Source organism: Lolium perenne, chromosome 1 (assembly GCF_019359855.2).
Source record: "Lolium perenne isolate Kyuss_39 chromosome 1, Kyuss_2.0, whole genome shotgun sequence".
Lineage (NCBI taxonomy): Eukaryota > Viridiplantae > Streptophyta > Magnoliopsida > Poales > Poaceae > Lolium > Lolium perenne.
Window position 1 is genome coordinate 231,805,455 of NC_067244.2, and position 72,089 is coordinate 231,877,543.

The following is a 72,089-nucleotide window of genomic DNA, read 5'->3' on the forward strand; positions in this document are numbered from 1 at the left end:
TTCCTTCATATCAATAATAGCACCAACAGTTCGAAGAAAAGGTCTTCCCAATATAATGGGACAAGATGCATTGCATTCAATATCCAAGACAACAAAATCAACGGGGACAAGGTTATTGTTAATCGTAATGCGAACATTATCAACTCTTCCCAAAGGTTTCTTTGTAGAGTTATCAGCAAGATTAACATCCAAATAACAATTTTTCAATGGTGGCAAGTTAAGCATATTATAGATTTTTCTAGGCATAACGGAAATACTTGCACCAAGATCACATAAAGCATTACAATCAAAGTCATTGACCTTCATCTTAATGATGGCTCCCAACCATCCTCTAACTTCCTAGGAATAGAAGCTTCGCGTTCTAATTTCTCTTCTCTAGCTTTTATGAGAGCATTTGTAATATGTTTTGTAAAGGCCAAATTTATAGCACTAGCATTAGGACTCTTAGCAAGTTTTTGTAAGAACTTTATAACTTCAGAGATGTGGCAATAATAAAAATCTAAACCATTATAATCTAAAGCAATGGGATCATTGTCCCCAATGTTGGAAAAAATTTCAGCAGTTTTATCACAGGCAGTTTCAGCAGTTTTAGCAGTTTCAGCAGTTTCAGACAATTTTGCACGCTTTGCATTAGAAGTAGAAACATTACTAACACCAATTATTTTACCATTGATAGTAGGAGGTGCACCAACATGTGGAGCATTAGCATTACTAGTGGTGGTAATAGTCCAAACTTTAGCTATATTATCTTCTTTAGCATTTTCTTCTTTTTCCCACCTAGCTCGCAATTCGGCCATCAATCTTATATTCTCATTAATTCTAACTTGGATGGCGTTTGTTGTAGCAAATTACTTAATATCTTTATTTTCATTAGGCATAACTTTCGATTTCAAAAGATCAACATCAGCAGCAAGACTATCGACTTTAGAAGCAAGTATATCAATTTTCCCAAGCTTTTTTCTTCAACAGATTTATTAAAAGCGGTTTGTGTACTAATAAATTCTTTAAGCATGGCTTCAAGACCAGAGGGTACATTCCTATTATTGTTGTAAGAATTCCCATAATAATTACCATAACCATTACTATTATGAGAAGGATATGGCCTATAGTTGTTACCAGAATTATTCTGATAAGCATTGTTGTTGAAATTATTATTTTTAATGAAGTTCACATCAACATGCTCTTCTTGAGCAATCAATGAAGCTAATGGAACATTATTAGGATCAACATTAGTCCTACCATTCACAAGCATAGACATAATAGCATCAATCTTATCACTCAAGGAAGAGGTTTCTTCGACAGAATTTACCTTCTTACCTTGTGGAGCTCTTTCCGTGTGCCATTCAGAGTAATTTATCATCATATTATCAAGAAGCTTTGTTGCGGCGCCTGATGTCTACGTTCCCCCTCCTTTCCTGTAGACAGTGTTGGGCCTCCAAGAGCAGAGGTTTGTAGAACAGCAGCAAGTTTTCCCTTAAGTGGATCACCCAAGGTTTATCGAACTCAGGGAGGAAGAGGTCAAAGATATCCCTCTCATGCAACCCTGCAACCACAAAGCAAGAAGTCTCTTGTGTCCCCAACACACCAAATAGGTGCACTAGTTCGGCGAAGAGATAGTGAAATACAGGTGGTATAAATAAGTATGAGCAGTAGCAATGATGCCAGAAAATAGCTTGCGGGCGTGTAGTTGATGGTGGTAATATTGCAGCAGTAGTAACACAGTAAAACAGTAAACAAGCAGCGATAGCAGTATTTAGGAACAAGGCCTAGGGATTACACTTTCACTAGTGGACACTCTCAACATTGATCACATAACAGAATAGATAAATGCATACTCTACACTCTTGTTGGATGATGAACACATTGCGTAGGATTACACGAACCCTCAATGCCGGAGTTAACAAGCTCCACAATAATGCTCATATTTTAGTAACCTTTAGTGTAAGATAGATCAAAAGACTAAACCAAGTACTAGCATAGCATGCACACTGTCACCTTCATGCATATGTAGGAGGAATAGATCACATCAATATTATCATAGCAATAGTTAACTTCGCAATCTACAAGAGATCATGATCATAGCATAAACCAAGTACTAACACGGTGCACACACTGTCACCTTTACACACGTGCAGGAGGAATAGGACTACTTTAATAACTTTGCTAGAGTAGCACATAGATAGTAGTGATACAAAACTCATATGAATCTCAATCATGTAAAGCAGCTCATGAGATTATTGTATTGAGGTACATGGAAGAGAGATGAACCACATAGCTACCGGTACAGCCCCGAGCCTCGATGGAGAACTACTCCCTCCTCATGGGAGCAGCAGCGGTGATGAAGATGGCGGTGGAGATGGCAGCGGTGTCGATGGAGAAGCCTTCCGGGGGCACTTCCCCGCTCCGGCAGCGTGCCGGAACAGAGACTCCTGTCCCCCAGATCTTGGCCTCGCGATGGCGGCGGCTCTGGAAGGTTTCTGTGGTTTTCGTCGAACGTATCAGGGTTTTCGCGACGGAGGCTTTAAATAGGCGAAGAGGCGGCGCAGGAGGGCTGAAGGGGTGCCCACACCATATGGCGGCGCGGCCAGGGCCAGGGCCGCGCCGGCCTATGGTCTGGGGGCCCAGTGCCCCCCCTCTGGTCCTTCTCGTGTGTTCTGGATGCTTCCGGTGAAAATAGGAACCTGGGCGTTGATTTCGTCCGATTCCGAGAATATTTCGTTACTAGGATTTCTGAAACCAAAAACAGCAGAAAACAGGAACTGGCACTTCGGCATCTTGTTAATAGGTTAGTTCCAGAAAATGCACGAATATGACATAAAGTGTGCATAAAACATGTAGATATCATCAATAATGTGGCATGGAACACAAGAAATTATCGATACGTCGGAGACGTATCAGCGCCTAGAGTGATGGACATAAAGGTACCTCCAGCAGCTGAATCCAATAGGTTCCGTGAAGAAAAATTCAGTCCTGCATAAAAGGTTTGGATGATCATCCAAGTAGTCAGTCCATGGGTTGGGCAATTTTTAACCAAAGATTTCATTCTTTCCCATGCTTGTGCAACATGCTCAGTATCCAATTGCTTAAAATTCATTATGCTACTTCTCAAAGATATAATTTTAGCAGGAGGATAATATCTACCAATGAAAGCATCCTTACATTTAGTCCATGAATCAATACTATTCTTAGGCAGAGATAGCAACCAATCTTTAGCTCTTCCTCTTAATGAGAAAGGAAACAATTTTAACTTTATAATATCACCATCTAAATCCTTATACTTTTGCATTTCACATAGTTTAACAAAATTATTAAGATGGGCAGCAGGATCATCAGAACTAACACCAGAAAATTGCTCTCTCATAACAAGATTTAGTAAAGCAGGTTTAATTTCAAAGAATTCTGCTGTAGTAGCAGGTGGAGCAATAGGTGTGCATAAGAAATCATTATTATTTGTGTTTTTGAAGTCACACAACTTAGTATTTTCAGGAGTACCCATTTTAGCAATAGTAAATAAAGTAAACTAGATAAAGTAAATGCAAGTAACTAATTTTTTTGTGTTTTTAATATGGCAAACAAGATAGTAAATAAAGTAAAACTAGCAACTAATTTTTTTTTGTGTTTTGTTTTAGTGCAGCAAACAAAGAAGTAAATAAAAGTAAAGCAAGACAAAAACAAAGTAAAGAGATTGGAGGTGGAGACTCCCCTTGCAGCGTGTCTTGATCTCCCCGGCAACGGCGCAAGAAAAAGTGCTTGATACGCGTACAGCACGCGTCCGTTGGGAACCCCAAGAGGAAGGTGTGATGCGTACAGCAGCAAGTTTTCCCTCAGTAAGAAACCAAGGTTTATCGAACCAGTAGGAGTCAAGAAGCACGTTGAAGGTTGTTGGTGACGGAGTGTAGTGCGGCGCAACATCAGGGATGCCGGCGCCAACGTGGAACCTGCACAACACAACCAAATTACTTTGCCCCAACGTGACAGTGAGGTTGTCAATCTCACCGGCTTGCTGTAACAAAGGATTAGATGTATAGTGTGAATGATGATGTTTGCAGAAAACAGTAGAACAAGTATTGCAGTAGATTGTATTTGATGTAAAAGAATGGACCGGGGTCCACAGTTCATTAGTGGTGTCTCTCCCATAAGATAAATAGCATGTTGGGTGAACAAATTACAGTTGGGCAATTGACAAATAAAGAGGGCATGACCATGCACATACATGTTATGATGAGTATTGTGAAATTCAATTGGGCATTACGACAAAGTACATAGACCGCTATCCAGTATGCATCTATGCCTAAAAAGTCCACCTCCAGGTTATCATCCGAACCCCCTCCAGTATTAAGTTGCAAACAACAGACAATTGCATTAAGTATGGTGCGTAATGTAATCAACAAATACATCCTTAGACATAGCATTGATGTTTTATCCCTAGTGGCAACAGCACATCCACAACCTTAGGGGTTCTTTGTCACTCCCAGATTTAATGGAGACATGAACCCACTATCGAGCATAAATACTCCCTCTTGGAGTTACAAGTATCAACTTGGCCAGAGCCTCTACTAGTAACGGAGAGCATGCAAGATCATAAACAACACATAGATAGATTGATAATCAACATAGCATAGTATTCCATATTCATCGGATCCCAACAAACGCAACATGTAGCATTACAAATAGATGATCTTGATCATGTTAGGCAGCTCACAAGATCTAACAATGATAGCACAATTAGGAGAAGATGACCATCTAGCTACTGCTATGGACCCATAGTCCAAGGGTGAACTACTCACACATCACTCCGGAGGCGACCATGGCGGTGAAGAGTCCTCCGGGAGATGATTCCCCTCTCCGGCAGGGTGCCGGAGGCGATCTCCTGAATCCCCCGAGATGGGATTGGCGGCGGCGGCGTCTCTGGAAGGTTTTCCGTATCGTGGCTCTCGGTACTGGAACTATTATCGACGAAGGCTTAAGTAGGAGGAAGGGTAGGTCAGGGGGCGCCACGAGGGCCCCACACGCCAGGGCCGCGCGGCCCAAGGCCTGGCCGCGCCGCCCTGTTGTGTGGGTGCCTCGTCGCCCCACTTCGTATCTCCTCCGGTGTTCTGGAAGCTTCGTGGAAAAATAAGATCCTGGGCGTTGATTTCATCCAATTCCAAGAATATTTCCTTACTAGGATTTCTGAAACCAAAAACAGCAGAAAACAACAACTGGCTCTTCGGCATCTCGTTAATAGGTTAGTGCCAGAAAATGCATAAATATGACATAAAGTATGTATAAAACATGTGAGTATCATCATAAAAGTAGCATGGAACATAAGAAATTATCGATACGTTGGAGACGTATCAGGTTCCACTCACAAAGAGATGGATTTGATTGGTAGAAATGTAGATCTAGATCTCCTCTTCCTTTTACCTCAAAAGGATTCAAGAATCATTGGAGGAGTAGAGGGATATGGCAAGCTCTCAAGGTCAACAATGGTGGAGAGCCAAAGAAGGAAGAAGAAGTGGGAAGTGATATCTACGCGCGCTTCTATTCCTGTAGACAGTGTTGGGCCTCCAAGAGCAGAGGTTTGTAGAACAGCAGCAAGTTTCCCTTAAGTGGATCACCCAAGGTTTATCGAACTCGGGGAGGAAGAGGTCAAAGATATCCCTCTCAAGCAACCCTGCAACCACAATACAAGAAGTCTCTTGTGTCCCCAACACACCTAATACACTTGTCAGATGTATAGGTGCACTAGTTCGGCGAAGAGATAGTGAAATACAGGTGGTATGAATGAATATGAGCAGTAGTAACGGCACCAGAAAAGTGCTTGCTGGCGTGCAGTTGATGTGGGAGATATTGCAGGAAGTAGAGATGCAGTAAAACAGTAAACAAGCGATGATTGCAGTATTTGGAAACAAGGCCTAGGGATCGTACTTTCACTAGTGGACACTCTCAACATTGATCACATAATAAAACCACTCTACACTCTCTTGTTGGATGATGAACACCACTAGCTGTGTAGGGCTACAAGAGCACCTCAATGCCGGAGTTAACAAGCTCCACAACATTCGATATTCATATTTAAATAACCTTAGAGTGCATGATAGATCAACACAATTATACCAAGTACTAACATAGCATGCACACTGTCACCTTCAAGCTATGAAAGGAGGAATAGATCACATTAATACCATCATAGTAATAATTAACTTCATAATCTACAAGAGATCATAATCATAAACTACACCAAGTACTACATGATGCACACACTGTCACCATTACATCATGAAGGAGGAATAGAGTACTTTAATAACATCACTAGAGTAGCACATAGATTAATAGTGATACAAAACTCATATGAATCTCAATCATGTAAGGAAGCTCATGAGATCATTGTATTGAAGTACATAGGAGAGAGATTAACCACATAGCTACCGGTACAGCCCTTAGCCTCGATGGAGAACTACTCCCTCCTCATGGGAGACAGCAGCGTTGATGAAGATGGCGGTGGTGTTGCTGGAGATGCCTTCCGGGGGCACTTCCCCGTCCTGGCAGCGTGCCAGAACAGAGACTCCTGTCCCCCAGATCTTGGCTTCGCGATGGAGGCGGCTCTGGAAGGTTTCTCGTACCGTGGCTTTTTCGTATCGAAGATTTAGGTCAGGGACCTTTAAATAGGCGAAGAGGCGGAGTCGGAGGGCTGACGAGGTGACGACACAATAGGGTGGCGCGGCCAGGGCCTGGGCCGCGCCACCTACATGTGTGGGGCCCATAGGGCTCCCCTCTGGTGGCTCTCGGGTGTTCTGGAAGCTTCGTGGAATTCTAAGATGCTGGGCGTTGATTTCGTCCGATTCCGAGAATATTTCCTTACTAGGATTTCTGAAACCAAAAACAATGAAACAAAGAATCGGCCCTTTGGCATCTCGTCAATAGGTTAGTTCCGGAAAATGCATAATAATGACATAAAGTGTGAACAAAGCATGTAGGTATTGTCATAAAACAAGCATGGAACATAAGAAATTATTGATACGTCGGAGACGTATCAGCATCCCCAAGCTTAGTTCCTACTCGTCCCGAGTAGGTAAACGATAACAAAGATAATTTCTGAAGTGACATGCTACCAACATAATCTTAATCATACTATTGTAAAGCATGAATGAAGTGATTCAAAGCAATGGTAAACATAATGAGTAAACAACTGAATCATATAGCAAAGACTTTTCATGAATAGTACTTTCAAGACAAGCATCAATAAGTCTTGCATAAGAGTTAACTCATGAAGCAATAGATTCATAGTAAAGGCACTGAAGCAACACAAAGGAAGATTAAGTTTCAGCGGTTGCTTTCAACTTGTAACATGTATATCCCATGGATAATTGTCAACATAAAGTAAAATAATAAGTGCAATAAGCAAGCATGTAAGAATCAATGCACAGTTAACACAAGTGTTTTCTTCTAAGATGGAAGGAAGTAGGTAAACTGACTCAACATAAAAGTAGAAGAATGGCCCTTCGCAGAGGGAAGCATGGATTGCTATATTTGTGCTAGAGCTTTTATTTTGAAAACAAGAAACAATTTTGTCAACGGTAGTAATAAAGCATATGCATTATGTAAATTACGGATGAAGCCTGGTGACCGGGTGTATACGTGAGCACGCACCCAGGAATCGACACGTGTCTAACGGCGTTTATCTTTCTGTGAGGTGATATACTACTAATAAATTTGCACTAGATTCCTTTGACCGGTCCTCACACGGTCACAACCCCACCTAATAATCCTCCCTCCTTCCCCAACCATTCCATGGCTGGCTCCAACTACCCCGCACACATCAAACCAACCAGGTAAAATCCATGGCTGCCCATCGATCGGTGCACCAGGCACTGGGCATAGAAGACGAGGGGCAGCGTCGTCCATCCTTGACCGGCCACCATCATCATCTATATTCGTGCTGGGGTTAATTTGATCTAGGGTCAACCTTTTCATATGGTATTCTGGTGTGTTCTACGATTCAGAGCACAAGAATTTCGCTGATTCCTTTCGGGGAGACTCTATTCCATTCAGGCACCGAAATTAGCGCCTCATGTTTGATGTATGGAGTGCCTACACTGAACCAGGTGGTAGCGGCGTGCCGGGAACCCGGCGTGTTCCGGCTGACGCGCGACCTCCTCGGTACGAACTTGGGGAAGAAGGCCAAGCTGCCCGGCTACTTCTGGGGCACTTCGAGTTGCTCGCCGTCTATCATCCACGCGCGCAGCGCCGCCGCACATCTGCTGTCGGCCGGATCTCGTCCGCATCGACGCGTCACCGTCCGCCCACTCCACCACCGCTCATCGCCTTCCGCCCCACTCCACCACCGTGCGTCACCATCCGTCGTCCACGCGCGCGGCACCGTCGGCCCTCGACCACCGCACATCGTCTACGGGCCGGAGCTCGTCAGCAACACCCGCGTTGGGTTCTTCTCAAAGATTCCTTTTCTGACTCTTTCTTTTCATCCTTGGTTGGATCCTTTTTTAACATGTTCTCAGATCGGAAGTGTTAACTGTTGTTCCCAAAAAATTGCTAATTTCTGTAGCGATTCTTTCACAGATTGTTTTGTATTAATTATGTTTGATGTGTGATGAACTATTGATTCTTTCACCGGTTGTTCCGACGCCATGAATAAAAATTTTGTACCGATTTTTTCAGTGGGGCGTGCTCACTTGATAATCGATCCCCAAGTTTTTGATTTTTTTCTCTCAACATTAGGATCACTTTAGCGTCTGTTTCCTCACAGATCCCCCAAAACCGGATCTAGGTTCGATAGAGCAACAACTCAATATGCTGATGAAGCTTGACCAAACTAAAAACTATATGGAAAAAAACCAAGTGTAGTCTCTGGCGTGGAATGTTGCCGTTAGTGGACAAACGGACATGGGCAGCATCCAACGGTGCTAGAATAAATCCAACGGTGCTAGACGCATGCACACGTATACACCCGGTCACAGAATCCACTCTCATGTAAATTATATCCTACAAGTTGCAAGCCTCATGCATAGATTACCAATAGTGCCCGCACCTTGTCCTAATTAGCTTGGATTTACATGGATTATCATAGCATAGCATATGTTTCAACCAAGTATCACAAAGGGGTACCTCTATGCCGCCTGTACAAAGGTCTAAGGAGAAAGTTTGCATTGGATTTCTCGCTTTTGATTATTCTCAACTTAGACATCCATACCGGGACAACATAGACAACAGATAATGGACTCTTCTTTTATGCATAAGCATTCAACAACAAATAATATTCTCATAAGAGATTGAGGACTGTTGTCCAAACTGAAACTTCCACCATGGATCATGGCTTTAGTTAGCGGCCCAATGTTCTTCTCTAACAATATGCATACTCAAACCATTTGATCATGATAAATCTGTAGGATAACGTTGCATAGAAAACAAAAAATTTCCTACCGCGAACACGCAATCCAAGCCAAGATGCAATCTAGAAGACGGTAGCAACGAGGGGGTATCGAGTTTCACCCTTGAAGAGATTCCAAAGCCTACAAGAGGAGGCTCTTGTTGCTGCGGTAGACGATCACTTGCCGCTTGCAAAAGCGCGTAGAAGATCTTGATCACGATCGGTTCCGGCGCCACGAACGGGCAGCACCTCCGTACTCGGTCACACGTTCGGTTGTGGATGAAGACGACGTCCACCTCCCCGTTCCAGCGGGCAGCGGAAGTAGTAGCTCCTCTTGAATCCGACAGCACGACGGCGTGGTGTCGGTGGCGGTGTAGAAGTCCGGCGGAGCTTCGCTAAGCTATGCGGGCAATATGGAGTGGAGGAGCTTGGCTAGGGTTTGGGAGGGGTGGCCGGCCACTCTATGGGGGGCGGCCAGCTTGTGGTCTTGGGGTGGCCGGCCCCCTCCCTTGGCCCCTCATTATATAGGTGGATCCCAAGTGTTGGTGTCCAAGTCTTCGAATAAGACCCGAAACCAAAACCTTCCATAGGAGGGGGAAACCTAGCCCAACTAGGACTCCCACCCAAAGGTGGGATTCCCACCTCCCATGTGGGGGTTGGCCGGCCCCCTATGGTGGAGTCCACTTGGGACTCCACCCCATCTAGGGCTGGCCGGCCATGGAGGTGGAGTCCCTTGTGGACTCCACCTTCCTTGGTGGTTTCTTCCGGACTTTTCTAGAACCTTCTAGAACCTTCCATAGAACCTTCCGCGACATTTTATTTCACATAAAATGACATCCTATATATGAATCTTATTCTCCGGACCATTCCGGAACTCCTCGTGATGTCCGGGATCTCATCCGGGACTCCGAACAAATATTCGAACTCCATTCCATAATTCAAGTGCTACCATTTCAACATCCAACTTTAAGTGTGTCACCCTACGGTTCGAGAACTATGCGGACATGGTTGAGTACTCACTCCGACCAATAACCAATAGCGGGATCTGGAGATCCATAATGGTTCCCACATATTCAACGATGACTTTAGTGATCGAATGAACCATTCACATATATTACCAATTCCCTTTGTCTCGCGATATTTTACTTGTCCGAGGTTTGATCTTCGGTATCACTCTATACCTTGTTCAACCTCGTCTCCTGACAAGTACTCTTTACTCGTACCGTGGTATGTGGTCTCTTATGAATTTATTCATATGCTTGCAAGACATTAGACGACATTCCACCGAGAGGGCCCAGAGTATATCTATCCGTCATTGGGATGGACAAATCCCACTGTTGATCCATATGCCTCAACTCATACTTTCCGGATACTTAATCCCACCTTTATAGCCACCCATTTACGCAGTGGTGTTTGGTGTAATCAAAGTACCTTTCCGGTATAAGTGATTTACATGATCTCATGGTCATAAGGACTAGGTAACTATGTATCGAAAGCTTATAGCAAATAACTTAATGACGAGATCTTATGCTACGCTTTAATTGGGTGTGTCCATTATATCATTCACACAATGACATAACCTTGTTATTAATAACATCCAATGTTCATGATTATGAAACTAATCATCCATTAATCAACAAGCTAGTTTAAGAGGCATACTAGGGACTTCTTGTTTGTCTACATATCACACATGTACTAATGTTTCGGTTAATACAATTCTAGCATGATATATAAACATTTATCATAAACATAAAGATATAAATAATAACCACTTTATTATTGCCTCTAGGGCATATCTCCTTCAGTCTCCCACTTGCACTAGAGTCAATAATCTAGATTACATTGTAATATACCTAACACCCATGGCATTATGGTGTTGGTCATGCTTTGCCCTAGGGAGAGCTTTAGTCAACGGATCTGCTACATTCAGATCAGTGTGTACTTTGCAAATCTTTACTTCTCCATCTTCAATGTACTCGCGAATCGAGTGGTAACGCAGCTTGATATGCTTCAGCCTCTTGTGTGACCTTGGCTCTTGTGCATTGGCGATGGCACCCATGTTATCACAGTAAATGATTAATGGGTCCAATGCACTAGGAACCACACCGAGCTCTACAATGAACCTCTTCATCCATACCGCTTCGATGAAGCCTCTGAAGCCGCTATGTACTACGATTCTGTTGAAGACTTCGCCACCGTGCCTTTGCTTGAGCTTGCCCAGCTACTGCAGCACCATTCAATATAAACACGTACCAGATTGTGACTTAGAGTCATCGGGATCAGTGTTCCAACTTGCATCGGTGTAACCGTTTACAACGAGCTCTTGGTCACCTCCATAACAAAGAAACATATCCTTAGTTCTTTTCAAGTACTTCAGGATATTCTTGACCGCTGTCCAGTGTTCCATTCCTGGATCACTTTGATATCTGCTAGTCAAACTAACAGCATGTGCTATATCCGGTCTAGTACATAGCATGGCATACATGATAGATCCCATCTGAGGCATTGGGGATGTTACACATCCTTTCTCTTTCTTCTGTAGTAGCCGGTCCTTGAGTTTTACTCAATACCTTGCACAGTAACATAGGTAAGAACCCTTTCTTACTTTCGTCCATTCTAAACTTCTTTAGAATCTTGTCCAGATATGTACTCTGTGATAGCCCTATTAGGCGTCTTGATCTATCTCTATAAATCTTGATGCCTAATATATACGATGCTTCACCAAGGTCTTTCATTGAAAAACTATTATTCAAATAACCCTTAACACTGCTTAATAGTTCTATATCATTCCCGATCAATAATATGTCATCTACATATAATATCAGGAATGCTACAGAGCTCCCACTCACTTTCTTGTAAATACAGGCCTCTCCATGACACTGTATAAACCCGAAGTCTTTGATCACCTTATCAAAACGTCGGTTCCAACTTCTTGATGCTTGCTTCAGTCCATAGATTGAACGCTGAAGTTTGCATACTTTGTCAGCATTTTTAGGATCGACAACACCTTTGGGTTGTACCATATACAACTCTTCCTCAATGTCTCCATTAAGGAACGCCGTTTTGACATCCATCTGCCAAATCTCATAATCGAAAAATGCAGCTATTGCTAACAAAATCCTCACAGATTTTAGCTTCGCTACAGGTGAGAATGTCTCACCGTAGTCAACTCCTTGAATTTGTCGGAAACCCTTTGCGACAAGTCGAGCTTTATAGACAGTAATATTACCATCAGCATCTGTTTTTCTCTTGAAGATCCATTTATTCTCGACAGCCTTACGGCTATCAGGTAAGTCTACCAAAGTCCATACTTTGTTATCATACATGGATCCCATTTCGGATTTCATGGCTTCTTGCCATTTGTTGGAATCTGGGCTCATCATCGCTTCTTCATACGTCGCAGGGTCCTCATCATTGTTATCCACAATCATGACATTTAGACAAGGATCATACCAATCAGGAGTGGCACGTTCCCTTGTCGATCTGCGAGATTCAGTAGTTTCCTCGTTCGAAGTTTCATGATCATTATCATTAGCTTCCTATGTTGCCGGTGTAGGCGGTACAGGTACAACTTCAGATCGCGCTACTCTGATCAACGAGTATAGATTCATCAATCTCATCGAGTTCTACTTTTCTTCCAGTCACTTCTTTAGTGAGAAATTCTTTCTCAAGAAAGGTTCCGTTCTTAGCAACAAAGATTTTGCCTTCGGATCTGTGATAGAAAGTGTACCCTATAGTTTCCTTAGGGTATCCTATGAAGACGCATTTCTCCGCTTTGGGTTCTAGCTTGTCCGGTTGTAACTTCTTTACATAGGCTTCGCAACCCCAAACTTTCAGGAACGACAGCTTAGGTTTCTTATTAAACCATAATTCATACGGTGTCGTTTCTACGGATTTTGATGGTGCTCTATTTAAAGTGAATGCGGCTGTCTCTAATGCATAACTCCAAAATGATAACGGCAAATCAGTAAGAGACATCATACTACGAACCATATCTAAGAGAGTTCGATTACGACGTTCGGACACACCGTTTCGTTGAGGTGTTCCCGGCGGTGTCAATTGTGAAAGTATTCCGCATTTCTTTAAATGCATGCCAAACTCATAACTCAGATATTCACCTCCACGATCAGATCGTAGAAATTTGATCTTCTTGTTACGTTGATTTTCTACTTCACTTTGAAATTCCTTAAACTTCTCGAAAGTTTCGGATTTATGTTTCATGAAATAGATATACCCATATCTACTCAGATCATCTGTGAAGGTTAGAACATAACGATAACCACCGCGCGATGCTACGCTCATTGGTCCACATACATCTGTATGTATGATTTCCAATAAGTCAGTAGCTCGCTCCATCATACCAGAAAATGGAGTCTTTGTCATTTTACCCATTAGACATGCTTCGCATCTATCAAGTGACTCAAAGTCAAGTGATTCAAGTAATCCATCGGTATGGAGTTTCTTCATGCGTTTCACTCCAATATGACCAAGGCAGCAGTGCCACATATAAGTAGAATTATCATTAAGTTTAATTCGCTTAGCATCAATGTTATGTATATGCGTATCACTACTATCGAGATCTAATAGAAATAAGCCATTCTTTTGTGGTGCTCGACCATAAAAGATATTATTCATAAAAATAGAACAACCATTATTCTCAGACTTGAATGAATAACCGTCTTGCATTAAACAAGATCCAGATATAATGTTCATGCTCAACGCAGTACATAATAGCAATTATTTAGGCTTAAAACTAATCCCGAAGGTAGATGTAGAGGAAGTGTGCCATTGCGATCACATTGACCTTGGATCCGTTTCCAACGCGCATCGTCACTTCATCTTTCAAGATTGTCGTTTATTCTTTAGTTCTGTTTCGAGTTACTAATATGAGCAACCGAACCGGTATCAAATACCTAGGTACTAGAACGAGAACCAGTGAAATGAACATCTATAACATGTATATCAAATATACCTTCTTTCTTCTTCTTGACAAGGCCGCTCTTGAGATCAGCCAGATACTTGGAGCAATTACGCTTCCGGTGTCCCTTCTCCTTGCGATAATAGCACTCAGCATCGGGCTTAGGGCCGTTCTTAGGTTTCATAGGAGGCGTGGCAGCTTTCTTGCCACCCTTCTTGAATTTTCCCTTAGACTTGCCTGTTTCTTGAAACTGGTGGTCTTGTTGACCATCAACACTTGGTGCTCTTTCTTGATCTCAATCTCAGCAGCTTTTAGCATGCCAAAAAGTTCAGGTAACTCCTTGTTCATGTTCTCGCATATTGTAGTTCATCACAAAGTTCTTGTAACTTGGTGACAGGTGATTGAAGGACACGATTAATCCCGATCTGTTAGGAATCACTATTCCCAAGTCATCGAGTTTCTTCGCATGCCCGGTCATGGCGAGCATGTGCTCACTAACGGAGCTGCCTTCTTCCATCATACAGCTGAAGAAATGTTTCGATGCTTCATAGCATTCCATGGCGCATGAGTCTCGAATATAGCTTTCAGCTCATTCATCAACTCATGAGGATCATGGTGCTCAAAATGTTTTTGAAGATCGGATTCTGCATCTGCACGGGATGGCACACCGAACTTGAGAGTACCGAGTTTTCCGAGTCGCGTAAACAGCTTTTACTTCATCGGATTCATCTTCTGCGGGAGGGTCACCTAGCGGTGCATCAAGCATAAATTGCAGATTTCCGCCGAGAGGAAGATCCTCACATGACGGAACCGATCGGTGAAGTTGCAACCGTTGCTCATAACATTCTCTTTCTCAAGCAACATATAAAAATTGAAAGGGGAAGCCAACTCTACAACATATATTTGCAATAGTTTAGACTAAGTTTATGACAAAATGAGTTCAAATTTTAATTCAACATAATTAAAAACCTAAGTGAACTCCCACTCAAAACAATATCCCTCGCATTGTCTTAGTGATCACACGAACCAAATCCACCGCACCTAAACCCGATCATCACGAGAAAAGGTGTGATTTCAATGGCGAACACTCAAAGTGTTCATCATATCAACCATATGATTCATGCTCTACCTTTCGGTATCACGTGTTCCGAGACCATGTCTGTACATGCTAGGCTCGTCAAGGCCACCTTAGTATCCGCATGTGCAAAACTGTCTTGCACCCGTCATATGTACTTATTGAATCTATCACACCCGATCATCACGAGGTGCTTCGAAACGACAAGACTTGGCAACGGTGCTACTAAGGATGAACACTTTATTATCTTGAGATTTTAGTGAGGGATCATCTTATAATGCTACCGTCGCGATCTAAGCAAAATAAGATGCATAAAAAGGATTAACATCACATGCAGTTCATATGTGATATGATATGGCCCTTTTGTTCTTGCGCCTTTGATCTTCATCTCCAAAGCACGGATATGATCTCCATCATCTTCGGGCATGATCTCCATCATCGTCGGCGTAGCGTCAAGGTCAATGGCGCCGTCTTCATGATTGTCCTCCATGTAGCAACTATTACAACTACTTTGAAATACTACTCAACATGAAATTTAAAGACAACCATAAGGCTCCTGCCGGTTGCCACAATACAATAATGATCATCTCATACATATTCATCATCACATTATGGCCATATCACATCACCAAACCCTGCAAAAACAAGTTAGACGTCTCTAATTTGGTTTGCATATTTTACGTGGTTTAGGGTTTTCGAGAGAGATCTAATCTACCTACGAACATGAACCACAACGTTGATACTAATGTTTTCAATAGAAGAGTAAATTGAATCTTTACTATAGTAGGAGAGACAGACACCCGCAAAGCCTCTTATGCAATACAAGTTGCATGTCGAACGAGGAACAAGTCTCATGAACGCGGTCATGTAAAGTTAGTCCGAGCCGCTTCATCCCACTATGCCATAAAGATGCAAAGTACTCAAACTAAAGATAACAAGAGCATCAATGCCCACAAACCATTGTGTTCTACTCGTGCAACCATCTATGCATAGACCTGGCTCTGATACCACTGTAGGATAACGTTGCATAGAAAACAAAAAATTTCCTACCGCGAACACGCAATCCAAGCCAAGATGCAATCTAGAAGATGGTAGCAACGAGGGGGTATCGAGTCTCACCCTTGAAGAGATTCCAAAGCCTACAAGAGGAGGCTCTTGTTGCTGCGGTAGACGATCACTTGCCGCTTGCAAAAGCGCGTAGAAGATCTTGATCACGATCGGTTCCGGCGCCACGAACGGGCAGCACCTCCGTACTCGGTCACACGTTCGGTTGTGGATGAAGACGACGTCCACCTCCCCGTTCCAGCGGGCAGCGGAAGTAGTAGCTCCTCTTGAATCCGACAGCACGACGGCGTGGTGTCGGTGGCGGTGTAGAAGTCCGGCGGAGCTTCGCTAAGCTATGCGGGCAATATGGAGTGGAGGAGCTTGGCTAGGGTTTGGGAGGGGTGGCCGGCCACTCTATGGGGGGCGGCCAGCTTGTGGTCTTGGGGTGGCCGGCCCCCTCCCTTGGCCCCTCATTATATAGGTGGATCCCAAGTGTTGGTGTCCAAGTCTTCGAATAAGACCCGAAACCAAAACCTTCCATAGGAGGGGGAAACCTAGCCCAACTAGGACTCCCACCCAAAGGTGGGATTCCCACCTCCCATGTGGGGGTTGGCCGGCCCCCTATGGTGGAGTCCACTTGGGACTCCACCCCATCTAGGCCTGGCCGGCCATGGAGGTGGAGTCCCTTGTGGACTCCACCTTCCTTGGTGGTTTCTTCCGGACTTTTCTAGAACCTTCTAGAACCTTCCATAGAACCTTCCGCGACATTTTATTTCACATAAAATGACATCCTATATATGAATCTTATTCTCCGGACCATTCCGGAACTCCTCGTGATGTCCGGGATCTCATCCGGGACTCCGAACAAATATTCGAACTCCATTCCATAATTCAAGTGCTACCATTTCAACATCCAACTTTAAGTGTGTCACCCTACGGTTCGAGAACTATGCGGACATGGTTGAGTACTCACTCCGACCAATAACCAATAGCGGGATCTGGAGATCCATAATGGTTCCCACATATTCAATGATGACTTTAGTGATCGAATGAACCATTCACATATATTACCAATTCCCTTTGTCTCGCGATATTTTACTTGTCCGAGGTTTGATCTTCGGTATCACTCTATACCTTGTTCAACCTCGTCTCCTGACAAGTACTCTTTACTCGTACCGTGGTATGTGGTCTCTTATGAACTTATTCATATGCTTGCAAGACATTAGACGACATTCCACCGAGAGGGCCCAGAGTATATCTATCCGTCATCGGGATGGACAAATCCCACTGTTGATCCATATGCCTCAACTCATACTTTCCGGATACTTAATCCCACCTTTATAGCCACCCATTTACGCAGTGGTGTTTGGTGTAATCAAAGTACCTTTCCGGTATAAGTGATTTACATGATCTCATGGTCATAAGGACTAGGTAACTATGTATCGAAAGCTTATAGCAAATAACTTAATGACGAGATCTTATGCTACGCTTAATTGGGTGTGTCCATTATATCATTCACACAATGACATAACCTTGTTATTAATAACATCCAATGTTCATGATTATGAAACTAATCATCCATTAATCAACAAGCTAGTTTAAGAGGCATACTAGGGACTTCTTGTTTGTCTACATATCACACATGTACTAATGTTTCGGTTAATACAATTCTAGCATGATATATAAACATTTATCATAAACATAAAGATATAAATAATAACCACTTTATTATTGCCTCTAGGGCATATCTCCTTCAAAATCACCCTTACTTCAGACAAGACGAACATGCATAGCAACTCACACGATATTCAACAAAGAAATAGTTGATGGCTTCCCCAGGAACATGGTTATCGCTCAATAAGCAACATAATAAGAAATAAGATACATAAGTACATATTCAATACCACAATAGTTTTTAGGCTATTTGTCCCATGAGCTATATATTGCAAAGACAAAGAATGGAAATTTAAAGGTAGCACTCAAGCAATTTACTTTGGAATAGCGGAGAAATACCATGTCGTAGGTAGGTATGGTGGACACAAGTGGCATAGTGTTTGGCTCAAGGATTTTGGATGCACGAGAAGTAATCCCTCTCAATACAAGGCTTAGGCTAGCAAGGTTGTTTGAAGCAAACACAAGTACGAACTAGTGCAGCAATACTTACATAAGAACATATTGCAAGCATTATAAGACTCTACACTGTCTTCCTTGTTGTTCAAACATCTTACTAGAAAATATCTAGACTCTAGAGAGACCAGTCATGCAAACCAAATTTTAGCAAGCTCTATGTATTTCTTCACTAATAGGTGCAAAGTATATGATGCAAGATCTTAAACATGATCTATATGAGCAACAATTGCCAAGTATCAAATTGTTCAAGACATTATACCAATTACTACATGTAGCATTTCCCGTTTCCAACCATATAACAATGAACGAAGCAGTTTCAACCTTCGCCATGAACATTAAAAGTAAAGCTAAGAACACATGTGTTTATATGAACCAGCGGAGCGTGTCTCTCTCCCACACAAGGATGCTAGGATCCAACTTTATTCAAACAAAACAAAAACAAAAACAAACAGACGCTCCAAGTAAAGCGCATAAAATGTGACGGAATAAAAATATAGTTTCACTAGAGGAACCTGATAATGTTGTCGATGAAGAAGGGGATGCCTTGGGCATCCCCAAGCTTAGATGCTTGAGTATTCTTGAAATATGTAGGGATGAACCTCCGGGGCATCCCCAAGCTTAGAGCTTTCACTCTCCTTGATCATATTGTATCATCCTCCTCTCTTGATCCTTGAAAACTTCCTCCACACCAAACTCAAAACAACTCATTAGAGGGTTAGTGCATAATCAAAATTCACATGTTCAGAGGTGAAATAATCATTCTTAACACTTCTGGACATTGCACAAAGCTACTGAAAGTTAATGGAATAAAGAAATCCATCAAGCATAGCAAAACAGGCAATGTGAAATAAAAGGCAGAATCTGTCAAAACAGAACAGTTCGTAAAGATGAATTTTTAAGAGGCACCAGACTTGCTCAAAGGAAAATGCTCAAATTTAATGAAAGTTTCGTACATATCTGAGGATCACTCACGTAAATTGGCAGAATTTTCTGAGTTACCTACAGAGAATTCAACCCAAATTCGTGACAGCAATAAATCTGTTTCTGCGCAGTAATCCAAATCTAGTATGAACCTTGCTATCAAAGACTTTACTTGGCACAATAATGCAATAAAGTAAAGATAAGGAGAAGCTGCTACAGTAGTAACAACTTCCAAGACACAAATATAAAACAAAGTACTGTAGTAAAATAAACACATGGGTTATCTCCCAAGAAGTGCTTTCTTTGTAGCCATTAAGATGGGCTCAGCAGTTTTAATGATGCACTCGCAAGAAATAGTATTTGAAGCAAAAGAGAGCATCAAGAGGCAAATTCAAAACAAATTTAATCCTAACATGCTTCCTATGAAAAGGAATCTTGTAAATAAACAAGTTCATGAGGCATAATGCAACAAGCATAGAAAGATAAAACAAGTGTAACTTCAAAATTTTAAGCATATAGAGAGGTGTTTTAGTAACATGAAAATTTCTACAACCATATGTTCCTCTCTCATAATAACTTTCAGTAGTATCATGAGAAAACTCAACAATATAAATATCACATAAAGCATTCTTATCATGAGTCTCATGCATAAAAGTATCATTACTCTCCACATAAGCATAATCAATTTTATTAATTGTAGTGGGAGCAAATTCAACAAAGTAGCTATCATTATTATTCTCATCATCAAATATAGGAGGCATATTGTAATCATAATCAAATTTATCCTCCATAACAGGCGGCACCAAAAGACTACTATCATTATAATCATCCTAAATAGGAGGCAAAGTATCATCAAAGAAAATTTTCTCCTCAATGCTTGGGGGACTAAAAATATCATGCTCATCAAAATCAGCTTCCCCAAGCTTAGAATTTTCCATATCATTAGCAACAATGGTGTTCAAAGCGTTCATACTAATATGTTCCATGGGTTTTTTAATTTCCGGATCAAACCATCCATGTCTTAAATCAGGAAATAGAATAAGAAGCTCATTGTTGTCCATTATGCCTAACTAGTGTAAAACAAGAAACAAAAAGTTGCAATTGCAGGATCTAAAGGAAATAGCTTCGAGCACTTACAGCGGTACCAGAAAATAACTTATTTACCTGGGACCAGCGTGTGAGTGCCTTTTACCTTTCCTCCCCGGCAACGGCGCCAGAAAAGTGCTTGCTGTCCAGGACTGGCGCGTGGTTGACGAGGGAGGAAATCTCTGTTGTGTAGCTTTTCGTTCCCCAGCAACGGCGCCAGAAAATATGCTTGATGTCTACGCGCGCTTCTATTCATGTAGACAGTGTTGGGCCTCCAAGAGCAGAGGTTTGTAGAACAGCAGCAAGTTTCCCTTAAGTGGATCACCCAAGGTTTATCGAACTCAGGGAGGAAGAGGTCAAAGATATCCCTCTCAAGCAACCCTGCAACCACAATACAAGAAGTCTCTTGTGTCCCCAACACACCTAATACACTTGTCAGATGTATAGGTGCACTAGTTCGGCGAAGAGATAGTGAAATACAGGTGGTATGAATGAATATGAGCACTAGTAACGGCACCAGAAAAGTGCTTGCTGGCGTGCAGTTGATGTGGGAGATATTGCAGGAAGTAGAGATGCAGTAAAACAGTAAACAAGCGATGATTGCAGTATTTGGAAACAAGGCCTAGGGATCGTACTTTCACTAGTGGACACTCTCAACATTGATCACATAATAAAACCACTCTACACTCTCTTGTTGGATGATGAACACCACTAGCTGTGTAGGGCTACAAGAGCACCTCAATGCCGGAGTTAACAAGCTCCACAACATTCGATATTCATATTTAAATACCCTTAGAGTGCATGATAGATCAACACAATTATACCAAGTACTAACATAGCATGCACACTGTCACCTTCAAGCTATGAAAGGAGGAATAGATCACATTAATACCATCATAGTAATAATTAACTTCATAATCTACAAGAGATCATAATCATAAACTACACCAAGTACTACATGATGCACACACTGTCACCATTACATCATGAAGGAGGAATAGAGTACTTTAATAACATCACTAGAGTAGCACATAGATTAATAGTGATACAAAACTCATATGAATCTCAATCATGTAAGGAAGCTCATGAGATCATTGTATTGAAGTACATAGGAGAGAGATTAACCACATAGCTACCGGTACAGCCCTTAGCCTCGATGGAGAACTACTCCCTCCTCATGGGAGACAGCAGCGTTGATGAAGATGGCGGTGGTGTCGATGGAGATGCCTTCCGGGGGCACTTCCCCGTCCCGGCAGTGTGCCGGAACAGAGACTCATGTCCCCCAGATCTTGGCTTCGCGATGGCGGCGGCTCTGGAAGGTTTCTCGTACCGTGGCTTTTTCGTATCGAAGATTTAGGTCAGGGCCTTTAAATAGGCGAATAGGCGGAGTCGGAGGGCTGACGAGGCGACGACACAATAGGGTGGCGCGGCCAGGGCCTAGGCCGTGCCGCCTACATGTGTGGGGCCCACAGGGCCCCCCTCTGGTGGCTCTCGGGTGTTCTGGAAGCTTTGTGGAATTCTAAGATGCTGGGCGTTGATTTCGTCCGATTCCGAGAATATTTCCTTACTAGGATTTCTGAAACCAAAAGCAGCAGAAAATAGCAACTGGCCCTTTGGCATCTCGTCAATAGGTTAGTTCCGGAAAATGCATAATAATGACATAAAGTGTGAACAAAACATGTAGGTATTGTCATAAAACAAGCATGGAACATAAGAAATTATCGATACGTCGGAGACGTATCAGGAAGAAAGAGGAGGAAGAAGGCCTCAAATAGGGGTCACAGATTTCTGCCCGTTGGGGCCAAAATCGTGACTGGCCGGCAGTGCTGCGGTGCTCCCGGCGGCAGTGCTGGGGTGCACCGGGCGGCAGTGCCGGCGTCCCTGAGAAAACCCAAACACCCGATACGAAAACCTTAAAAACTTTTGCGTCCGGACTCCGATTTCGATGATCTTGGGCTCGTTGAAATCACAAAAATGATCTCTACAAAAATATGTATAGAAACATCATAGTCCAGCAAAGGAGGATAGAAACAAATGAATAAAGGTTTTACCTATCTAAAAATACAAATCGGTAAAACCTCCAATATGGAAAATGCAACAACTTGAGATAGGAGACTTGGGTTTAGGTGAAACCCATTTTGTTGTAAAGAGGATGACAAGAGCTACCCCACAAAGAGTGTAACCTCTCAATACGAGAAACCGAGAAAAACTCCAATATCGAAAATGCAACAAGTGATTCACGCGGAATCCGTTTTCGATGAACTAGAGCTTGCTATGGAAATAACCACAAGCTCTAAATCACCACATGGAAAAGATCCAAATAACAACCAAGAAATATGATGCAACGATGCAAAGGTTTGAGTTCTCTCCGAACGATACGATAGAGTTACTCACTCGAGAGCCCTCTTGATAGTACGTCACCTAAACTATAAATCGGTATCCAACTACACCATGAGACCGGAGAGAAAGAAACCCTATCAAGAACAAACCTTAATCTTGCGCATTCCACTTGAGCTCGATGATGACGGTCTTGATCGCAACAAGATGGAACGCCTTTTTCGATTGTGCTTACTTGATGAAGTCATGCAAATTGCTCCCCCATACTCCACTATGGGAGAGCTTCTTCTTTGGTGCATCTTCATATATCCATGATCACCATATGGATGACAAGATTCAAGCATAAAATCTCTTCGAGTTGACTCATCTTGAACTTGCGCTTCATTTCTTCATTCTTCATCATGTTGATGTCTTGAAGTTAACTTTGAGGGCTCACATCATCTTCATCTTCAAGACATACTTGACACTTGATATTCTTCATCAATTTCTTCTTATTGCAACCTTGAAGCCAACATATGGTTCAAGCATTGCCGATGGACTGTTTCTACAAATATAACTCAATGCAAACATTACTTCATAGGGATTGTCATCAATTACCAAAACCACACATAGGAGCTCCATGCACTTTCAGCGGGGCGAGAGGGGTTCCTTCGGCCTGCTCATTGCCACTTGCATGAAAGAAAATAGTGTTAAGCATATTTCTAGAGCGTGATGCCCCTATTCGCTTTTACAACACACATATATTTAGTTTCTTTTGTATTACTACCTCGGTTCCAATATGGATGTATTTAGATGTGCATCTATACAAAACCGCGACACATAATTTGAAACGGAGGAAATATAAGTTTAGTGTCTACTTGTTTGCATGATCCGGTTAAGTTTTTCTTGCCATCACACATAAAATGCACGTTAATATTGTTAATATCCATGTATGTAGAAAAGAAACACGCACTTATTTTTAATATTTACATGTCAGTATGTCACCTTCCGTAGTTCGACAACATATACATATAAAACAAGGGCACCGGTAATACTTCTTCGGTTTAAAATAGTTGGCTATACATAGATGTTACACACTAAAATATGTATAGATACATCCGTTTTTGGGAAATTATTTTAAACCGGAGAGAGTATATATTAACTACTACCTTCCTTTCAAAATAAAAGACATTTTGGGTAGCCTATTAGCAATGACTCTCACAGCGGAGCCAATAATGTCCAAGTAAATTAACAAGTGCCAAACTCTGTTTATTGAAAGGGGGAACAATATGGGTGGAATTGAACTATTGCACGAGATACGTAGAGAATTTAAATTCTGAAAAACAAGAGATTGTGCGGAGATTGGGAATGGTGTTTTGGCACATGGGAGCATATGCTCCTTTTATTTTGAAATGCATGTTACATACATTTTGAAATTTCAAAAAAATTGAAACGAAAAATTCGAACGTACATCTTCACGTGCTACGCGCTCACAAAGTTGTTTCATAAAAATCCGACTTGTCGTGTGACATGTGTGAAAAAGACAAAATTCAATGCTGAAAATAAGACTTTTCAGGAGATAAATTTTCTCTTTTTTACACAGACCACAAAACATATTGGTTCCTCGCGAAACTTGACGAACGTACGTATATTGTGGATATGTACATGTTGAATTTTTTGTCAAAATTTTTCAACATTTCGAAATATAATTTTTTGATAGAGACAACATATGCACCCGGGAGCCGAATTAAATTTCCGGAGATTGTGCTATATATAAATTTAATTTTGAGAAGGTCTATGAGTCTATGACAAAGGTAAGCTCCGAATTCTGCATGTAGTGACACCGCGGCTGTAAAGACGTGAGACAGGGTGATCCTTTTCAGCTTTTTTTAATTATTACTTTTTCAGCTTTTTTAATTTAATTCTGTTGTTGACTACTTAGCCAGTGGCAGGGCTACAAGGTACCTGCGTCCGAGTGCAAGCGCATACTCGTTTTAAGCAACTGAGTCCGGCGGCCATGCATGTCTGGTTCACGTACATGCCCACGTGGGTTGATTATCTTTGGTAGTCTCCCGTGTAAGCCTGCCTGCAGGGCAACTATGTATGGCCATGCACCGTGCACGCGGGCAGCTAGTTTTGTAATGGATTTTACCTGATTAGCTAAGATGATAAATCAATGGAAATATCTAGACATTGTACGTACTGGTGTGAATGTACACTGCGTTTTAGTATTATATATGAGTCAATGCACATATATGATCAACTGATAATTTAGTCAAGTGATAATTACTCTTCGATATAGATTAATTTTTGTATGGCCCGCGGTAGCTTTTTGTAACATCTTTTAAAGTAAATTTTGTTGTTTATTCAGTCCAAGTTTTAAATAGCCGGGTATAGCCTAGGTATTTTTCAGCTATAGCCTATTGAAAGATCTCCCCCTACAGCTATCTATTTATAGGCTAAATGAAAAAAAACTAATAGCTAACTTCAGGCCTATTTAGCCTCTAATTCAGACCCTAAATATCTTGTTTTCAGAAATGGCTGAAATTTCTCCTGTTTTTGATAAAGACGCTAAGTAGATTAGCTAGGCTATACTTAGTTTGACGCGGCTAAATACAATAGTCCGCTGGTTTAAACTATGATTTTAGTACAATCTTGCCAGAATGATTAACGTGTGGTTCAATACTTTGGAAATTTAAGGCCGCAGACAACAGGGTAATTTAGAGCATCTCCAGCCGCGTCCCCCAAAGCGTCCCCCAAACCACGCCGGATTGAGCGTTTGGGGGACGTGTTTTGTTCGTGCCGCGTTTGGGGGACGTCGCTCCCCAGCCGCGTCCCCCAAACGCCGCCCCCAAACATTTAAAATAATTTTTTTAACACATAAACCATTTATATCAAATGTAGCATATGAAAAAAAATGTTTTCGAGGATTGTTTTCAAATTAAATTACAACAAACAATAAAACAAGTAATCAAATATAATAAAAAGGGCTACATGATACATCAAGGTGCCACGGTATTTCCTTTGATCCTCCACAAATGCTCAACGAGATCAGCTTGAAGTTGCTCATGCACATTGCTGTCACGGATCTCTGCGTGCATGGCGAGAAAATCAGCAAAATCTGCAGGCAACTCATGATCAACCTCCGCGAGAGGGCCTTGACACTCATAGGGACCAACATGTGACCTAACATGATTCTTGCGGTCATCCTCGATGATCATGTTGTGCATGATGACACAAGCCTGCATCACCTCCCACATTTGGTCGTGAGACCAGCTTAGAGCAGGGTACCGGACAATGGCAAATTGTGCTTGAAGCACACCAAATGCCCGCTCGACATCCTTCCTGCAAGCCTCCTGTCGTGTAGCAAAGTGAGAATTCTTCAGACCTGACGGATTCGAGATTGTTTTGACAAAAGTGCCCCATTTTGGATATATACCATCGGCTAGATAATAGCCTTTGGTATATTGGTGGCCATTGATCTCATAGTTGCATGGTGGAGCATGCCCTTCCACTAGTCTGCTGAACACCGGAGACCGCTGCAACACGTTGATGTCATTGTGTGATCCCGCCATGCCAAAGAAAGAATGCCAAATCCACAGGTCATAATCTGCCACAGCTTCAAGCACCACACTGCAATATCCATGACGCCCTTTGTATATACCTTGCCAAGCAAACGGGCAGTTCTTCCATGCCCAGTGCATACAATCGATGCTTCCAAGCATTCCAGGAAATCCTCTGGCAGCATTTTGTGCCATGATCCTTGCAGTCTCTTCCTCAGTTGGCCCTCTCAAGTAGTATTTGCCAAACTTTCCCACCACAGCTCGGCAAAACTTGTACATGCACTCAATGGCAGTAGACTCACTCATGCGAAGGTAGTCGTCCTGTGTATCGGCAGGTGCTCCGTATGCCAGCATCCTCATGGCGGCGGTGCACTTCTGAATGGATGAGAACCCGAGAACGCCTACAGCGTCGACCTTGAGCTTGAAATAGGGGTCGAACTCTCGAACGCCGTGGAGGATATTCATGAACAGGCCCTTGCTCATCCTGTACCGGCGCCGAAAATTGTCGGCATGTGTTGCCCCGTCGGCGAAGTAGTCGTTGTGCAGCATGGCATGCCCCTCCATCCTCTGCCGGGGCTTCGACTTCCTTCTTCCCGGCCTTGATCCTCCGCGGCGCGGCCTCTTCCTCTTCTCCGCCTCAGCGTCAAGCATGTCCTGGAGGGACGCGATGATCAGCAAATGCTCCCGCAGGTCGTCGTCGAACGCTTGCTCGTCCTCCAGCAGCAGGGCAACCATCTCATCGTCGATGTCCATGGCTAAAGCAAAATCAATGGTTAAAATTGCGCCGAGGCAGACGACGCAACAAACAGCGACCAATCGCGCCTGCAGCAAGTCGTCGAGCACCTTACGTGCGCGGAGGTGGGGCGGATTTGACGGCGCGTTCTGGGAGGCGCTGGCGACGCGGCGGCGGCGGCACGACCGGCGGGAGCCCCAGCCGCGACAACGGTGCTGACTCGCAGCACAGATCAGACGCCCAAACGGCCGGGAAATCCAGCGGCGGCGTTGGGGTGGGAGGCGCGGGAAGGAAGGAGCGACGAGAAAAGAGGCGCGAAACAACGGTTTATGCAAATAGTCGCCGACATGTGGGAGCCCGCCTCGCTTTTCATTGTGTCCGGCGTCCCCGGAGCGTCCCCTGTGGGACGGGGACGGGCTCGGGGCGCCGGACACCGTATGGGGCCGCGCCGGACAAAAATGGGCTTTGGGGGACGCGGCTGGAACGCTTTTTTTGTCCGGCGCGCCCCAAATCCCTTTGGGGGACGCTTTGGGGGACGCGACTGGAGATGCTCTTAGTTCATTATTAGAATGTTGCGTCGGCGGTGCATGTGTCCAACCATTTACGTGTTTGATTACAATGCAAAACATCTTTTATTCAATTTGTATTCATATTTTATTATCATCGTATCTTCTTTATATTCTGAAAACAAAATTGTTATCAATAAGGACATCAAATGTTTTGTGTGGCATACCCTTTGGTAAAATTCTGGGCCCGCCACTGTACTTAGCCAAGATGGTTCGGGGCTAAAACTGGGTTGGCTGGTCATAGGATCGAAAATTGGATTGCTATCCCACGGTATGATTGCTGCACCCTCATGGAGCTCTCACAGACGTTTGGATTTTCGGCCGTCCGATCGAGCTGACGTGGCGCGATCTCGGCCGGCCGTTCCGTCCAGGGCGCGAGGCCCTCGCGCGAACCCACGTTTTATCCATGGGTCGCGAAAAGCCCGCCTGGCCCGGTCGTGCGAGGAGAAACGAGCGCCCCAGCCACACCCACGCCCGTGCCGCTTCGTTCTCCCTCTTCCTCGTGAGAGGCGGCGGCTGCTGCGCCTCCTCCCCCAATCCCTCGCCCGGCGGCGCCGCTCCGCCTCCCTTGCCGCCCGCCGCTCCGCGCCCCCACTCCGCGCCCGTCCTCCGCGCCCGCCCTCGTCGCCCGCCGCCGCCTCCAGCCGCCGCCTCGCCATCCTCCCCTTCCTCTCCCCTCGCGCCCGCATCCCCGCCGCCGCACGCCTCTCTCCCTCTCCTTCTCTCCCCGAACCGCCGGTTGAGAGCGGGAGCGGCGCTGCCGCAAGTGGAACACGTCGCGAGCGCCGAGGAGAGGCGCCGCCGGTGGAGCCACCGCAAGTGGAGCACGGGGGAGAGGCACCGCCGGTGGAGTGCGTCGCGGGCGTGGGAGCGGCGCCGCCGGTGGAGCTCGTCGCGGGCGCGGGAGCGGCGACGCTGGTAGAGCGTGCTGCGAGCGCGTGGGGGTGGCATGGGCCGCCAACGCGGGCAAGGGGTGGCGCAGTCGGCCTCCGCCGCCGCCCCTCTCCACCTCGTCGTGGTCCCAAGCTCTTCGTCCCATGGCTAGATGGAAGGTCTCAAGACCCAGGTGAGCTTCTTCTCCTTCTGATTTTGTGGATCCGCTATCTGGCTTGATTGGATTGGGATCTGGGCCGTGAGGGATTGTTTTAGTTGTTGTTTTACCTAGATTTGGTGACGGGAGTTGAGAAATCTGAGGATCTCATCTTTCTGCTGATATGCTTGAGAGCAAATGAATTCATCTGGCTGTGATACTTCCGTATGAACAACATCCACTGATATTTCATATTCTCAAGGAATATAAATTCTCACTAAATATTTGTTGAATTTTATTGGGTGGAAGGTTACTGTTGTTTGGACCATGGCATCACAGATTGCGGACTCTGATCTTGCTGCCAATTAATGGCCATGAGTTTGAGGTAAAATCCTTCTTTGCATTTCCTAATATATAAGGTCTTACGGCTAATACATTCACTTATCGATCTCTGGTAGTTTTTGTAATGACACGTCCTTATTGATATTTCAGGCCATGGTCTACTTTTGAGTATGATTAATTCTAAAAAGGATATCTTTGGTACGTTGTCACTTTAATTTTCTCCAAAAGGTATTCACTCAATCCCATAACAATGGATATTAGATGCGCTGTCTAGAATAAAAAAAATATATAACCATGTATTGAATATGTGCATCATTTTCTCCTATTTATATGCATATACTACTGCGTATAGCACAAGGTTCTTGTGGAAATCCATTTTGTAGTTAAGCTTACTGGTTGTCTAAAAGCTAGAAAATTCTAACAATTTTAAAGCATATATATAGCGGCACACGTCCTTAAATTATGTTCCTCGGTCTGTGTGTATATCATTTGTATGTGCTTATTCACAGCTCGTGTTGTAGATAGATTGGTTCAGAGATTTATGCAAGATTATAAACTGCCATACTGCTTAGCGAAACATGGTATGAACTAATAATTTTATTATATAATGGATCATCTTCGTCTTTGTAAGCATAGATTCGACTGTGAAAAAGAAGTCACAATTGTTGTTTCGTGTTAACCTTATATGAAAGGACTTTCTTGATTGGAAACACCGTTTAGGAGCATTACGTCGCTCAGGCTCTCTCTCTGTCTATCTATCTCTGTTCTGATATCTTTTCTTCATGCAGCTTGTTGGACTCGGTGGTTATGTGCAATGGATGAACTTTTTGTGCAATCTACATTTATGGTAAGAAGTGCCCGCAGGATGGATTTACCACTTGTGGAGGCTTCCTTTTTAGATGGATTTACCATTAGTGGAGGCTTCCTTTTTAGATGGATTTACCACTTGTTGAATGCTGTTTATTTCTGTAGGTTAATAGGAGCTATATGAAAAGTAGATCTTACATTTTTTCGTTGTAAAATTAAATTTATGATGATGAATCAGTTGTGCTTACAGGTATTCAATTGCGTATGATTTCCCTATTGCACCGAGCTAAGGCGGATCACGCCAGCGTTGCGTCGGTGAGTCTTTTGCTGCTGCTCCTGTTCCTACTCAAAGTTTTGTGTTTTTCTTGATGGATGTTGGTGGTGGAGTGCAGGGAAGAAAACATCGGCGTTCGGCGTGCTGTCTCCAGTATCGGTTTTGCCCATCAAGAGTAGGTTTGTTCTGCTGATCAAGAGCGTGGTGAGCAAGGCATTAAGGATGCCAGCAAATTGTCTCTGAGTAAATTATTGGTGAAGTTTGTGGTAGTCGGCCATGTCCTGGCAGCACCTGGGGACAAAGTATCGGCATCGGTGGTCTCGCCGGCTCCACATTGTCCTAGGTATGCTTGATTCAACCTGAACTTTTATTTTTATTATTTCAGCAACCGTCTGAAAATCTTCGGCTGTTGTGGTGAGTTTCCAGTCAATTGGCTTCTCGGTTTCATTAGCTGATTTTGTCATGTTTCGCATTCCATCAAGGACGCATCGTATCTTGCATATGTTTGATGTTTAACCATACAATCTTACTGTTGTAAGGGCCGCTCTGTCCGTGGTCACCGGGAGAGTCATCTCCCTGGTTGTGCTCTTGCCTCAAATCGACCAGCGGATGTTAGACACAGTTTCCTGTGTTGGATCTGACAAGGAGGTGCCAACTCTCTCACCGTGTCTTTCTAACTCTAATAGATGCATCTCAATTTATAGTCCAGAAATTGATTTGTTTTTCTTGTGTGATGAGTAGGTTTGGATTGGCTCTCCTATCTTCTACATCTCCATTTATTTTCGGAAATTGATATGGGTTATCCTTATGTAATGAAACAATTTAGATTAAACATAAACTAAGGTAACTCTATTTTCACTACATCCTACCATTTGACCAAATGTATGCTTGCTCAAAATGTTCTCATTCAGATGCATGTCCGCTTCCCTTTCTCATTTTTTGTCTTATACTGTTTTGGTCTTTTGGTTGAGCAGAGATAGATACAGACCAAAGTTAAGTTGTTTGCTTGAGTAAATTAGGTGGATCCCTTTATATGTTATGTATCAACAATGTTTCCTTTTGGCAAGGTTAATAATAATTATGTGCCCCGACAAAACTGATTCATCCTCAGTTGTCTGTGCTTCAAGTCTTCTTTGAAAAATGCAAAATTCTTGTGACTGGTGGTGGATTGTGTGTTTAGGTTATATTGTGTAAAATGTAAAAATTGCAAAATCTAACGTGTGTTTAGGTTAGACTATGCTAATTCAATCATATTGGTATTCTCTGGTGTTTCGCTATGGCGGCTTGCGCCCCTTCATATTGTTGGGGCCAATGCGAATTGCATATGGTCATACTGCAATTAGTGTTGCAATCTACTTTTATTTTTGGCTTTTCACACTTCCTCACAATTTTGTGACCATCGGAGCATTGCATATGGTGGCACTGCAATCAATTATGCAGTCCACTTTATTCATGCCATTACTGTAGGTGCGTTATCAAACCGATGGAGTTGTGTTTAGACACCTTTGTTCTCTTTACGATGAGCCTATGGTACATAGATCCTGTGAACTTGGATCTTGATTGCCTTTGTTTTTGATGTTGCTAACATCAAATTCATCAGTGTGAAGTAGGCATGTAAATTTCCCCTTATGCTATATCTTTATCTGCATACATATTTCTGCATTGGTAACTTTGCTTTAGCTGAAAAAAGGCTAGCAAAGTATATTACATTCCGTTGAGAAGAAGAGAGCATATTGTTACTGTTTTACTTGTATGACTAAGCCTGGGCAACAGAGAACAACACGGACCCCTGCAACAGTTCTATTGTTTGCCATCGAACTTTATACTCTACAGTTTACACAATTTATTTCTCCTTCATCTGACCATTTATAGTAGATAAGGTTCCTACTGATGCATTACATATTTGCTAATGCAGACTTGCTACCCTTGGAATGCTGCAGAAACAGGCACACAAGGATTGCTACTGTGTTCTCTATACAATCAATACTGATTGCTGATTTCTTTCTTGATGAGATGAGCAACTCACTTGGTTCATCAAAACTGATTTTGAGGTTTCCAGGTTGTATGTACCAAAGAAGACAAGAAGCCGTTCTAGACACTATCCTGACCCTTGGTTCTCTGCAGTGTCAACAATTTTGCAAGAAAGTATGTGTTTCTAGGGTCCTGAAAGATTATTGCTTCCCTTCTACTCATGGAAATTGTTGGTTGCTCTTTGTCCCTTTCTTGCGAAACTCATACCAGCTTATTTTTTAGATATCAAAGTTGTTGGTAGTACATAATTAATGTCACCCTTCTGCTGCTAAATGCTTTTTGTATTTTTAGGAAGCATAAGTGATGTTCTTATGATTTCCTATTTTATATCCTGGCAATGACATCGGAAGTTGGTTCATAATGGTGTTATTCGTCAATTTATAGACCCTTCTATATTTTCAATAAAGGTTGTATAGAGATTCATGGCTAGCTGCATAAGCATAATTCAGTAAGAATTTATCTATTTTCCCTGGAACACTATTGTCCAGCATATACATGTATTTTCTGATTCTAACAAAGATGCATGCTGATCTCTGAAAAGTACAGTATGTATCTTTAATCTTAGAACTGTTGCTGTGTAGCTTGAGTAGTAGGTTGATTTAGGTTTGTACTTCTTTGTAACTGAAACTAATTTACATCTGCATCTTATTAAGTTTGGCCAACTGCCATTTCTTTGATTATATTGTAACCCCTGATTTGCCACCCTCCTTTGTAAAAATGGACTTTACCAACGTGTGAATATCCACAGATATGTCTACGAAAATTGGAGTATGTGGTTCAGATTTAGTAAGTTCCTTTAATGAAACCTCTTGCCTCACTAAAAGGTCTGATGTGCTACATGAATAATGTGAAATGAAGTCATATATCCGCTGGAATAAAATAGGTGTACCTGTTTTTTGTTTGTTTTTTTAGTACCATTTCACTTCAGTTAGCTGAAAGACAATACGATGAGCAAACTTTCTACCATTTGATTTTGTACTTTATCGTGTCAATGAGGTGACCGAGCCAACACACTCAGGTTCTTTGTACTTTGTTATTTACTCAGTTTTTTAATGTAGTCAAGTTCTCACATGTCATAAAGGCTGAAGGAAACACCGTCATTTGAAAAGCTTTGAAACCATGCTACAAGTATTAAAGGCTTTCTTAGATTGATGGTTTAAGTTAACTTTATTTAGTTATTTAGGACCAACTGCGATATTCAGAATGTATCCTGAAATGTTATACTTCCATTGATTTGTGGTGCTTTTGTGCCTGCTATACTATCCTACGGAGTACTATTTATCTTTTATTGCATCTATTATACCTCTAGATCGATTATAGTTCTAACAGTGGCTGCTCTCGAGTTATGTGGAAATTTTGCTGAGTTTCACTTGTTTTCCTACTATTTACATTTTTTGGCAAGTTTGTTCCAAAGTGGTTTTGCTCAGTTATGTTGTTGTTGGATTTATATATTTCCTTTGGTTGTTTGTATTGAGCACTTCTATTTTCAATATTTTTTTGTGCAGCGAGCAGGATTTAGAAAAAAGATTGAACATCTTTGGCCTACATCTTCTTCTATTTCCTCATTGACCCTGTGGCTCGGAGTTGTTGTCTTGAGCCGATTGAGAATGAGGATGAGCTATTGCTAAACTTAGAATCAAGATCATCTCCCTAAATATCGTTGTGCACTCCTTAAGTACCAGTAGGGTTGCTTATAGGCCACTTGACTCGGCTATTTTATATCTTATATGACACACCATGTGTTATCACCCCTGTTTAAGAAGTTTTCTTTGTTGTTTCTACAAAAGGCCAAGGTCCACACTTATTTTTTAATAGTGTTATTATACAAAATATAAACACATGCGAGAGCCACGGGTGCATGCACACCTCTAAATCTCAGTTCAAACTTGGGTCTTGACGCTGTGATCATCCATTTGGTAACAACTAATTTTCTTTACCTTTTGGATATAATCGGCTAATTAAGCTAAATTAACGGGGTCGTGCGCCAAGGCGCACATCTAAATCTAGTTTTGTAGTATGCTGATGAGGCCATACTCTTCATCCGAGTGATGTTGAGTGCGCAAAAAATCTCAAGCTTTTAGTGGAGTATATTGTTTCTTTACACTAATTGTGGACCAATGGCCCACATATCAGAGATACTACACGTGATCTTAGCCAAAAGGCCGAGAAAGGTATTAATCTATGTTTTGATTAAAAATCAGTTTTGAGAAGAGTACGTGTGCTATATGTTTGAATCTATGTTTAGTGGAGTATATATGTTTGAATCTATGTTTTGATATCAAAACAGGAGGAGTATGCTGAAATGTTTTGCTAAAACTTGGCCTGTAAAAATATTTGGAACCACCGAACTCAGTTTGATTTTATATCGAATAAAAGTTTGATTTTATATCAGGTCTCGACTCAAGAATTGAGACGGATGGAGGCGATTGTATATTCGTGTAGCTTTTTTTGCAGGGAAATATGAGAGCTTTATTCAACTAAGTACATCTCCAACGGTGCGACGCATTTCAGACACCTAAAATGTCCGCGGTCGTCCGTTTGCGTCGTCTGGTGGACGCGTAAATGGTCGCGCGTCAATTTGCGTATGGGGCTGGCTCCAGCGGGCGACGCATTTTCGGCGCATGCCAGATTTCAAAAAAGAGATTGTAGCCTAAATTTTGCACGAAATTATAGCCGAAATTTGAGGTCTGCAATATGTACGACGCTGGGCGCATGGCGATGGCGATCAGGCGTCTCGCGCGCGGATTTCTGCGCGCCTCTTCATGAACCATGCCCTGGTGTCGTCGTCGACGCCGCTCAAGTCTCGAGCTCACCGACGAGGCCAGAGGAGCCACGCCGGCGATTCCCTCTCTCTTGACGAGCATGTAGCCCTCCGCTAAGTTCGTATGGAGGGTTATTTGCGCGACGCCGGCTTTGATCTGCATCTGCCAGGCCTACTGGTTGGCGGCCGCGGCAGTCTTGTTCTTCTGGTTCTTGCGCCGGCCGCGACGCTTCGCGGCCTCGATGATTTTCTCCTCCTTGGAGAGCACCTTCTTTGCCGCCGCTGGTGGCAGCCCGCTTTGCTTCTGCCGGAGCTGCACCCTCCATCGTGGCTATGGTCGTGGCTACGGGGGAGTGTGGAGCGGCGGCGGGTGCGAGGGTTTGCTCCGCATCCATGGCGGTGGCTGCGGCGGCGAGAACGTCCATCGCTTCTGGACTGCTTGCGCCGGTCTAGTTTGATATTTCGCACGGGGAATGGCCACTGCCGGGAATAATATCGGCCTCCCTGCTACTGACGCGCGGGTCCTACGTCTTTTTCGGGGACACTCGGCGCGACCGCGGAGACGCAAACCTGGCGCATATTTGGGCCAGGTTTCCATCTCCGCGGATGGCCAGTCACTTCGCGTCACCTCGCTGGAGCAGGACCCAGACGCATTTTCGATCACAGCGTACGCATTGTCTCGTCGCGCCGCTGGAGATGCCCTAACACCACACCTGAGTTATGAGACTGAATCCTGAGGCGAGAATGCACAGCCGTATTCGTTGCATTTGTATTCGATTGCAGATTGTATCTTTAGCACCATTGATAGCAACCGAATACAAACAACGATACCCATATCTCGATCGAAAATACGCAATCTACAAGATTTAAAAGAAGATGCGGAGATAGCCCTAGCCTCGCCAGACCTGAACGAAATTAATACTGTTAGAATCCCAACGCAAATATATTACTCCGCATCTGGTTACGTGGTTCCTGCGTATATTCGCAGCGTGCTCGAAGACCGGCCGGCCATGGGAGACACCGTGGTTCTGAACCCAGGGCTGGGCGTGGGGCACCTGGTGCCCATGGTGGAGCTGGCCAAGCTCTTCCTGCGCCGCGGCTTGGCCGTCACCGTTGTCGTCAACGGGCCTCCGGCCGGCAAGGAGACAGACACCTCGGCCGCGGTCGCGCGCGCCGCGGCGGCCAACCCGTCCGTCCACTTCCACGTGCTGGCGACGCCGCCGGACGTCGACGCCGACGGCACGGCGCCGGAAGCCGCCGAGGCGCCCAACCCTTTCGTCCTGCTGCGCCGCATGAACGCCCCGTTTCGCGACTACCTCCGATCGGTGCTCCCCTCCGTGCGTGCCCTCGTCCTCGACATGTTCTGCTTCTGCGTGGACGCCGTCGACGTCGCCGCCGAGCTCGGCCTTCCGGCCTACGTATTCTACACCAGCAGCGCAAGCAGCCTCGCCGTCAACCTGCACCTCCCGCACATGCAGTCCCAGATCGGCGCCACCAGCTTCGGCGAGATCGGCGACGCGCCGCTCTGCTTCCCGGGGAACCGCCCCTTCAAGCCCACCGAGCTCCCCAAGCTCGCCCTCGACCGGAACAACGAGGTGTACAGAAGCTTCCTCCACGCGTTCGAACGGATACCGGAGTCGTCCCGTGGCATCCTCGTCAACACGTTCGAGTGGCTGGAGACCAGGGCACTGCGCGCGCTCCGGGATGGCTCGTGCGTCCCCGGCCGCGCCACGCCGCCCGTGTACTGCGTCGGGCCGATGGTTTCGTCCGGCTCCGGAGCCGGTGAAGGGGAGAAAAGGCAGCACGAGTGCCTGGCCTGGCTGGACGCCCAGCCGGAGAGCAGCGTCGTGTTTCTCTGCTTCGGGAGCATGGGCACCTTCCCGAAGCGTCAGCTGCAGGAGATCGCCGTCGGGCTGGAGAAATCGGGACAGAGGTTCCTGTGGGTGGTGCAGACCCCGCGCGGTGACTCGGGCCGTCCTGACATGCTCGCTGGAGCGCCCGCCGAGCCGGACCTCGCCGCGCTGCTGCCGGAGGGGTTCCTCGAGAGGACCGGCGGCAGAGGGTTCGTTGCCAGGTCGTGGGCGCCGCAGGCGGACGTGCTGCGCCACCGCGCGACGGGCGCCTTCGTGACGCACTGCGGGTGGAACTCGATGCTGGAGGCGATCGTGTCCGGGCTGCCGATGGTCTGCTGGCCGCTGTACGCGGAGCAGAGGCAGAACAAGGTGTTCGTCGTGGAGGAGATGGGCGCCGGCGTGGAGATGGCTGGGTACGACGGGGACGTGGTGGCCGCGGCGGAGGTGGAGGCTAAGGTGAGGTGGGTGATGGAGGCCGAGGGCGGGCGGGCGCTCCGGGAGCGGGCCATGGCGGCAAAGGAGAAGGCGCGGCAGGCGCTGAGCGATGGCGGAGCGTCGCAGGCCGCTTTCGCTGAGTTTCTCAAGGATTTTTAGTGTTTTTTTTTTTTAAACTTTTCCACCGTATATTAGGTCAGCAAGCCCGCCTCATTAAAACCCTGCCAGTCCCTTTCGGTACCCTGGTTAGGAAAAGAGTGCGTCTGAAAATTTGCCGCCTTTAAACCTCCACAATAGTTACATCGTTTATTACAAAGGGTAAAAGAAAAGAGGGGGATCACCCTCCCAAATGAAGTTCTCCTTTGTTTGATACACATATTTCGCCAGTTGATGCGCCACTACATTAGCCTCCCTTAAACAGTGTTGGAAAGCAACCCCATTCATTGTACTAGCATTCATGAAACTCTCAGCTAAGATTGCTGCATGCGGAGTCTAAACTTCAATTTTCCTGTTACAAGCTTGGATGAGCTCTAGTGAGTCTGATTCGATTAGAACTGAGGAAACGCCTAATCCCTGCAGGAACTGAAGACCCCTTAGTAGAGCTAGCGCCTCCGCTGCTGCTGCATCTAGAACATGATCAATCAGGCTGGCCATCCCCGCCTCAACTTCACCACGATCATTACGCAGAACAGCTCCCACAGCACCGCTACCATCCACATAAAATGCCGCATCAATGTTGAGTTTCAATTTTCCCGCTGGAGGTTTTGACCACACAATCTTCTTAGGTCGAACTGCACTTTTTTGCCCCGCTTCAAAGTTTGCTGTTAAAGCATGGATAGCAAAGGCAGTTCTATTTGGTGGCGCCACAGAACCATCATGTACCACCTCCCTGCGCTGCCACCATATATACCAACACGCCACAGCAATAGACTCATGCAAACTTATCGAATTTAAAACTGGTGATGTACCTTGTTTGCTTCGTAGAATATTCTCCAGAATTACTGAACCTGATCGGTCCATAGAAGCAGCTTGATCGATATACTCCCGCAGTCCCAGTTCCTTCCAAACTTTCCTGGCTCGGACACACGAGAACAGCAAATGACGGATGTCTTCCGCCCCTTGTTCACAGATCGGACACTGAGAGTTGACCTTGACATGTCTAGACGCTAACACAGCCATCCCTGGAACAGCACCGTGTAATGCCTTCCACATAAAGATTTTAATCTTGCTTGGAACTTTTAATTTCCACACAATCTCCCACACCGGATTAATATTCGAATTACCTTGGCCGTCCCTTCTTCTCGTCTTTGTGCCAAACTGATGCTCCCACTCCGCATAGTAGGCCGAACGAACTGAGAACTTGTTTGTTTTTGTTAAATGCCAAGCCACAAAATCCTCCGATAAGTGATCACTAAGAGGAATTCTAAGAATACTTTCCACGTCAACTGGTAAGAAATTCTCCCGCAGTAAATTTAAGTCCCATGAATTTGTAATCGGATCAATAAGGTCTTGAACTGTTTTCAGCAGAATATGCCTCCGCTGTGTAAATACCTTCCTTGTAGGGCTATTTGGAAGCCAATGGTCTTTCCAGATATTCACTTGGCTCCCCGATCCAATTCTCCAAATGTGGCCACGTTTGAAAGTTTGTAAGCCCGCAATAATGCTCTGCCATGTGAAGGAAGAATTACTCTTTGGACCTGCCATTAACAGATTGCTGTGTGGATAGTACTTTGCCCTAAGAACCTGGGCACATAAGCTCTCTGGGTTCGAAATTAACCTCCAACATTGCTTTGCAAGCATTGCTAAGTTAAAAGAGTGGAGATCCCGGAATCCCATACCTCCAATATTCTTTGGGATACACATCCTCCACCACGTAAACCAATGCATCTTCTTCTTCTCCTCCGTATCACCCCACCAAAAACTTGACATGGCATCGTTAATCTCTTTACAAAGCTGCTTTGGTAATTTGAAAACGCCCATAGCAAAAACCGGGATAGATTGTATGATCGCTTTTAATAATACTTCTTTCCCACCAAGAGATAAGAATTTTTCCTTCCAACCTTTTAACCTCTCAATTATTCTTTCAAGGAGATAGATAAAACTGTCCGTCCGGTCAAGACCAACCATAGCCGGCAGCCCCAAATATTTATCCGAGATCACCTCCGTCATAATATTCATTGCTTCACAGATTTCAGCTTTGTCCTCCACCTTCACGCATGGGCTGAAGAACACACTACACTTTGCCTCGCTGACCATCTGACCCGAGCTTGCGCAATATTCCTGTAAAACTCTTCTCAATGAGGTTGCATTAGTTACATTCGCTTTCATAAGTATAAGGGAGTCATCAGCAAAGAGTAAATGGGAAACTGATGGTGCATTTCTGCACACCCGAACACCTTCAATACCACGAACCTCCTCTTCATGAGCTAGAGCACTAGACAGGCCTTCTGCACAAATCAGAAACAAATAGGGCGAGATAGGATCCCCCTGTCGGAGACCCCTCGTCGGAATAAAACCCTCAGTCTCTTGATCATTATATCTAACTTTGTACTTTACTAAATTACACACGCCATCAACAACTCCACAAAAACATCTCGAAAACCAAGTCTCTTCAACATCTGATCTAGAAATCTCCACTCCACCCTATCATACGCTTTATGCATATCCAACTTAACCGCACAGAAACCTTCCTTCCCCTTCTTTTTATTTTTAATGGTATGCATGCTCTCATAAGCTAACAAAATATTATCTGTAAATAACCTTCCAGGAACAAAAGCACTTTGTACTTGAGAGATCACCTCGTCTAAAATGACTTTCAATCTAGATGCAATCATTTTAGATATAACCTTATATAAAACATTGCAAAGGCTTATAGGCCTATATTGGGAAATTGTCTCAGGAGTTTGTACCTTTGGGATTAGGACTATTACCGTATCATTCCATCCCCTTGGAATCTCCTTCTTCCCAATCGCATCAAGTACCTCCTTGGATAGAACATCACCAAGAATACCCCAACACTTCTTAAAAAAGAGCGCATGTAACCCATCTGTTCCCGGAGCTTTCATATCTCCAATCGAAAAAAGAGCACGTTTCACATCCTCCTGCGTAAAGGGTTTACACAACTCATCATTCATCGCTGCTGTCACCCGTGGGGTCACCTTATCAATCAGATTTGGGTCCGGCTCTGGCACCTCCGTAGTAAACAGCCCAGCAAAGAAACCCGTAACCAATGGATTTAGTTCAGTTTCTCCCTCTTTCCAGCTACCATCATCCGCCTTCAGCCGCTTAATTCGATTCCTCTGGCGGCAAGCACTTGCAAAATTATGGAAGTACCCTGTATTTTTGTCGCCATGTTGTAGCCAATTAACACGACTACGCTGAGCCCAATGGATCTCTTCCTATTCTAGCAATTTTTCAATTTCAGCTGTGAGCTCCTTCTCTCTGGCAATATTCGCATCAGATAACTCCTTCCTAAGCACATTTTCCAAATCCCTCTTTACAGATTTGATCTTTCGAACAGGACCTTTTAGCACAGCCCTATCCCACTGGTGCAATGAATCATGGAAATCGGCCTCCCAGGCTCATTGTTGTGAACTATGAAATTAGAAGCTTCCCAGGCTCCTTCCACCACACCCAGAAAATCGGCCTCTTTCAACCATCTTGCCTCAAATCGCAGGAAAGAACGCCCATGCGGCTGGTGAATAGGCTCATTACCAAAAGATAGTAGAATCGGTCTGTGATCCGACCTACCATAATCCAGGTTCTGAATCAACGCATCTGGAAATTTATTTCTCCACGCATCACTTGCTAGGCCACGATCAAGACGCTCTCGGATCCCACCTCTGTGCCAAGTAAATTTGTCCCCCGAGTAGCCAAGATCAGACAGGCCACACTCCGAGATGACATCGCGAAACGCCTCCATAAACTGAACTGGTCTAGCATTGCCCCCCTCTTTCTCAAAAGGATACAGGATCTCATTCATGTCTCCCATAAGCAGCCAGGGCATTGTGTTTACTGCCTTCAGTTCTCTAACTCGATCCCAGGATAAATGTTTGTCAGACCATCGCGGCTCCCCATAGAAGCCCGTAAACCGCCAGATATTTTCCTGACCACATCCGATAAAGACATCTATATAGTTATTTGTCTTATATCGTAGTGACAGCACCACCTCCTTCTTCCAAAGTAACAACAGACCCCCTTTTCTACCATCACTCTTCACAACTTCCTTGTAATCCATCATCAACCTTTTCCTCAAACACTCAGCCGGAAATTTATCAAGATGTGTCTCCATTAAAAAGATCACATCTGGGTCATGACGCTTGTGTATATCTACCAGCGCCGTGACCGCCGTAGCCTTTTGAAGGCCACGGCCGTTATAGCTTAATAGTTTCATTGCTCCCGGTCGGACTCCATGTCGAAGTCCGCCGATCCTGTTTTTTGTTGTTCAGAACTGTCACCTCCACCATTCCTCTTAGGTCTCTTCTTCTCCTGAACTGTCGAGGGAGAAGTCGACAGAATATTTTGCTTATCTTGAATACAGTGAGACAGATCACCAACCACCGTTTCTTTTCCACTCTTCACATTAATAAGATCAGTCTTTGTTGCTCCTTCAATTGCCAACATCTTTGCATCAGACTCTAACTCTAACTGGAGACGTCTCTTAGCTTTCGGGTCCTTTGCAAAATTGTGGCACTGTTCAAGGCCCCGATTCAGATCATCAACCTCATCATCGTAATCATTTTGATACATCTCTTCATCATACTGATCACCAAGGTCATCACGTGTACCACCAGCGCGCCCACCTCGACCAGAAGCACCATGGCGTCCACGACCCCTTCCACGCCCTCCTGCAGGTTGATTTCCTTGCTTCGTACTCCAACTCGCCCTTAGATTTCTGAAAACAAGGGCAGACGGTGGATGAATCCCGTCGCCATGCTCCTTATACGTGTGTCCCAGCATACCACAAACAGAACACCATGTCGGCAACTTCTCATATTTTACTAAGAAGATTTCTCTCCGACCAGCACGTGATAAGGATACATGGTTCTTCAGAGGGTTTCGCACATCCACGGTAACCCGAACGCGAACAAAATTTCCAACGAAATCATCCGATGGGGCCTCTAAGGAGATGAACTTGCCAACTTTTGATGACAGAGCTTTGATCGTACCTTGATAGCCGACAGGAAGGTCATGAATCTGAATCCACATGTCCAAATTGTTGAGATCGATCGTTGATGGCCTAGTGAACCCGTCATACTCAGCAAAAACCACTGCGTTTCCTCTGAAGTGCCAAGGGCCTCCCGTAGTCACCTTCTCCCAATCTCCAAGGCAAGCAAATTTCATGATGAAGAGGTTATCTTCAAGCGTTTTGATCTTCACAGGGCGAGCAAGATCCCATGCTGATCGCATGTTCTTAAAGAACCAGAACTTGCTAAATTCCCTATCCGTGTTAACCCTAACAATCAGCAACCAACGATTTTCGTCCAGATCAGGGGCAACTTCTTCTTCGAACACCACATCATCGAGGTCCTCCTCGCGGATTCCCAAGTCTCGCATCATCCCCTCCAGATCTCCAGGACCCGCCGTTCGAGACGAAGAGCTTCCATCCGCGCTTGCCATGAGGAGGCGAAGCCGTGAACAGATGCTAGCAGAGACCTCCCACGCACACCCGAACGAAGATCGGCCGGGAAGGATCGGGGAGGGAAGAAGTTCTCGACGCCGGTGGCACGAGGACACAAAACCCTAACGAGAGGGGAGTTTTACGTAGGATTTTTAGTGTTTTCTAGATCTGCGTTATAGTTTCCTGAAAACCGTGGATGGAAACTTTGAGATTTCTGTGCATGGACTCGACGAGCCGTCGTAGCCTGGGCCAGTCGGCTCGACCGCCACAGCCAATCCTGATATTTGTTTGATTTCTATAATTAATTTTTATAGGCATTTTTTTCTAAACATTTCTTTGCACTAGATTTTATAGGATGTTTTTCTTGTCATTACAGTCCTAAGTTTTTCCTGGTGTGAATCAAATAGGCCATCATATCCCTTCCACTTGTCTTATACTAATCACAATAGAAAGTATCGTACACTAATATCATGCGTATGGTATTAGTTTGGGTATATGGTATTAGTTTGGGTGTGCCTATTTCTCAGTCGATTGCGTTCTTAATCAGATGATGTTATTAAATCTCAGTTGCAATTCATGTTGCAACTGATAATTAGCACGAATCACAGAGCAAATCTAACAATGTAGAACTTGACTGAGCACGAGCTTAGTTCTTAGCTGAGAACTAGCAAATTTGTATTAGTTTATGATAGCACCTATGTAATTCATACTATCGTAAGGCAATATCATAATTTAATCTTTTGTAGAATCACAATGTAAATTTTTGTACATGATGTATTTGTTATTAACTTTTCTAGTTCTATGTGACATGATACCGTATCTACTTATGATATCACGCTCACATCTCTCTTCATTACTTATTGTGCACATCTAATTTTTGCCGATATGAGATGCATGATAGTACTACTTATAATACTTCTACTATAACTAGTCTTAGCAAAATCACTGTGGAAACTAGGTTTGGCAAGCTGCGGCCCACCAGGGCTAGAGTGCTCGAGTCCCCCCACGAATCATGGTAGTACTATACAAATTGGTGCTATTGTTTGTCAACCCAGTCCTTGATTCTTACTATTAAATCAGAGATGCAATTTTGCATTTTCTCGGAACATGGAAACTTTCTTTTTATCCATAGTGCATCTGATAGCCGCCCAAGCAATACATCGTTGTTTGGGAAGTAGACTGAGCCACTTGACACTTTGGCCGGTGGGCCGCAACATGCATGCATTTCAAGTGGGGAAGTGATTGAGATGTCTGCCTGTATGCAATAATGCAACGCTCTTAGTCCTCATGGGTTTGTCACAAAAATTGGTTTCTGTTTCCACACATCAATATGTAGTATGTACAAACATGAGTGCGAATTAATAAGAGCAAAGAGCCTCGCTACAATAAGAGTTACAGCATCTGTATGTGTAAAAACATCATCACCTAATAAAAGAATGCTTGCTATTCTCTCGTGGCACAGTACCAACCTACACTAATTACAAAAAGAAATGCAAACTGTACTCCTGTCTGTTTTCAATCTGTGTATAATTACAATGTTAGAACAAACTTTGTTGTGGCCTGACAACTCAGCTGCGTGCAAATATACAGTTATCTAGCTTTGTTCCCATGGTGGCCTTTCCCTGTGTCACTCAGCACATACAGTCGAAACCACAATCCGTATTCAGGAGATCAACATCACCGTGTGAGATGGTACAGAGGGGATGATGCCCTCACAGGTGCAACCGAAATATTACTTCTGAATCCTTGATTGATGTGATGTGTATGTAATACCAGCTGAACCCCAGTTTATCTTTCTTGGTGCTCTTATTGTATCTGAGTATCTCAAGCAAGACGTGTGTCCACTGGTAACTGGCTGTAGATGCACCATGAAAGCAAGCACTGCTGCTTCTCTCCCAAATCCAGTGCGCAACAAGAAAAAATGACATACATACAGCACAATCTCGTGTTATTTTTCCTACTATGCAAGTTGCCTGATTTCAGAAATGCTCCTTGTGGAATTCAAATTTTGTTGCGCCTTTGGCATTGTATTCGTGACAAAGTTTGCTTAGTTCCTGCGCTAGAACTGGAGCTCCACAATAGAATACACCTGTATGCAGCAATAGAGTTACCATTACCAGATTAACCCAAATTAGTTAGCCAGCCATAACTGTGCTATTAGTTTCCCTATCAAATGCTGAAAGTTGAGAGGCTTGTGTACATTTTTAGATGCATTATATTCATGCTGTTTTATGAGGAAATTCATCTCTGATGGATATTATTTCACAGCTAAAAGCATGAGAAGACAAAGCTTTACTAGTATCGGTAGTGTGAACAGTAACTTGCCTATCTTAGCATAAGGATGTTTGGATGCTACTTTAGATAGTACCCTCTTAAAATTTGGTCTTGCAAAATGTGTCCGGACCTGCAAAATCAGTAGATCAGTAAATCATGATAGCATGAAATCAGCTTGACAAACGTGAGAACATGTTTTTTTTCCACATCTCACCCTAATAACATAGCAAAATTCAAACACAAACAATGCAAATATCAAGACTGGCAAGAGACTGATTGGTGTGCTATAACTCATAACTTACTCGAGTTCCAGAAACTATATCAACTCCATTCTTGGCATGGTTGAGAGCTTGCAGCATTGTGATGAGTGCTGACCGAGCATCCCCTTCCTCATAAACACTTGTGAGATAGTTGTGCATCTCAATTATATTCTAGTAAATGAAGAACGACAGCTGTAAGAACTAAATACTGAACAAACACAATGTCACTTGAAAAAGTTTAGATGATAGTTACCCTTTGATCTAGGTCAGCAATCTCATTCATGACTCCTTTAAACCAATCAAAAGAGCCTTGTTCGCGTGTCACCCAATAAAAGTAGGCATTTGTTGTCTTTAAAGCCCTCTTTGGTTTTGAAGTAATCCTCATAAGGGTGTCAAGATCAACATGAGCATTATTGCGTCCGATTGGTGGGTAAAGATCAGTTGAAGCTTCCTGCAGACATAGGTTGATGAATTAGCAATTAGTTGGTCTAGTTTATCATTGTATTAGTAAATATATCACAAAATAACCCACATAGAAAATAATAACCAAATCTTATTATAGTTCTTATTGTAGTTTGGGGAAAGGAAGAAGCCAATTGCAATTTGCGAATATGATAAAGATTTCAGTCTAATCAGAGTTTTATTAAAAATATATTTGCAATCGAGGGCTTTAAGAATCAATTATACTAGTCCTTATTGTAGGAGTGTAAAAAAAGAATCACTTACTTCCTCTTCCTCCATTTTGATGATGTTGTTGATCAGATCTTTCAATATGCTGATGAAAGGAGTTGCACCAATTCCTAATCCAACAAGTAGTAAAACATCATACTTGCTATAGTCTTGCGCAGGAGAACCGTAGGGTCCATCAATCAAAAGTTTCGGTAAACTGCGATTTCAGAAAAAAAAATTGTCAAATCCCCAATTGCACAAACATATTACTGCTTTTGAATAGGAATAACAAACATACGCTTTTTTGGTTGTCTCGTCTGCTCTAAGGAGGCCACTTTTGCCACTCATTGGTGGCTCACAAGCTGCTGAGAATACGCGCTTGAGCTCTCGTGTCCAGTCACCAAGTTGTCGAACATGGATACTCAGATAATCGTCCCCGGGTGCTGAAGTTATCGAGAAGGGGTGCCTGAAAAGGGTAAAGAGGTATTTAACATTGAATGAAGTATAGTGGGTACCTATTCTACAAACAAATTTTACGTTAAGCATACTCCCTCCGTCCCAAAATATTAGGTGCTATTAAATTTTGCTGGTCAACTTATAACTTTGACTATGATTTATATTTATAATATAATTTGATAGTATGTATTAGTGGTCAAAGTTATGCATCAGAGACCGTGTGAAAAGACTCAAAGAGTGTGCCTTATATTTTGGGATAGAGGGGGTACTAGATAGTCTGAAGGTAGATTTTTTTCAACTGTAATATATTTACTAGCCTAGAGGCATGTACCATTCAAATGGTGAAACAGCTGGACATTGAACAAACATATACTGTCCACTCTTGTAACGGAATGTTGGAGGCTTTGACATTTGCAATGTTAAAACATTACCAGGATATATGGCCACCTGAAATGTAAGTGTGTTAGCGCACCAAACATGGAAATGTAACTCAAGTTTCAATATTATCATGGGGGGCTGACCTTCAACAGCCGGACAGAGTAACTGCCAGACCTGAAGAATCTCAAAGTCCTCTCCCCTACATACAAACCAACAGGAACGGCAAGATACATCCATGTCTGCAAAAGAGATTAGATAGTTACAAAATTATTCTGGTAAAGGGAGTCAAGGAGAAGAAAAGATAAAAACTAACCGTTCTTTTGTACCAATCCAGGATAAGGTATACACGCTCTCCATGAATAACAAGTGATATGTATACAATGATGAACAGATGATGAGAGTACCAGAACGCATTGAAGCCAGTTAACTTGTCAAATGGCTTTGGAAGCTTCACTAGGCTACGGCGGAACCACCTGGTTGCTAGAGTAAAAGCGATGAGCATGCAGACAAACATAATAACTCCAGTTACGCCCTCCACTCCTTTGACTAATGTCAAATATGTTGGCTTAGTAGGCCCAAAGTACTGGCTCAGCGGAGCATACTTTACATCTGACGAAGTTACAAGCCTTGGAAAATCACATGCAAGATGGTTTCCTACATGAAGGATAACACCAACCACAATTGCCACCGCAATAGTCTGCAATTACAACACAAGAAAAATGTTCACATTAGCCTAGCATAGGAATTTATGATAACAGACACATAAGGAACCACAAATGATCACATTGTGCGCCTGGATTCTTTCTGTTTATAAACTATTTTCATTTCTGCATTAAAATGTGCTGGACCTCACATGAGCTGTCTTTACATTGACACTGCCCAACTATTACTATCAGCTGATGGCTGTCATCAACTCATCATGGCCCATCTGACTTCTGCAATGGTGCCAACAAGAGTTTAGCTTCTCTTGTGCCTCTTAATTTATTTGAGTGCAGAGCTTATATACACGTGACCCCAAGGTTGTTTCTTTAACAGTCACGTAGAAGCATGCCTTCAGGATCTTAGCTTGTGCAAGTCAAACCTGCTGACGCAAAAAAAATTACCTTTCCATAGGTTTTTTTTTTTACTCCCTCTGGCCCAAATTAATTGGCGCAGCTTAACAGACGCCAATAAAAAAATTGACCTGATTAAACTAAAAACAACTAGGCATGCTTGTTGTTTCAGATTCATAACCAATCTTCTAAACTGCACTGCTACGGGCCAAATATTTGTACTAGTAAAATTAGAGAAAGCTTTCAGATAGAAAGTATGCAGGAGGAACCTATTAACTCAGCTCTATTATGATGTACCTAATTCCCCTTCCTATGGTTGGCTACCATGTGACAAGTCAGGCCCACGTGTAGGAACCATCAACCATGGGAGGAACCATGGATTTAACACAATTTTCATGCATCACATGCATTCAGGTCAACCACCCTAGACTGCAGAAACTAGGTAGAGATATTGGAAACGACAAAGATATCTTTTCCAACACAAAATACGTTAATTTATCCTGAGCCTGTTCGAAACAAAGGAATTCTGCAGGAAATTTATAGGATTAGGACATCGAAAATAGCCAGGAGAACATGGGTCTAGGTGGACCTGATTTTCAAAGAAAACTCAAAAATAGTACTCCCTCCGGTTCAAAATAATTGCCGCAAAATGGATGTATCTACACATGTTTTAGTGTGTAGATACATCCACTTTTAGGCAATTATTTTGAACCAGGAGGAGTATTTCAAAGTTCCAGAAAACTTGGAAATATATCACGCATGTATATATTAGGCGAACGCTAGGGATCAGCCAGCTGTAAAAACGTCTCTCATCAGCCACCTTCCGGGCCGTCCGATTTAGTTAAGTGAGCGAATTCCGTGCATCCGATGCGGTACAAAAACGGTGCGCGTGTAACAACTTTTTTATAGTATGTAACATCAGTCTCCAACATTTTTTATTTTCTCGTGAAAAAATGGTACTACCTCTGTCCATAAATAGATGCCAAAAGTTTGTCTAAATTTGAATGTATCTAGCCACAATTTAGTGTATAGATACATCCGAATTTAGACAAATCTTTGGCATCTATTTATGGACGGAGGGAGTACTTTTTTTGCCAATGGTACAAAAGTTTCCCGAAAGTAACATTTTTATCTGTGTATCTAATATTTTCAAAAATGTGACATTGTTGTACAATATTTCGGTGCAATGCATCCAACAAATATGTCGAAATTATCCAACATTACAGTGACACGCATGTAACATTGGTGCAAATTTCTGTGTATCATATACACAAAAATCATTGTACCACTTTGCTCATACTTACACAACAAAAATGATGCACGTATGTCACAAATCGTAACAATTGTGTGTAACATCGACGAAAATCACCAGAAGTTTTCCTTGGTCAAATAGCAGCAACCCGCCATAGCCGAGTCGAGCTCGGTGGCAGGCAGGCACACAGGAGCGGAGGCCAGGCATGGCCGAGAACCTCCGGTAGCAGCATTTCATGTGGAGGAGGAGCTGCAGCCTAGCAGCGCGCGGGAGAGTGACATAGGAGGGAGCGGTGGCCGAGTGCACGGAGGAGGTGGATAGCGGCCAGCTGCAATAGAGCGGTGGTCAAGCTAGCTAGCTATTTTGTGCATGCACTATGAAACATAACAGCAGCTACCTAAAGAGAGCGGGCACTGGCAGTTTCTTTTTACATGCAATGCTAGCTACAGAAGCCAGAGAGAGGGAGAGCGTGCTAGCTATGCTTTCTACGGAAATCGACCAGTCGGTGTGCAGGAAGGGCACCCGTAGACACGTTTGGGCCGGTGGTTTGCTGAAAGGTGGGCCTAACAGTGGCAACGCGCGACGTGATGACGTGATGGACGAACCAGCTGATGCATCAGCCGGTTGATAATAAGAGCTTTCCTATATATTACCTTGATACTTACTTGTGCAAACTTTTAAGAAAAAATATGATCATATGTGGCCTACACAAAAAAGAGAAAATGGAACTCTGTATTTTTTTGCACAGTAAAAATCCGGTCCTTGTACTATTACTTGGACTGTTTATCTTTTTCCGACATGTTATATACTTTTGTATTCTAGTTTCAAACTTGACATGCAGATACCTGCATACATTCTCTATACGCATGATTTATAATGTACTTGAACTAAAACCACAACAAGAATTATGAAACAGAGGGAGTATTTATTTCTTTCTTTTTTAGTATTTTTTCGATTTTACTATTCATAGAGGAAACACATGCATTCATGCCCATCAAATCCTCAATGATTAGGACATGGGTTAATTCCACAAGATTCAACATGTGATCAAACAATAATTCTGCAGGAAATTTGCAGGAAATTTATAGGACGGTAGGGCATTGCATAAATCTAAAGCCAATGATAGTCTAAGGACCAACCTTATGAAAGTTGATGTTATCATCAAATGGTAATGCCCGTGCAGCTCTTGTATTCCGCAGCCAAGTGATGGTGTTGCGGCATACAGGTAGAAGGATGAGTGCCATGTTCAGCTTAAGGGTCTCAGCAGCCCCCTTTGCAATCGTTACACAGTATCCCATCACAGTGAAGACATACCGGTTGCGGTATTGGATAAATTTCCAAATGAACAATCCAGCCATTATCGCAATCCACAGTGCAAGTACCCAGAGGCGTTTCCAATTGTCTTCCAGATAGTAGCTTAACTTGCTGCTCATTTTCCGGATAGGGCTCCTTTTCCTTAGGCCAGCAAGGTTCTGACTCAGTGCCTGGCTTGTGTAGCTCAAGGCCTGGCTATAGTTCACATATGTATCCTTCTGCAATAGCAAGGTCTCCAACTGCCAGAGCTGCAATGTAAATCAAAGCAGAGTTTTTTAACGTGCCACAACCATCATAGTATTATGGGATAATTAAGTACTGTGGATTTAACACTGACAGGTTATTGTGCTATCTCAATGAACAGCTATGACTCATCAACAAGAGAAATATCCTTAGTGATACACTGATACTTCTCAGAAAATACAGGGCAGGTTAACAGTGCACATCAGTCTAAGAACCGAAGTCAAATAGCCCACCAAACTGCAGAAGGCCCCACAAGGTTTTAACTGCATCTGCTGACACACATGGCTCCCATATGAGTGCACTATACCTGCTAAAATCTTTTGGAACATGCATGCAATAACTCCATCCTAAAAAAGAGGGGCGTCGAATTGACTATCCACCTGTACAAGTGCTACACTTGGACAGTCTGCCAAGAAAATAAAGGCAGCCTAGCGAAGACAAATACACACATATGAAATTCAAAATAGAGCTTTTTTGCGAAATAAATTCAAAATAGAGCTAATGCAATGCATTTTCTGAATAGCACAGAAGTGGGGCTGCTGCAGTATTTGAAGTGGATACAATTACTTTCTCTACTAAATAAAACAAATAACAGTTCACACCTAATAAAAGATCAACAGTAATTGTACCCATGATGATACCAGAACAACAATCCTATTAAAAATGAGATTTGACACAAGGCTTGTATGATTAGGGCAATGTGGCTGTCGCTGTCTCAAAAATGCAACATCAGGTAGAATGGTGGATATAATTTGACTATGCAATGCTCCATCCAAACAGAATTTCAGAAGTAAATCAGGAAGTGCAGGCCCTGCAATAGCCTCTAGTTTTGATAGGATAAAAAAAATCAATGTTGTAACATTTCAGGGTGGATGGCAAAAATCAACTATATATTTCTTACTAGGATTAAGCAATATACAGTTAGATCCGCAAATGGGAAAATCGCATTTGAAGGAAGTAAATTATGAGAAGATTTGCACTGAGGTCTGAACTACATATGATCTTTTGCTATGCAGGTGCTGACCAGCTCTGAAGTCTGAACATAAGTGGTCATACAGGGAAGCATAATCAGGATTCTAAGTTTATAATCCATTTTGAGAGTTGCGACTAGAATGTCGGTTCCAGCAGCTGGGACATGGTGCTCTTGGTAGTTTTGACAGTCATAGCTGGATATTTTGGTTGTGCCAGTTTTCAGTATAAACATGTTACTCACCATAACATTTTTTGCTAAATTATGTCGATATTGCTTAAAACGGAAACCCTTTAGTGAACTAACATATATGAATATATATATAGTTATTAATGACGTTTCTTTACTGAAGTCAGATGTTGATTTCTGAAGATCTACCTGCTCTGAGCCCCTGGTTCCTTCTATTACAAATAATTGCAGTTTTATACATGTTGCAATGGAGCTAAAGCTCCAGAAATTACATCGAGCAAACTGCAAACCACTGGGAGAAACGTGACCGGGACTTGTATCCCAGACTGACCATCAAGTAAGATGGTCACTGGCACAACCTTTGGGTATGTTAAACAGAAACGTGGAAGAGAACAAGGATAGACTTATCTAAGATATTTGCTGGAGATAGGTGGCAGCATTTGACTCGCAGGAATGGTTGCTTTCCGGGAGAAAAAAAAAAACTGGGCTTCGTTTTTCAGTAGAAATAGTGTTGCTATCTTCTTCTTTTTTGACGATTATAGTGTTGCCATCTTGACAGCGAACAATTTCAAGGAAACCAGAGGATAGTGATGGCCTGGTAGTAAGCCAGAAGGAATCTATAGTTTACCTCAATGTAGCCAAGGCCTTCCGGGTCAAGTTCCTCCATGATCAAGGCCGCGTATTCTTCTGCTTGGTCCTTAAGCTTTGACAGTTTATTAGCAGACGCACTTAGCATGATGATCTGGAACAGAGCAATTGGCACCTTTAATCATCAGAAACCATCCTTTTCAATCACAACTTGCAAAAGTACGATAAACAAACAACCTGGCTCGGCCCTTTACACAATGGCAACAACGAAAATGATAAACCAAACCTCTAATCCAGAAGTCCCCCTTCTGAACAGATTATAATAATTAATCAACCTGACGTAAATGCCCCTACCAACAACTACGTTCTGGTCTCCATGGACTTCCATCTCCATCCATATAGTAAATTTACGCAACACCCCTTCCATGTTCTAGAACAAGCCGCTATTCAATATCTAGGAAAATTTGGTGTGTGTGGGAGACCGGCCAGAGACGATGCTTTCACCGCCAGCTTTTCGCTGCAGGGACCTCGATTAGTCGGCAGTATATCCCAAGCCACCGGTTTCCAAAATTCTTTCTTATGCGAGAATCCGGGAAGACAAACTTGTAGACAACCAGCAAACAAGGACATGGATACAGAGCCGGGGAAATGGACAGCTCAAATGCTCCAAATAATTGAACCGAAAAACTATACTGTAGAAATATCAAGCACGACCAACCAGGTTTAAAGGAAAAGCATATGAAGAACAGGCCAAAATACTGTCAAACAAAAAATTGCAGTACTACTGTAGAAATACCAAGCACGACCAACCGAGTTAAACGGAAGAACATGTGAAGCACAGCAGTAGTAGTACAGTACCTCTTTCACCTCCGCCTCGGTGATATGGCCGTCCGCGTCCTTATCCACCCTGATAAAATGGAGGAGGCACATTAGCGAAGTGAAACAACGCAAATCAGTTTGGCGGGCTGAAGAGAGCGTGAGTGACGAACATGTCGAAGAAGATCTGTAGGCGCGAGTCAAAGCTGTTGTCGGTGATCTGCTGCCAGATCTCGCGCAGCTCGTCCTTGTTGATTTGGTCGACCTGCATCTGGCGGCGGCGGCTGAGCGTGTCGAAGAGCTCCATGGCGAACTCCTTGGACTCCGTCATCCCTGCGCGCGCGCGGAACCAAATGCGGGTAGCAGTAAGCGAAGCGGTTCGGGAAGGATTTGCTGGGAGGAGGAGCAAGGAGATTCGAGCAAAGGGAAGCTCACCTATGCATTGCGGGAAGTCGGCGCGGGAGAGGTACCCCCCGTGCGCGAGGCGGTCGAAGTTGCGCTGGACCTCGATCCAGGCCTGATTGCTGGCCTTGGCGTTGCCGCTGATGAAGCGCAGGCCGCGGATCGCGCGCTGGGCGCCGGACTTGGTGCGGTCGAGCTGCGCGCGCTGGCGGCGCTCGGCGCGGGCGGCGAGCGCGGCGTCGATGCCGGAGGAGGGACCGGCCGCGGAGGCGGAGGCCGAGGAGGGGTCGGCGACGAGATTCGCGCGGCTGCCGGTGCGCGTGAAGCGCTTGGTGAGGTCCTGCGAGAACTGCTTGGCGCGGGACATGGCCCCGGCCTTGAGCTCCTGCGAGAACTGCAGCAGCCGGTGCGAGGAGGTGCGCATGATCGCCGGCGAGCGCGAGCGCGGCGGGCCCGGGTCGGCCCACCGGGGCGCCGCCACCGCCAGGGACGGCGACGCGCTCGAGGAGGCGGAGCCCGCACCGGCGGCCGCCGCGGCGGCGGCTGCGGCGGCGGCGGGCTCGACGCTGCGGAGGACAATGGTGTCGTCCTCCTGCAGGTCGAGCGTGACCTCGACGAGCTCCTCGCCGTCGTCGGAGCTGCGGTCGGAGCCGCGCGGGGAGGAGCCGGTGCTGAGGGAGCGCGGCGTGGTGGCGCCCGAGCCCCATCGCGGGCGGCCCGGGGTGGCGCCGCCGCCGACGCCCGGCGGCCGCATCGTTGGTTCCACACGGCACGCTTGCGGTCGCGGGGCTGCTTCCGCCCGACACAGCTGCGACCCACCGAACTGGTTTGACGAATTAGGGGTAGGAAGGAGAGAGAGAGGGAGCGAGAGATATAGCTCACGCAACAGTCCAAAGGACGGCGACCTAATAAAACGCGCTGGCTAGCTGCTGCTTAGCTTAAGCTCGGGCAATGCGTCAGTGTGTGGAGAACGGCGCACCCTCGTGTCATGGACAGCCCGGAGAAAAGAGGAGGCAGAAAAGACTTTTACCGAAAGGTATATCCAGGACAAGCCGTCGGGGAAGATACAGTCTATAGAAATATTAGCCGACGAGGTGTTTTGGCACCCGAGAAACATGCTTCTGGTTTTTTAAATGCCTTTTAAACGTAGTTGGAAATGTTAAAATTTTGAACAAAAAAATTGATGTGTAAATCTTGACATCGTATGTGCTTAGCAAGTTGTTTCGCGAAAAACCGTCGTTTTGTATGTTGTGTGCAAAAAATACAAAATTTGGTGCTTAAAATTTTTTTTCACGAGACATTTCTTTGTCTATTTTACAAAGGACGCAGAAAATATCCGCGAAACATGGTGTGCACACATATAATGTTGACATATACGCACTAAATTTTTGTTTAGATTTTTTTGACATTTTGAAAGAAAAATCTAGCACATCCATAAACAAAGATAAAACTCTAAAACAATCATTATTTTCCATGAAAAATTGACACATATCAAAACTCGTAAACACGCGTCGAGTGCGGACTGTACTCCTCCTCACCTAATGGCGAGATGGAAATTCAGCCCCGCCAATTGCTTCCACCCATACACTTGCCAGAGTCTGGCCAAACTTTGACTCCACCAGCTCCCTTCGGTGAGCTCCGCTCGCATTTCTCCTAGGACCACATCCTCTTCCTAGCGATTCCTCCATGGTCATGGACCTTGATACGTCTCCAACGTATCGATAATTTCTTATGTTCCATGCCACATTATTGATGATACCTACATGTTTTATGTATACTTTATGTCATATTTATGCATTTTCCGGCACTAACCTACTAACGAGATGCCGAAGAGCGATTCTTTGTTTCTGTTTGTTTTTGGTTTCAGAAATCCTAGTAAGGAAATATTCTCGGAATTGGACGAAATCAACGCCCAGGGGCCTATTTTTCCACGAAGCTTCCAGAAGACCGGAGGACCAACGAAGTGGGGCCACGAGGTGGCCACACCACAGGGCGACGCGGCCCAAGCCCTGGCCGCGCCGACCTAGTGTGTGGGCCCCTCGTGTAGCCCCCGACTCTGCCCTTCCGCCTATTTAAAGCCTTCGTCGCGAAACCCCCAGTACCGGGGAGCCACGATACAGAAAACCTTCCAGAGACGCCGCCGCCGCCAATCCCATCTCGGGGGATTCAGGAGATCGCCTCCGGCACCCTGCCGGAGAGGGGAATCATCTCCCGGAGGACTCTTCACCGCCATGGTCGCCTCCGGAGTGATGAGTGAGTAGTTCACCCCTGGACTATGGGTCCATAGCAGTAGCTAGATGGTTGTCTTCTCTTTATGTGCTTCATTGTCAGATCTTGTGAGCTGCCTAACATGATCAAGATCATCTATCTGTAATGCTATATGTTATGTTTGTTGGGATCCGATGGATAGAGAATACTATGTTATGTTGATTATCAATCTATTACCTATGTGTTGTTTATGATCTTGCATGCTCTCCGTTATTAGTAGAGGCTCTGGCCAAGTTTTTACTCTTAACTCCAAGAGGGAGTATTTATGCTCGATAGTGGGTTCATGCCTCCATTAAATCTTGAACAGTGACAGAAAGTTCTAAGGTTGTGGATGTGCTGTTGCCACTAGGGATAAAACATTGATGCTATGTTCGAGGATGTAGTTATTGATTACATTACGCACCATACTTAATGCAATTGTCTGTTGTTTGCAACTTAATACTGGAAGGGGTTCGGATGATAACCTGAAGGTGGACTTTTTAGGCATAGATGCATGCTGGATAGCGGTCTATGTACTTTGTCGTAATGCCCGATTAAATCTCACAATATTCATCATATCATGTATGTGCATTGTCATGCCCTCTCTATTTGTCAATTGCCCAACTGTAATTTGTTCACCCAACATGCTATTTATCTTATGGGAGAGACACCTCTAGTGAACTGTGGACCCCGGTCCATTCTTTTAATCGAATACAATCTACTGCAATACTTGTTCTACTATTTTCTACAAACAATCATCATCCATACTATACATCTAATCCTTTGTTACAGCAAGCCGGTGAGATTGACAACCTCACTGTTTCGTTGGGGCAAAGTACTTTGGTTGTGTTGTGCAGGTTCCACGTTGGCGCCGGAATCCCTGGTGTTGCGCCGCACTACATCTCGCCGCCATCAACCTTCAACATGCTTCTTGGCTCCTACTGGTTCGATAAACCTTGGTTTCTTACTGAGGGAAAACTTGCTGCCGTACGCATCACACCTTCCTCTTGGGGTTCCCAACGGACGTGTGTATACACGCTATCAAGCATATTTTCTGGCGTCGTTGCCGGGGAGATCAAGACACGTTGTAAGGGGAGTCTCCACAATCCAATCTCTTTACTTTGTTTTTGTCTTGCTTTATTTTATTTACTACTTTGTTTGCTGCACTAAATTAAAACACAAAAAAATTAGTTGCTAGTTTTACTTTATTTGCTATCTTGTTTGCTATATCAAAAACACACAAAAAATTAGTTACTTGCATTTACTTTACTTATTTCATCATGTTTCCTCCTAACTTCACTTTGAAAGACATACCGGTAGGACAAGGGTCTATTATTGGGAGAGATAATATAGAAGAATTTTTCACTCATGTTAGTATGGTTGAAGATTTTGAAGATAGACACTTGGTAGAACTTGCTCCTACTTATGAAATTGCTGCTGCTTCTTTAGTACACATGATAGAAGCTAAATTTGTTAATCTCAATCCTATAATACAACATATGTTTCTTACACTAGGAGATATGGAAGAAGGAGAAAAGAAAGATTTTGTTTTAGAAACCCTTCTCAAATAATTTGGAGGTATAGCAAGAGAAGCTAGAAAAGTTTTTACTAAATATAATATGCTTGGCTCTTATACCAACTTTGCCAGTATCCTTGAAAATATGGATATGGATAGAATAAAGTACACTAATAATGTTAATAATGGTGGAGAGATTAAAGTACCGATACCTATTAAACTCCTAGGAATGCATGAAGCACTAGAAAAGAATTTTGATTGGATTATTCCTGAAAATTTGTTTCATGAGAGTAGCAAGCCTAAGGGTAATGAAAAGGGAGCCTCTGAAACTTACATAGATAAGATACAATGCATTGTTGAGAAAACTCCAAACCCCACTGTCAATGCTTCATCTCTTGATAATACTTGATACACACTTTCTGCGCCTAGCTGAAAGGCGTTAAAGAAAAGCGCTTATGGGAGACAACCCATGTTTTTACTACAGTACTTTTATTTTATATTTGAGTCTTGGAAGTTTTTACTACTGTAGCAACCTCTCCTTATCTTAGTTTTATTGCATTGTTGTGCCAAGTAAAGTCTCTAATAGAAGGATGATACTAGATTTGGATTACTGCGCAGAAACAGATTTTCTTGCTGTCACGAATCTGGGCCTAATTCTCTGTAGGTAACTCAGAAAATTATGCCAATTTACGTGAGTGATCCTCAGATATGTACGCAACTTTCATTAGTTTTAAGTTTTCTCATCGGAGCAAGTCTGGTGCCTCTTAAAAATTCGTCTTTACGAACTATTCTGTTTTGATAGATTCTGCCTTTTATTTCGCATTGCCTGTTTTGCCATGCTAGATGGATTTTTCGATTCCATTGACTTTCAGTAGCTTTGTGCAATGTCCAGAAGTGTAAAGAATGATTGTGTCACCTCTGAATATGTAAATTTTGATTGTGCACTAACCCTCTAATGAGTTTGTTTTGAGTTTGGTATGGAGGAAGTTTTCAAGGATCAAGAGAGGGAGATGATACAATATGATCAAGGAGAGTGAAAGCTCTAAGCTTGGGGATGCCCCGGTGGTTCACCCCTGCATATATCAAGAAGACTCAAGCGTCTAAGCTTGGGGATGCCCAAGGCATCCCCTTCTTCATCGACAACATTATCAGGTTCCTCTAGTGAAACTATATTTTTATTCCATCACATCTTATGTACTTTGCTTGGAGCGTCGGTTTGTTTTTGTTTTTGTTTTGTTTGAATAAAGTTGGATCCTAGCATTCATTGTGTGGGAGAGAGACACGCTCCGTTGTTGCATATGGACAAATATGTCCTTAGGCTTTACTCATAGTATTCATGGCGAAAGTTTCTTCTTCGTTAAATTGTTATATGGTTGGAATTGGAAAATGCTACATGTAGTAGTTGCTAAAATGTCTTGGATAATGTGATACTTGGCAATTGTTGTGCTCATGTTTAAGCTCTTGCATCATATACTTTGCACCTATTAATGAAGAATACATAGAGTATGCTAAAATTTGGTTTGCATAATTGGTCTCTCTAAGGTCTAGATAATTTCTAGTATTGAGTTTGAACAACAAGGAAGACGGTGTAGAGTCTTATAATGTTTACAATATGTCTTTTATGTGAGTTTTGCTGCACCGCTTCATCCTTGTGTTTGTTTCAAATAAACCTTGCTAGCCTAAAACCTTGTATCGAGAGGGAATACTTCTCATGCATCCAAATCCTTGAGCCAACCACTATGCCATTTGTGTCCACCATACCTACCTACTACATGGTATTTCTCCGCCATTCCAAAGTAAATTGCTTGAGTGCTACCTTTAAACAATTCAAAATTCATCACCTCTGATTTGTGTCAATGTTTTATAGCTCATGAGGAAGTATGTGGTGTTTATCTTTCAATCTTGTTGGGCAACTTTCACTAATGGACTAGTGGCTTCATTCGCTTATCCAATAATTTTGCAAAAAAAGCTGGCAATGGGATTCCCAGTCCCAAATTAATTAACCTAAATAGACACTCCTCCATGGTATGTGATTGTTGGACGGCACCCGAAGGATTCGGTTAGCCATGGCTTGAGAAAGCAAAGGTGGGGAGGAGTGTCATCATAATAAAACTAAAATAAAAGGGCACTCCTTCATGGTATGAGATTGTTGGCAGGCACCCGAGGATTCGGTTAGCCATGGTTTGTGAAAGAAAGGTTGGAAGGAGTGCCACACAAAAATAAAATAAAATGGGAGCCGCTCTTTGAAGGTTTGTCTGGCTTGGGGTTAGAGTGCCCACTACCATTCGTTGACAACAACAAACACCTCTCAAAATTCTACTTTTATTGCTCTTTATATGTTTTCAAAACCAAAGCTCTAGCACAAATATAGCAATCGATGCTTTCCTCTTTGAAGGACCTTTCTTTTACTTTTATGTTGAGTCAGTTCACCTATCTCTCTCCACCTCAAGAAGCAAACACTTGCGTGAACTGTGCATTGATTCCTACATACTTGCATATTGCACTTGTTATATTACTCTATGTTGACAATATCCATGAGATATACATGTTATAAGTTGAAAGCAACCGCTGAAACTTTCCTTTGTGTTGCTTCAATACCTTTACTTTGAATTATTGCTTTATGAGTTAACTCTTATGCAAGACTTATTGATGCTTGTCTTGAAGTACTATTTATGAAAAGCCTTTGCTTTATGATTCAATTGTTACTCATGTCATTTACATTGTTTTGATCGCTGCATTCATTACATATGCTTACAATAGTATGATCAAGGTTATGATGGCATGTCACTCCAGAAATTATCTTTGTTATCGTTTACCTGCTCGGGACGAGCAGGAACTAAGCTTGGGGATGCTGATACGTCTCCGACGTATCGATAATTTCTTATGTCCCATGCCACATTATTGATGATACCTACATGTTTTATGCATACTTTATGTCATATTTATGCATTTTCCGGCACTAACCTATTAACGAGATGCCGAAGAGCCGATTCTTTGTTTCTGCTGTTTTTGGTTTCAGAAATCCTAGTAAGGAAATATTCTCGGAATTGGACGAAATCAACGCCCAGGGGCCTATTTTTCCACGAAGCTTCCAGAAGACCGGAGGACCAACGAAGTGGGGCCACGAGGTGGCCACACCACAGGGCGGCGCGGCCCAAGCCCTAGCCGCGCCGACCTAGTGTGTGGGCCCCTCGTGTGGCCCCCGACTCTGCCCTTCCGCCTACTTAAAGCCTTCGTCGCGAAACCCCCAGTACCGGGGAGCCACGATACGGAAAACCTTCCAGAGACGCCGCCGCCGCCAATCCCATCTCGGGGGATTCAGGAGATCGCCTCCGGAGTGATGAGTGAGTAGTTCACCCCTGGACTATGGGTCCATAGCAGTAGCTAGATGGTTGTCTTCTCCTTATGTGCTTCATTGTCGGATCTTGTGAGCTGCCTAACATGATCAAGATCATCTATCTGTAATGCTATATGTTGTGTTTGTTGGGATCCGATGGATAGAGAATACTATGTTAGGTTGATTATCAATCTATTACCTATGTGTTGTTTATGATCTTGCATGCTCTCCGTTATTAGTAGAGGCTCTGGCCAAGTTTTTACTCTTAACTCCAAGAGGGAGTATTTATGCTCGATAGTGGGTTCATGCCTCCATTAAATCTGGAACAGTGACAGAAAGTTCTAAGGTTGTGGATGTGCTGTTGCCACCAGGGATAAAACATTGATGCTATGTCCGAGGATGTAGTTATTGATTACATTACGCACCATACTTAATGCAATTGTCTGTTGTTTGCAACTTAATACTGGAAGGGGTTCGGATGATAACCTGAAGGTGGACTTTTTAGGCATAGATGCATGCTGGATAGCGGTCTATGTACTTTGTCGTAATGCCCAATTAAATCTCACAATATTCATCATATCATGTATGTGCATTGTCATGCCCTCTCTATTTGTCAATTGCCCAACTGTAATTTGTTCACCCAACATGCTATTTATCTTATGGGAGAGACACCTCTAGTGAACTGTGGACCCCGGTCCATTCTTTTAATCGAATACAATCTACTGCAATACTTGTTCTACTGTTTTCTGCAAACAATCATCATCCATACTATACATCTAATCCTTTGTTACATCAAGCCGGTGAGATTGACAACCTCACTGTTTCGTTGGGGCAAAGTACTTTGGTTGTGTTGTGCAGGTTCCACGTTGGCACCGGAATCCCTGGTGTTGCGCCGCACTACATCTCGCCGCCATCAACCTTCAACGTGCTTCTTGGCTCCTACTGGTTCGATAAACCTTGGTTTCTTACTGAGGGAAAACTTGCTGCTGTACGCATCACACCTTCCTCTTGGGGTTCCCAACAGACGTGTGTATACACGCTATCAGACCTCCATGGCCGAGCTTCGGTGCGGGCAGGCAGGGCAGATGACTAACGTGGCAAGGTAGGGGCGGGAGAGAAGCGCATCCAGGCAGGGATGGGTGGGCGACGTGGCTAGGCAGGGGTGGGCGGCACGACTAAAGGGGCGCGGACAGGAAGGGACAAGTGCGCGGCGTGTCTAGGCAGGAGTGGGCGGCACGACTAAGAGGGACGCGGCCAGGCAGGGACGGGTGTGCGGCGTGGCTAGGCAGGGGTGTGCGGCACGACTAAGAGGGGCGCGGACAGGAAGGGACAAGTGCGTAGCGTGTCTAGGCAGGAGTGGGCGGCACGACTAAGAGGGACGTGGCTAGGCAGGGACGGGTGTGCGGCACGACTAAGATGGGCGCAACCAGGCATGAACGGGTGCGCGGCGGCCGGTGTGGCTAGGCAAGGGTGGGTAGCACGGCTAAGAGGGGCTCGGCCAGGCAGGGACGGGTGCACGATGTGGCTAGGCAGGGTTGGGTGGCACGGCTAAGAGGAGCACGACCAGGAAGGGGCAGCGGGCGGTGGAGCCCGACGGTGGTGGGCGGGCTACGAAGGGGTTTCAGAGGGCCTACTCTCGGGAGCAGCCATGCACGGAGTCATTGGAATGGGGAAGCATGGAGAGTGGTTGTAATGTCCCAGGTTTAGAGACGATCGAGGGGTAGATTTTAGAAAGGGATGTGCATTGCATAGTAAATTCTGGGGAAATTTCGCGCTTTTAAACAAAAACTGCATCGAAGGGGGACAAGTTTCTCTCTCGATACCTTACAGGGTTAGGGTTTCGAGAGTGCGACAAACTTGCATCTCATTTCACTAGTTTAGGGTTTTGAGAAGAGAGGGGAGAGTTTGCATGATTGAATTCTAAATGAAGTGACATGGTTGAATTCAAACCAATGTTGAATTTGAATTTCAAATTCAAACATTAAATAATTACCCTAAATAATTCAATTGAGGAAATTCATTAAGTAAATAATCAATAATAAACAAGATGAACAATTATAATAAAGTAAAGCTCATTAGAGAAAACTTTGAGCTTTATTGATCATCACACAATATACATTGTCATTACAATATTCATAAGAGAAAATAAAATGAATTACAACACATTACAAGAATTGGTGAAATTGAAAAAAAATAGAAGAAAATGAAAAGAAAAAATACAAGTAATGACCTAGTCTAAACTCTACAAGATCATCTTCACTTGATCTTGGATTTGATGAACTCCCTGTCCAATGTGATCAATTGATAATTCCTGCACATAAACACAACAAATAGAAGTTATGCCAAGTGGCATAGCCACTTGGCAGGTTAGAAAGAAATGGAAAATTGTGGATATGGATCAGCTCTGCCGAGCTGATCATCTCCAAACCAAGTTCAGAGTATCAGGTGCACATACACACAGCCAAACTGCTCACCAGGCAGTGTGCATGCTCAACAAAGACACACGGGCCAGTGAGTCACCATAAGCTGCAGACCTTGCTGTCGACCAGAGAGGAAGGAGAAGGCCACATAAAAGCCTCCACAGTAAACCCTAGGCCATATCCATCGACAGGCTTCACAGGGTAAGTCACCAAGAACACAAGAACATATGAACAGCCACTGCTGTTCAATCTGATAATTCACCACAATACTGAATCAAGCCACACAAGGTTGCAAGGAGGAGCAGGGCAAGCACAAGCTCAATCCTGAAGCAATCCTCTACACCAACAAACAATCTAGGAGCTGGAGTGAGGTATACACCAAATCAACCTGAGCAAAACCAAGTTTTGCTCATAAATAAGCATATAATGCATCACAGGAACACAGAAGGGTAGAATACCCTGTTTGTATCATCATTTGGCTATCAGCCATATGATGCAAGCAAAACCAGGGTAAAACTATTAGGAATGGATCCAAGGGAACACTGATTAAGCCAACAGTATTAAGAAAAGGACTTAACCAGGGAAATCCAGCAAGGAACTAATCCCTATTTAGCTACCCATATTCACCTAGCAACACACAGCTAGCAAAGCCATCAGATTAATGGACAGATATATGTCCAGTATGATTTCAACATCAAATGATCTGGCAGTCTATGAAGGACTACCAAGATTAGTGCACAGAAGCATCCATGAGGTAGGAGCAACCATTTCTAAGCAGACAGAGCCTGCTAGGGTCACAACAGCTACCCAACCACATAGGAAATTCACCAAAGCATCACATCATTATCCAGAAGGATTCAGTATGAGCTAGGGTTCCCAACCAGTGGTTGGCATCCCTCTAGCTACATCAAATTCATCCATATGATCATTACTGATAAACAGTTCACATCATTTATCCATCTAGTAAAGTAAGGAATTACAGATAAATGAAACAGTAAAGTAACTAAAGCACCAACATCTTGCCAGTGAACCAATGGCTCACTGCAAGCATCAGATGATGCTTGGGTAAGCACTAGCACACACCAGCACAAATACAAGTGTCACACAGACACCAGGTGAAACACCAGTAAGGCACAGGCAACAAGCAAGTGATGATCAATTGATCATCAGGGCCTGCTAAAGCATGCCAGGGCAGGCTAGAGTCAAACACTGGAATTCCACATGAATTCTATGAATTAAACAACCACAGATAAGCAACACTAGTATTACAGACTAGCACATAACCATTTTTATGGTTATAACCAGAAGCAGATCATCAAGGAATTGATGTATATGAACAACAATTAAGCAAGGCCAAACCTACTATAAGCCAGGACTCAATAATCATCACATAAATAACACTGCCTCTTGCTAAACAGCAAGAACCATTCACAGTAATGAACCAGGGGAGCTAGAGCTTATTACAGCACAAGTAAGCAAGCAATAACAGTGGCTGGTGATGCTCAGATAAGCATCTAGCCAAATAATAACATGTATAACCCAAGGATGAGCAGAGCCAAGAATCAAAGGAAGCACACGCCACAGCAAGGTTAGCACAAGCATCAGAACAGCATAGCAGCATACGCACACACAGCAAGTTAGGCGCAGCAGTAGCACAGCTAGAATCATGGCAAGCAGCACACAACAATAAGAGTAGCTGCAGTGGCAGCAAGGCATGGCGGCATCTCCATCAGGAGGAGGGCCATGGCAGTGAGCTCTTTGGAGGAAGAAGAGGAGAAGGCAAGAATGAGAGAGAGGAGAGGATTGAAGGAGGCGTGCACTGGAGCAAAAGACGGCAGGCGCAAGGCGTGCCATGGCGGCACGGCGGCACGGGCCACCCACGGCAGCGCCAAGCCGCGCCTGGCCTGGCGACGCCGAGCGTGGACGCCCCACGGCAACACCACAGTGGCACCACGGCGGCGCCATAGCACCTGGAGCGTCGGCGGCGACAAGAACGCCGAGGCACTCCACGCCAGGAGATCAGAGGCGAAGGGGGCGAGGCGAGCAAGCGGCGCAGCACGAATCGCCGCGGAGGATCTGAATCGCCGTCGAGTGGCGGTTCAGATGCGCCACATCTCGCCGGCGGCGATGGCCGGAGTCGGCCGGAACAATTCGGCGAAGGGGCGGCGACGCGTGCGTCGCCAGAGCTCTAGGGTTAGGGTTCGGACACGAGCGCGAGGTGAGGGAGTGAGCGACCGACCGCTCGGGTCGGTTGGAACCGAGCTGGTCTAGCCCAACCCACTGGGCTCCACTGACAGGTGGGCCCAGGGGCAAATCAGTCTTTTCCAAATTTCATTAAAAAAAACAGAAACTTGGAAATTCAATAGAAAATTGATAAAAGCTCTAAAAAAATAATAATTAAAAATATGAAAATAGATCAGCATAAAATTCTCTATTTAAATAAAATATCAAAGAGAATTTTTGAAGACAATTAAGAATAAGTCCTATTTTAATCATTTAAATCACACACCTAATTTTCTATAATGAAAATAAGTCCATTAATGTATTTGGACTTTAAAAACACCTTGACAACATTTCAAGGTTGTATATTACTTTAAATCAAGTATCCTCAAATTATTCTTAGTATTAACCTCTTACATGAAATAATGACAACATCGGAAGGGGGGAACAAACCCTAAAACTGGAATCATGCATAACTGCTTCTTTAACCATTGCCCTTATCGGACAATGATGCTATTTTTCAGAGGCAGAGGACAAGGGTCAGTCCACACCTTCCAACTGCAAAACTTTGCAGTGTTCAGGCAAGTTCATCACTTGCTCATATCATTTGAGTATTTTTATCAAAATACTTGCAAAGTATTATGGTTATCACTATTGCACAAAAATCAAAACCACTACTTTCATAACTATGAATATGACTAAGTGGTGGGCAATGGAACCATGGATTGTGTTGTTATGGTGGAGGTTCCATTGCACGGGTTTATATCCATCTAGGATTAAACAACAAATGTCGCCAGTGATTCTTGTGCCGTAATACCCGTGTTAACCATAAGATCCGGAGTGGGACGGAGTAGTCAAAAGTGTTTCCACCTCTCGTTCATCAACGGATGCGCTTTACCGTAGTACACTTGTAATCCAAGGGGGCAAGCTGGTGAGGCTGGGGAGTCCTAAGTCCCCACGGCATAGTCCGTAGTACACTTGTCGCCCGAAGGAGCAAGATGGTGAGGCTGGGGAGTCCTAAGTCCCCACGGTATTGCGGTCTAGGATGGGTTGCAGCTACCGGCGTAGGAGTGTATGGTAGAGCCCAACACTGTTGTCGTGGTCGGGGTCCACCTTGAAATCTACAGGAATAATGGGACCGATGTGGACCCAGGGTCGGGGCATGCAACAAAGGGTGGGTGTTCGAGGTAGCGGAGGAACATGATTGGCTAGACCTTATACCGGGCCTCACACCGAAGGAAGTGTGGACGGGAAAGCTGCCCGGTTGGCACCAAGGTTAAGATCTCTTATGGGTAAAGCAACACACCTCTGCAGAGTGTAAAGAACTGTGACCTGTCACTCCCTGTTCCGGGATGAGGAACTACGAACGCGGCCGGAAAGGAGCTCCATGAAGTTTTAGTAAACCGGTGAAGGCTGACGGACATAGCTCTTTGAAATAAAAGCAATCTCTTGAAGAAATGTTTATCAAAACCTGCATTGGTATTAGACTTTCTGGTCTAATATCGTAGCTAGTGCATTAAACACCTCTTATCTATAATGAACTTGTTGAGTACGCTCGTACTCATACCACTCTTAAACCCCATGCTTAGATTGTCTGAATCGTCTGGAGGAGGACTACGACAACAATGATGGAGCCGAGATCATCGGCTACGATGAACCTGACCTCTCAGGAGGAGTTGAAGGCGTAGACTACCTCATCGTCTACGGATCCGGGGAGGCTTCCGGAGGAGAACAAGCCTAGAGATATCCGCTAGTAGTAGAAGCCGAGCAGCACGAACTCTTAATATTTAGCTGCTCGAGGAAATAAATGTTTAGCTTAATGAGACGCTTATATTGTAAATTAAGTCGGGTTCGCCTCGAACCCAGGAGTACTTCTCTTAGGACCCAAGAGGAGCTCCGAGATGACATGTGTATGTTAATTGTAATAATATGTGAATGAGTTATGGACCTGCTATGTTCTGTTGTACTACTCTGAGGGATGTAACATTTGCGGAATGGTACTTCGTGAATGTTATATCAACGACTGGCATACTACAACATGCAGTGGTATGCAGGGTCACCACAGTTGGTATCAGAGCAAAAGCTTTGACCTTAGGTTGGAACCTAGTAAATGAGACCAAACGTTAGGAGTCAAATAGGATTAGTAAAGAATTCTCTAAAAATATGGTGTATATTCAATTGAGAATACAACAATCATATCTTTTAGTGCGATAATTCTTTATTATCTCTATTATGATGCATTATTACTAATCTTATAATCTTTCTATTTCTACAGCCAACATGGCAAGTTCACGACCGGTAAGAAATGTGAAAGTTATGGATTCCACACTGAACGAATACCAAGGAGGACTTGCTGATATCTTACGAGCCATGTTATTGGAATTTGGGTGTGATCCCCAGATTCTAGTAAAGAAGTACATGTTCTATGATGGACCGGTATTGGCCAAGTGCAGGGTAGGACTGCGACTTCCCGAATCTTTCGGAATGAGCGTAGTCATGCCAGCTGATACGTCTCCGACGTATCGATAATTTCTTATGTTCCATGCCACATTATTGATGTTATCTACATGTTATATGCACACTTTATGTCATATTCGTGCATTTTCTGGAACTAACCTATTAACAAGATGCCGAAGTGCCAGTTCCTGTTTTCTGCTGTTTTTGGTTTCAGAAATCCTAGTAACGAAATATTCTCGGAATCGGACGAAATCAACGCCCAGGTTCCTATTTTCACCGGAAGCATCCAGAACACCCGGGAAGGACCAGAGGGGGGGCACTGGGCCCCCAGACCATAGGCCGGCGCGGCCCAGGCCCTGGTCGCGCCGCCCTATGGTGTCGTCGCCCCTTCGACCCTCCTGCGCCGCCTCTTCGCCTATTTAAAGCCCCTGGATCGAAAACCCTGAGGCGTTCGACGAAACCCACAGAAACCTTCCAGAGCCGCCGCCATCGCGAGGCCAAGATCTGGGGGACAGGAGTCTCTGTTCCGGCACGCTGCCGGAGCGGGGAAGTGCTCCCGAAAGGCTTCTCCATCGACACCGCTGCCATCTCCACCGCCATCTTCATTACCGCTGCTGCTCCCATGAGGAGGGAGTAGTTCTCCATCGAGGCTCGGGGCTGTACCGGTAGCTATGTGGTTCATCTCTCCCATGTACCTCAATACAATGATCTCATGAGCTGCTTTACATGATTGAGATTCATATGAGTTTTGTATCACTACTATCTATGTGCTACTCTAGCAAAGTTATTAAAGTAGTTTTATTCCTCCTGCACGTGTGTAAAGGTGACAGTGTGTGCACCGTGTTAGTACTTGGTTTATGCTATGATCATGATCTCTTGTAGATTGCGAAGTTAACTATTGCTATGATAATATTGATGTGATCTATTCCTCCTACATATGCATGAAGGTGACAGTGTGCATGCTATGTTAGTACTTGGTTTAATCTGTTGATCTATCTTACACTACAAGGTTACTTAAATATGAACAAATTGTGGAGCTTGTTAACTCCAGCATTGAGGGTTCGTGTAATCCTACGTAATGCGTTCATCATCCAACAAAAGTGTAGAGTATGCATTTATCTATTCTGTTATGTGATCAATGTTGAGAGTGTCCACTAGTGAAAGTGTAATCCCTAGGCCTTGTTCCTAAATACTGCTATCGCTGCTTGTTTACTGTTTTACTGTGTTACTACTGCTGCAATACTACCACCATCAACTACACGCCAGCAAGCTATTTTCTGGCACCGTTGCTACTGCTACTATATATTCATACCACCTGTATTTCACTATCTCTTCGCCGAACTAGTGCACCTATTAGGTGTGTTGGGGACACAAGAGATTTCTTGCTTTGTGGTTGCAGGGTTGCATGAGAGGGATATCTTTGACCTCTTCCTCCCTGAGTTCGATAAACCTTGGGTGATCCACTTAAGGGAAAACTTGCTGCTGTTCTACAAACCTCTGCTCTTGGAGGCCCAACACTGTCTACAGGAAAGGAGGGGGAACGTAGACATCAAGCTATTTTCTGGCGCCGTTGTCGGGGACCAGAAAGCTACACAACAGGGATTTCCTCCCTCGTCAACCACGCGTCAGTCCTGGACAGCATCAAGTATTTTCTGGCGCCGTTGCCGGGGAGGAAAGGTAAAAGGTACTCACACTCCGTATCTCGGCTACTAAGCTATTTTCGCTGTTGTAAGTACTCGAAGCTATTTCCTTTAGATCCTGCAATTGCATCTTTTTGTTTCTTGTTTACACTAGTTTGGCATAATGGACAACAATGAGCTTTTTATTCTATTTCCTGATTTAAAACATGGATGGTTTGATCCGAAAATTAAAAAACCCATGGAACATGTTAGCATGAATACTTTGAACACCGTTGTTGCTAATGATATGGAAAATTCTAAGCTTGGGGAAGCTGGTTTTGATGAGCATGATCTTTTTAGTCCCCCAAGAATTGAGGAGGAAATTTACTTTGATGATTCTTTACCTCCTATTTATGATGATTATAATGATAGTAGTCTTTTGTTGCCACCTGTTATGGAGGATAAATTTGATAATGATTACAATATGCCTCCTATATTTGATGATGAGAATAATAATGATAGCTACTTTGTTGAATTTGCTCCCACTAGTACTAATAAAATTGATTATGCTTATGTGGAGAGTAATAATTTTATGCATGAGACTCATGATACGAATGCTTTATGTGATGGTTATATTGTTGAGTTTGCTCATGATACTACTGAAATTTATTATGAGAGAGGAAAATATGGTTGTAGAAATTTTCATGTTACTAAAACACCTCTCTATGTGCTGAAATTTTTGAAGCTATACTTGTTTTATCTTCCTATGCTTGTTACTTTGCTCTTAATGAACTTGTTTATTTACAAGATTCCTATGCATAGGAAGCATGTTAGACTTAAATGTGTTTTGAATTTGCCTCTTGATGCTCTCTTTTGCTTCAAATACTATTTCTTGCGAGTGCATCATTAAAACTGCTGAGCCCATCTTAATGGCTATAAAGAAAGAACTTCTTGGGAGATAACCCATGTGTTATTTTGCTACAGTACTTTGTTTTATATTTGTGTCTTGGAAGTTGTTTACTACTGTAGCAACCTCTTCTTATATTAGTTTTGTGTTTTGTTGTGCCAAGTAAAGTCTTTGATAGAAAAGTAAATATTAGATTTGGATTACTGCGCAGAAACAGATTTCTTTGCTGTCACGAATCTGGGTCTACCTCCCTGTCGGTAGCTCAGAAAATTAAGCCAATTTACGTGCATGATCCTCAGATATGTACGCAACTTTCATTCAATTTGAGCATTTTCATTTGAGCAAGTCTGGTGCCTCGATAAAATTCGTCAATACGAACTGTTCTGTTTTGACAGATTCTGCCTTTTATTTCGCATGGCTTCTTTCGCTGTGTTGGGTGGATTTCTTTGTTCCATTACCTTCCAGTAGCTTTGGGCAATGTCCAGAAGTGTTAAGAATGATTGTGTCACCTCTGAACATGTGAGTTTTTGATTATGCACTAACCCTCTAATGAGTTTGTTTCGAGTTTGGTGTGAAGGAAGTTTTCAAGGGTCAAGAGAGGAGGATGATATACTATGATCAAGAAGAGTGAAAAGTCTAAGCTTGGGGATGCCCCGGTGGTTCATCCCTGCATATTTCAAGAAGACTCAAGCGTCTAAGCTTGGGGATGCCCAAGGCATCCCCTTCTTCATCAACAAATTATCAGGTTCCTTCTCTTGAAACTATATTTTTATTCGGTCACATCTTATGTACTTTACTTGGAGCGTCTGTTTGTTTGTTTCTATTTTTGTTTTTGTTTGAATAAATGGTTGTGTGGGAGAGAGACACGCTCCGCTGGTTCGTATGAACACATGTGTTCTTAGCTCATAATATTCATGGCGAAGTTTCCTCTTCGTTAAATTGTTATATGGTTGGAATTGGAAAATGATACATGTAGTAATTGCTATAAATGTCTTGGGTAATGTGATACTTGGCAATTGTTGTGCTCATGTTTAAGCTCTTGCATCATATACTTCGCACCCATTAATGAAGAAATACATAGAGCATGCTAAAATTTGGTTTGCATATTTGGTCTCTCTAAAGTCTAGATAATTTATAGTATTGAGTTTGAACAACAAGGAAGACGGTGTAGAGTCTTATAATGTTTTCAATATGTCTTTTATGTGAGTTTTGCTGCACCGGTTCATCCTTGTGTTTGTTTCAAATAAGCCTTGCTAGCCTAAACCTTGTATCGAGAGGGAATACTTCTCATGCATCCAAATCCTTGAGCCAAACAACACTATGCCATTTGTGTCCACCATACCTACCTACTACATGGTATTTTCCGCCATTCCAAAGTAAATTGCTTGAGTGCTACCTTTAAAATTCCATCATTCACCCTTGCAATATATAGCTCATGGGACAAATAGCTTAAAAACTATTGTGGTATTGAATATATAATTATGCACTTTATCTCTTATTAAGTTGCTTGTTGTGCGATAACCATGTTCATTGGGGACGCCATCAACTACTCTTTGTTGAATTTCATGTGAGTTGCTATGCATGTTCGTCTTGTCTGAAGTAAGAGCGATCTACCACCTTATGGTTAAGCA

General features: G+C 43.7%; 2 protein-coding genes, 1 long non-coding RNA gene and 1 pseudogene across 3 annotated transcripts; 2 read left to right on the plus strand and 2 right to left on the minus strand.

The window, feature by feature from the left end:
• The first annotated feature begins 30,602 nt into the window (after positions 1 to 30,602).
• Positions 30,603 to 31,188, plus strand: LOC127326329 (uncharacterized). Its single transcript, XR_007867775.2, has 3 exons — positions 30,603 to 30,820; positions 30,914 to 31,015; positions 31,147 to 31,188. It is a non-coding gene; the product is annotated as an uncharacterized lncRNA (long non-coding RNA).
• Positions 31,189 to 34,283: 3,095 nt separating this feature from the next.
• LOC127328018 (U2 spliceosomal RNA) lies at positions 34,284 to 34,378 on the minus strand (annotated as a pseudogene).
• A 1,481-nt stretch (positions 34,379 to 35,859) lies between these two features.
• Positions 35,860 to 37,644, plus strand: LOC127321815 (anthocyanidin 5,3-O-glucosyltransferase-like). Its single transcript, XM_051350800.2, has one exon. It carries the CDS (start codon positions 35,975 to 35,977, stop codon positions 37,409 to 37,411), a length of 1,437 nt encoding a protein of 478 aa, XP_051206760.1. The 5' UTR covers positions 35,860 to 35,974; the 3' UTR covers positions 37,412 to 37,644.
• Positions 37,645 to 44,210: 6,566 nt separating this feature from the next.
• On the minus strand, positions 44,211 to 54,582 carry LOC127326322 (respiratory burst oxidase homolog protein A). Its single transcript, XM_051353197.2, has 14 exons — positions 53,769 to 54,582; positions 53,507 to 53,666; positions 53,376 to 53,424; positions 52,558 to 52,671; positions 50,353 to 50,775; positions 47,223 to 47,606; positions 47,053 to 47,148; positions 46,863 to 46,978; positions 46,374 to 46,541; positions 46,133 to 46,292; positions 45,660 to 45,857; positions 45,449 to 45,577; positions 45,198 to 45,276; positions 44,211 to 44,961 (listed from the first exon to the last, which is right to left on the minus strand). Exons 1-14 carry the CDS (start codon positions 54,487 to 54,489, stop codon positions 44,852 to 44,854), a joined length of 2,907 nt encoding a protein of 968 aa, XP_051209157.1. The 5' UTR covers positions 54,490 to 54,582; the 3' UTR covers positions 44,211 to 44,851.
• Between the last annotated feature and the right edge of the window lie 17,507 nt (positions 54,583 to 72,089).

What these genes read in the sequence shown, in the direction of transcription:
- LOC127326322 (XM_051353197.2), bottom strand. Translation starts at nt 54,489, where the DNA reads ATGCGGCCGCCGGGCGTCGGCGGCGGCGCCACCCCGGGCCGCCCGCGA. An exon ending in CTACAGATCTTCTTCGACAT is followed by an intron (nt 53,425 to 53,506) that starts GTTCGTCACTCA and finishes CCATTTTATCAG; the next exon opens with GGTGGATAAGGACGCGGACG. An exon ending in GACGAGACAACCAAAAAAGC is followed by an intron (nt 46,293 to 46,373) that starts GTATGTTTGTTA and finishes CTGAAATCGCAG; the next exon opens with TTTACCGAAACTTTTGATTG.
- LOC127321815 (XM_051350800.2), top strand. Translation starts at nt 35,975, where the DNA reads ATGGGAGACACCGTGGTTCTGAACCCAGGGCTGGGCGTGGGGCACCTG.